The 72,089-nt window shown below is 40.6% G+C and overlaps 2 protein-coding genes, 1 non-coding gene and 1 pseudogene across 4 annotated transcripts; 1 reads left to right on the forward strand and 3 right to left on the reverse strand.

Moving 5' to 3' along the window:
• Positions 1-1,864: 1,864 nt before the first annotated feature.
• CNOT11 (CCR4-NOT transcription complex subunit 11) lies at positions 1,865-21,265 on the forward strand. 2 transcript variants are annotated; one of them, XM_021680355.2, is made up of 7 exons: positions 1,865-2,462; positions 5,370-5,534; positions 15,727-15,879; positions 17,963-18,165; positions 19,319-19,521; positions 20,885-20,981; positions 21,068-21,265. In XM_021680355.2, the coding sequence occupies exons 1-7, from the start codon at positions 1,940-1,942 to the stop codon at positions 21,263-21,265; spliced, it is 1,542 nt and encodes a 513-aa protein (XP_021536030.1). In that variant the 5' UTR covers positions 1,865-1,939. The 2 variants fall into 2 exon arrangements, with proteins under 2 accessions (XP_021536030.1, XP_021536031.1); XM_021680356.2 differs by lacking the exon at positions 15,727-15,879.
• Positions 21,266-21,309: 44 nt separating this feature from the next.
• Positions 21,310-60,220, reverse strand: RNF149 (ring finger protein 149). The gene is made up of 9 exons (XM_021680357.2): positions 59,691-60,220; positions 48,134-48,384; positions 47,141-47,209; positions 43,225-43,307; positions 40,982-41,078; positions 36,963-37,158; positions 25,175-27,449; positions 23,287-23,418; positions 21,310-21,544 (listed from the first exon to the last, which is right to left on the reverse strand). Exons 1-7 carry the CDS (start codon positions 60,145-60,147, stop codon positions 27,406-27,408), a joined length of 1,197 nt encoding a protein of 398 aa, XP_021536032.1. The 5' UTR covers positions 60,148-60,220; the 3' UTR covers positions 21,310-21,544; positions 23,287-23,418; positions 25,175-27,405.
• Positions 24,986-25,100, reverse strand: LOC123326123. The gene has a single exon (XR_006540902.1). It is a non-coding gene; the product is annotated as a small nucleolar RNA SNORD89 (small nucleolar RNA).
• Positions 55,736-55,923, reverse strand: LOC123326166 (annotated as a pseudogene).
• Positions 60,221-72,089: the final 11,869 nt, after the last annotated feature.

Genomic DNA, 72,089 nt, shown 5'->3' on the forward strand with positions numbered 1-72,089 from the left:
GAAGGCCATGTGAATGCAGAGGCAGAGAGGGAAATGGTGCAGCTGAAAGCCAGAGGATGCCAGAGACCTTTGGCAACCACCAAAACCTAAGGGACAAGGGAGAATTTTTCCCTCGAGCCTTCAGAGGGAGCACAGCCCTGCCCACCAACACCTTCATTTTGGACTTTTAGCCTCCAGGACTGTGAGAAAATGAATTTCTGTTGTGTTAAACCACCCAGTTCATGGTTGTTACCAGGAAACTAATGCAGGACATGAGAATTGTTTTCAGGGAAATCATCTCAATTTTGAAAATGGTCCTACAGAAAGAAAAGTATTTAGTTCTTTTGGTGGTGGCGGGTAATTATGTTCAAATATTTTGAAACATCTTTAAAAAACAGTAAAACACACACACACATATCATATATATATATGCTAATTGCTATTACAAATAGACCCCACAATGTAAAATGGCTCAAACACAATAATGTTTATTTACCATAGTAAAAAAATAAAACGAGAATATCTGCCTCTCTCTCTTATGAATAAATAAATAAAATCTTAAAAAAAAAAAAAAAGAAAGGCTGTTTGAGGGCCGCCTGAGTGGCTGTCAGTTGGGCGTCCAACTCTTGATGTCAGCTCAAGTCTTGAACTCAGGAACCTAAGTTCCTATTGGGCTTCACTTAAAAAAAAAAAACAAATGTCTTGGCAAGACCTTTCTAATGGTTAATCTAGCAGTAAATTGAAGAAGCCTTCATAATTTGCATACTGGTGATCCAGCCAGTTCTCTCCCTTCAGTTTTACTTTAGATGAAGGTGGCGCTTAACTGATTCTTGAGCTGCTAGCATTTTTCCGCGCAGACCGGATTTCCCAAATCTGTCTCGTGGAAATCGCGGGGGAAATCCTCTATGTTCCTTTAGGTCTAGGGAAGAACTGGACAAGTCTGGGGAACGCCACTCAGGATTCAGCCCAGAGTTCACATTAAAGTCACCTGGGGAGGTGTTTTTATTTTTTTTAAAGATTTTATTTATTTATTTGACAGAGAGACACAGCGAGAGAGGGAACACAAGCAGGGGGAGTGGGAGAGGGAGAAGCAGGCTCCCCATGGAGCAGGGAGCCCGATGCGGGGCTCGATCCCAGGACGCCGGGATCATGACCTGAGCCGAAGGCAGACGCTCAACGACTGAGCCACCCAGGCGCCCCGGTGTTTTGATTTTTTTAATACCCGAGCCATCGTCTTTCGCGGCTGGGTTTACTATTCCTAAAGGTTCCCCGGGGGGCTTCCAAACACAGTCAAGGCCCAGAATCAGAGCCTTCGGGCAGAGAAAGTAAAAAGTTGCACAACAATTTCGTACATGAGTATTTATTGGAAACATTTTCTCAAAATCCTGTTAAAATAACCATGTACAAAAACTCAAGTGCAAAAAGGATTTCAGACTGGAAATTAACTTCGGTTATGAGAAATGTCCTCTTGCGGTGCCTCGCATTTAAACAGTTTAACTCAGGAACAGTCACGTATGGTGTATTGAGAAAACCAGAATCTAAGACGCATTCTTCCAAACGATAACGTGGCGCACATTCACCGGGACCGTCCGGTGCCAAGCTCTGCCTCGGGGACTGCTAGGAGGTCCGCTTGGGGTCGCCGAGGAGCAGGCCGCGCCCCCCAGCGCCGGGCGGTCTCGCGGCAGGACCCCCGCAACACTAGGCCAGAACCTCGCAGGCCCCCACCGCACTTCCGGCCGCTTCACCCCGCCCACCCAGCGACTCCGGATCCTCTCCCTGGCCTCGGTCTACCCGCCTCGCGTTCGCTCCGGGCTGCCCCTCTGCTCTGCGGCGGGCTAGCTTCCCCGACGTGTTTTGTTTGCGACGCTGTCGTGTATCAGCGCGCTTTACGGCCGTGGGGACGGAGCGAGCCGGCGCCAGGGCCACTCCGGCCGGGGAGCAGGGCAGGCGGACGAGGTTGATGCCCGGTGGCGGGGTGAGCGCGGCGTCTGGCCGGCTACTCACCGCCGCGGAGCAAAGGGGTGCCCGGGAAGCGGCGGGGTCGGCGTCCAGGAGCGGCCCGGGAGGCTCCGGCTCCGGCGGCGGGGGCAGAGGCGGAGCAGGCGGCCCCGGGCCGGGCAGTGGAGGCCCAGGGGGCCCCGCGGGCAGGATGAGCCTGACCCCGAAGGAGCTCTCGAGCCTGCTGAGCATCATTTCGGAGGAGGCGGGCGGCGGCAGCACCTTCGAGGGCCTGTCCACCGCCTTCCACCACTACTTCAGCAAGGCCGACCACTTCCGCCTGGGCTCGGTGCTCGTCATGCTGCTGCAGCAGCCGGACCTGCTGCCCAGCGCGGCGCAACGCCTCACCGCGCTCTACCTGCTCTGGGAGATGTACCGCACGGAGCCGCTCGCCGCCAACCCCTTTGCCGCCAGCTTCGCGCACCTGCTCAACCCGGCGCCGCCAGCCCGCGGCGGCCAGGAGCCCGACAGGCCGCCGCTCTCAGGTACGCCCGAGGCGCGCCGCCCCTCGTCCGGGCGGCCCCTCCCTCCCGAAGCCAGGTGTGCGCTGGGGATAGATGGGGCACTTTCCGCCTGCGCTTGTGCGAGAGTTCATCCGCAAGTGAAATGGTCTCCTTTTGAAATTATCTAATTCCCCTCCCCCCGCGAAGTATGGAGAAGTGGTAGCTTAATTACAGATTCAGGGCACCGCAAATTATTCCTCTCCACTGTGCGGGCGGTCAAATCACGCAGCTGAGTGGGGCTTGACAGTTTCAGCAACTCATTCACACTTCGTTACTGTAGAGCACGTCTGAGGTGTGTGACGTTGTAACTAAAGACACTCTGCTCCCGGTTTTAAGTCTCAGTCGAGTAACTAGAAGTCGTTCAGAACCCGAAGAAGTTGTTAGGCGGAAATAGACATTAAATGGTGTTTAAGAACTTTGCAGCCACCTTCGTTGGTCTGATGCGTGTCCCTGGATGATGTGATGGGGGAGAGGATAGAAGGTAGTCTCAAGTTCACGGCCTAAGTTAGAAAACGCATGACTACTGGACGTTATGTAAAATGTGTATTTGTGCAGTATTGTTGAGATCAGATCAGTGGGTTTCATTCGAGGCTGACTTTTTTTTTTTTTTCTTTTTAATAACTCAGATTCTTCATGAGACTTGACTTTGGGAGAAGACTCTGAGCCAGGAAAGGAGAAGGGCACCGAAGGGATGGTGATTAGTGATAGGGGTACCTGGAAAACTAAGACAAAGACCAGTGTACTGGGGGAAGTAGGTAGAAGTGGGGAACAGTTTGATCTCACAGTACTAAATCAGTGGGAAAAAGAGCACTGTATAGATAGGGGCCACTATACAGAGTGATAAAAGGTGGAGGCAGTGGATTTTGAGATAATACCAAGTTTTTCATAGCACAGGAGGACTTCTACCTTGTAAGCTAGTTGGTGTTCATGCTTGGCATCCCCTTTGATCTAAAGCATCTTCTGGTTGGTTTCCTGCACTGCTCTTATGTAAGAGGGGCAAACCTCGTGTTGGAGAAGATGCCCTTATGGTACTAGTACTGAACTAGGCTTTCAGGAGGTTTGAGAATGCCCAGAAAGTAATGGAACGTAGCATGGGAGGTCAAAACCTACCATCCTAGGGGGCCCTTAGCAGAGAATGGGGACAGTGTGGGATTTACTCAGAGAACTGTTTGAATTTTGAAGGCCAGGTTAAGCAAAAGGAGGATGACTTATGGTCATTCTCAAATGCCGGGAGTCTAAACCTAGATTCAGACCATCGACTGCATTGTAAACACAAATTTGCCAAGGAAGGACTCCATGGATAGTTATTTTATCTCTCTGTGCCTCCGTTTCTTTGTTTATAAAATGCAGATAATAATAATTCCAAGCTGATAGGGTTATGAGGAATAGAAGTATTTTTTTTTTAAAGATTATTTATTTATTAGAGAGAGTGAGAGAGAGAAAGAGCACAAGAGGGGGGAGCGGGAGAGGGAGAAGCAGATTCCCTGCCGAGCAGGGAGCCCGATGCGGGACTCGATCCTGGGACTCCAGGATCATGACCTGAGCCGAAGGCAGTCGCTTAACCAACTGAGCCACCCAGGCGCCCAATAGAAGTATTTATAATATTTCTTAACCATTATTATCCTTACTTTCGTTAAATAGAAAACAGAATATCAACATCAAAGGCTTGTATTGTATGTCTAGAGTGAGCATCTAATGGATATATTTTTAAAGTTTTTCAGGTGATTCTGATGCAGAGCTAGGATTGAGAATGTATCTAGGTGTAAATAAGATGGCTTCCCGGCACTCGAGAAGCTTGCATTCTGGTTGGGGAGACATGAATGTAGTCATAAGCCAATGTAGTAAGTGTTGTGCTAGATGTCACATACGAAATGCTTGGTGGCACAGATGAACAGCTACCTTTGTGGCTGGAGACATTCTCAGAGGGAGTAATGTTTTTGCTGGCTATTGATTAAAGATGGGGTGGGGGGGGGTGTGGGGGAAGTGTGTGGCCCTGTCAGGTATTCTTAAAGAACTGGGTATATTGGATGTTTTGAAATCAGGAATTCGAGAACCTGGGAGATTTTGTGCAACTGGAGTGTAGGATGTGTGGGTTAGAGGGGAGTTCAAGAGATGAGATTGGGAAAGTGGGTCAGGACTAGAGGATGAAGGGTCTTATAATGGTGCAGAATTTTGGGTTTAACTCTGTGTAAACAGGTTAAGTATGGTGAGCAGATTTGTGCCTAGAAATATAACTGAGTGCTAAGTGGGAGTGTGGACTGTGGGTGATGGGCTGGTGGGCAGGAGTCAAAACTGGGAGCTGGGGAAATGAGGAAGGCTGGCCTGGAATCCTGGCGAGAGGGGAGGGTCGGGGAGGGGATGGAGATGAGGGAACAGAACCTAGCCACAATGCTGCTGTGGGATGGATGAGGCTTGGTGAGCAACTGAATGTGGGGCAGAAGGCAACAGCATTCAGCACTGTGGGAATTTTGTGGCTGCACTGTGCACTGAAGCAGGTATGAGATGTGTTTGCGCTGCGGATGCTTCCTCGTCTCTTCACCTGGTACAGTTGCTCACAGCAGCAGAGGAGAAAGAGAAGCATTTCTGAGCACTAGCTTTTTTATTTGTTTTTGCTTGCATGTGTAAGCTTTAGCCTTTGCATGTTGGAAACAAAGTTTTTAATAGTTAAGAAAAACTTAAGTTCCATTGATACTGCCACAAATCCGAGCATTTCAAATGGCATATTTAATTACATTTTCATAAATGTATGTATTTGGTTAACTGAAACTTAATTATAATTTTGTCTTTACGTGAGTGGAGATGGCAAGTCGCAAATGCTAGCTTTACCAGAGTCAAGTTAATTTTCCAAAAATAACCATTGGAGAAATTGTTATACGTTTTTGTTTACAGGATTTTTGCCTCCTATAACTCCACCAGAAAAGTTTTTTCTTTCCCAGCTGATGCTGGCACCCCCAAGAGAACTCTTCAAAAAGACACCCCGACAGATTGCATTGATGGACGTTGGAAACATGGGCCAATCTGTGGACATTAGTGGGCTTCAGCTAGCCTTGGCTGGTAAGGAATTGGTGGTTTGGTATTCTTGTGTGGTAGCATTAGGCTTTTTTTTTTTTTTTGAGGTTCTCCAGTTAAAATGAAGGTCTTTTTAACTGTGCTAAAACTTAGTAACTTCCATGAAAAATAAAGCTTTAGTACTGGATCCTTGCTAATATGGCATATAAATTCATTCTGAGTTTTCACTTGAATTGATTGCTTTCCAATTTAAGAAGAATGCTGGATAAAATTTAGTAGGTTTAAAAAAATTTTCCTGATGTCAATGCAATTTCTGTTAAAATCCCAACAATGTGTTTTGCAGACATAGAAAAACCCATCATAAAATTCATACAGAATCCCAAGGAACCCTGAATAGTCAAAATGATTTCTCTTGGCACCCTTGTTGAAAATTATTTGACCTTAAATGGAAGGGTTTATTTTGGGGCTTTCTATTCTATGATCATTGCTTTGTCTATATTCTACTTCCCCACGTTTGATTACTGTAGCTTTGTAGTAAGTTTTGAAGTCAGGATGTGTTTAAACCTCCTGCGTTCTATGTTTCAAGATTGCTTGGGCACCTTCTGTGTTACACGTATAAATTAATGAGTGGGTTGTCTTGAAGCAAAAGCATGTTGTGGTAGAAAATAGAGGAACTTTCTTGACCTGGATGGTCAGACAGCCTCTCTGAGAAGGGAAGGTAAAGAGGCACCTTTCACTTGACTGCTCTGAGCAAAAATATGGATGAAATGGGTCTTATACCATTTGAGAGTGATTCATTAGGGAAATTCTAATACATAGGCAAAATTGTGAACCCTTGACCTTGTGATTGAGCTGCAGTATTAATTTTGACAGTTCCCCATCCTTCTTAGACTTAATGCATCTGTGACATTTGGTTTCTTATATAAGGTGACACTGTTCAATAAACTACTTTTTCCTTGGAGCATTCTGAACCTCTGAACCTCACTTTTTAACTCCTGGGTATCAACAGTGTAACAATGATTATTTTATGAAACCAAGAGAAATCTTTTTTTTTTTTAAGACTTTATTTATTGTCAGGGAGAAAAAGAGAGAGCAGCAGGCAGAGGGAGAAGCAAGCTCCCGGCTGAGCAGGGAGCCCGATGTGGGACTCGATCCCAGCACCCTGGGATCATGACCCGAGCCAAACGCAGACGCTTAACCAACTGAGCCACTCAGGCGTCCCAAGACAAATCTTTTTAAGACTTTTAAGATTGAAGATACGCGGGCACCTGGGTGGCTCAGTTGGTTAAGCGACTGCCTTCGGCTCAGGTCATGATCCTGGAGTCCCGGGATCGAGTCCCGCATCTGGCTCCCTGCTCGGCAGGGAGTCTGCTTCTCCCTCTGCCCTCTGCCCTCTCATGCTCTTTGCCTAACAAACTAACTATAAAAAATTTATAAATAAAAAAATCTTAAAAAAAAAAGATTGAAGATACGCAGAAATACTCATTAGTCACTAGTGCTAGATACAATCTATTCACAGAAATAAAACAGTGATTTTTTTTTTTTTTTTTTTAAGATTTTTATTATTTCAGAGTGGGAGAGGGAGAAGCAGGCTTCCCGCTGAGCAGGGAGCCCGATGCGGGGCTCGATCCCAGGACTCTGGGATCATGACCTGAGCCGAAGGCAGACGCTTAACTGACTCAGCCACCTAGGCGCCCCAAAACAATGATTATTTCTTTAAAGATTGTATGAAAGCGGGGTACAGAGGTGACAAGCAGTTTCAGTCACCTTATCTTCAGAAGGGATATATATTCTGAGGGTTCTAGCTTTGTATTCAATAAAGTGAGAATCAGATCTGACCTCCCTTACAATGACTTGAGTTAGTCTCTCAGAAAGTTTTGAAGTATATCAAGCCCAGAAAGGAATATGTGCTAGAGTTAGTCTTGAGAGAGCTTGGTAAAGTGGCTAAGCTTGCTGCTTGCTGTCCCCTACCCAGATTGAAGATGTTCCAATCCATTTATTTTTATAAGTACCAGGGGAAAAATGTGATATACCTATCTTTTCTGGAGCTGGCTACCACAGATCACCTTTGCAGAGGCCTGCAATTCATGTCTTGTAGTAGGATCCATGGACCAGAGGTTATTTATGGAGGATGCAGTTTTTTTTAAAAGATTTTATTTATTTATTTGACAGAGACACAGCAAGAGGGAACACAAGCAGGGGGAGAGGGAGAAGCAGAAGCAGGCTTCCCGCTGAGCAGGGAGCCCAATGCGGGGCTCAATCCCAGGACCCTGGGACCATGACCTGAGCTGAAGGCAAATGCTTAACGACTGAGCCACCCAGGCACTCTGCATTTTTTTTAACTTTAAATAAACAAGCAGACAAGATAAACAGAAGTAACCACAAGGGGCACTTTTACCCTGTTAACAATGTCAGTATTCATTTCAGAGGTTTTATTAAAAATTCCTGACAAACAACCTGCACTTACTAGTTTACCACAGTGTGCCAATTTAAACATTTTTCTGCATTTTGGTCAAGAGTATGTTAATTTTCTGTACTTTAGTAGTCAGAGAAAACAGCATCTCAGGATAATTTTAATTAGCATTTTTCCTATTAAATGAAGTGGTTGAACATGTTATAGGTCTAAGGCATCTTTCATGTGTGGCCATTTTTCAATTGGATCAGTGGTTTTTTATTAACACGGGTAGCTCTTTAAGGAATCAGGAATTTAGCCGTGTTTTCAAAATTACAAAATCTGAAATATGCAATTCATAAAACCTGCATATATTAAGGAATTATGAAGTGGCCCTGGAGCAACCATCATCTAGGTTAAGAAATGGAATAGTTTCAGGACCTAGAGGTTCCCTGTGTGTTTCTCTTACTAGCTGCTCCCATTCTCCCCCGTCACTAAGCTCACTTTTGTGGTAATCATGATTTACTTTATAGCCCTCCCCTCTGTACATGCCTGTAGTTTAACCTTGGATGTTCTTAAACTTGGTGTATATGTGGAATCATACTGTGTTCTTTTGGGTGTTAGTTGTAAGGTGAATCCATGTTGATAAACTGTGGTGGCTTTTCATTGTTGTTGTGACATTCATACAATGGAGTACCAAGTTCTTGGGCGCCTGGGTGGCTCAGTCGTTAAGCGTCTGCCTTCGGCTCAGGTCATGATCCCAGGGTCCTGGGATCGAGTCCCACATTGGGCTCCCTGCTCTGCGGGAAGCCTGCTTCTCCCTCTCCCACTCCCCCTGCTTGTGTTCCTGCTCTTGCTATGTCTCTCTCTGTCAAAAAAATAAATAAAATCTTAAAAAAAAAAAAAAAAAAAGGAATACCAAGTTCTTTATCCATTTTACTGTTGATGGACATAATGTTGCTATGAACATTCTGGTACATTCTTCTGGTGTACGTGTGTAAGTGTTTCTTGTAGAGAGAAAGAGAAGCACACGTAACTTGACTAGCTAATGGCAGATTGTTTTCCAGAGTTGCTGTGCCATGTTTCATTCCCATTAGCAGTGTGCTAGTTACTTGACATTCTCTGCATCTGATAATTTCAGGCTTGTTTAATTTTTGTCAACCTGGAGGGTGTGTAAGAGGGTTTGTAATAGTATCTTGTGTTTTGACTGACCCCCGCCCCCCCATGAGGTTGAACATCTTTTCAGATGTTTATTGGCCATTCAAGCTTTTTTTTCTTTTTAAATAAAATGCTTGAAGTCAGCCCATTTTTTCTTTTTTAAAAAATTGATTTGTAGGAGTTGCTTTTTTTTTTAAGATTTTATTTATTTACTTGACAGAGAGAGAGACAGTGAGAGCAGGAACACAAGCAGAGGGAGTGGGAGAGGGAGAAGCAGGCTTCCTGCTGCGCAGGGAGCCCGATGCAGGGCTCGATCCCAGGACCCTGGGATCATGACCTGAGCCGAAGGCAGATGCTTAATGACTGAGCCACTCAGGTGCCCCTACAGGGGTTGCTTTTTAAAAAAAAAAAAAAATTGAAGTACAGTTGACATACAGTATTACATTAGTTTCAGGTGTACAATATTAGTGATTTGACAGTTCTCTGCATTTATTCAGTTATCACATTAAGTGTAGTTACCATACAAAGTTATTGTATTATTATTTTTAAAGATTTTATTTATTTGACAGAGAGACACAGCAAGAGAGGGAACACAAGCAGGGGGAGTGGGAGAGGGAGAAGCAGGCTTCCCGCTGAGCAGGGAGCCCAATGTGGGGCTCCATCCCAGGACCCTGAGATCATGACCTGAGCCGAAGGCAGACGCTTAACGACTGAGCCACCCAGGCACCCCAAGTTATTGTATTATTAACAATATTACCTATGCTGTACTTTTCATTCTTATGATTTATTTGTAACTGGAAGTTTGTACCTTTTAATCCCCTTCACCTATTTTGCCCATCCTCCTGCCTCCCTCCCCTCTGGCAACCACCAGTTTGTTCTCTATTGAGGGGTCTCTTTCTGGTTTTTATTTGTTTTGTTTTGTTAGATTCCACATAGGTGTGAAATCATACGGTATTTGTCTTTCTGTGTTGGACTTCATTTAGCACAATACCTTTTAGGTCCATCCATATCACAGATGGCAATATTTCATTCTTTTTTTATATTCTTTTTCACAATATTCCATTGTGTGTGCGTGTGTATATATATAGACCATTAAATGAATGTGGTTGAACATGTTATGAACATGTAACAAACATGTGGTTGAACACACCACATCTTTACCTATTCATTTATCGATGGACACTTAGGTTGCTTCCATATCTTGGCTGTTATAAATAACACTGCAATAAACATAAGGGTGCATATGTCCTTTGAAGTAGTGTTTTTGTTTTCTTTGGGTAAATATCCAGAAGTGGAATTACTGGATCCTGTGGTACTTCTGTTTTTAGTTTTTGAGGAGCCTCCATACTGTTTTCCAGAGGCTGCACCAGTTTACATTCTCACCAACAGTGCGTAAGGGCTTCCTTCTCTTCACATCCTCACCAACACTTGATACTTGTTTTTTTCATACTAGCTATTCTGACTGGTGTGAGGTGATATCTTACAATGGTTTTGATTTGCATTTCCCTGGTGATTAGTGATGTTGAAAATCTTTTCATGTGTCTGTCATCTGTATATCTTTTTTGGAGAAATGTCTGTTCTTGTCCTCTGTCCATTTTTAAATCTATTTTTTTTTTTTTGGTGTTGTAGGAGTTCTTTATTTTGGATATTAACCCCTTATCATATACATCATTAGCTCCTCCCATTCAGTAGGTTTTCGTTTTATGGTTTCCTTTGCTGTACAAAAGCTTTTATTTTGATGTAGCCCCAGTTTATTTTTGCTTTTGTTTCCCTTGCCTGGGGAGAGTTATCCATAAATAAGTTGCCAAAGCCAATCCAAGAGTTTAGTGCCTATGTTTTATTTTAAAAATTTTATGGTTTTGGGGTGCCTGGGTGACTCAGTCTGTTAAGTGTCTGCGTTTGGCTCAGGTCATGATCTCCAGGTCCTGGGATCAAGCTCCACCTCAGGCTCCCTGCTCAGCGGGGAGTCTGCTTCTCCCTCTCCCTGTGTGTGTGCACGTGCTCTCTCTCTCTCTCAAATAAATAAACAAATAAAATCTTAAAAAAAGGTTTTATGGTTTCAAGTCTTATGTGTAGGTATTCTGAGTTTATTTTTGTGTATGGTATAAGTGGTCTAGTTTCATTCTTTTGCATGTAGCTGTCTAGTTTTCCCAGCACCATTTATTGAAGAAACTGTCTTCTCCCCCAATTGTATATTCTTACCTCCTTTATGGTAGATTAATTGGCCCTTTAAGCATGGGCTTATTTCTGGGCATTCTGTTCATTCATTGATCCATGTGTCTGTTTTGTCCCGATACTGTACTATTTCGATTACTATAGCTTAGTAGTAGTTTGAAATCCAAGACTGTGATACTTCCAGCTTTGTTCTTTCAAAAGATTGCTTTGGCTATTCAGGGATCTTTTGTGGTTCCATACAAATTTTAGGATTATCTGTTCTAGTTCTGTGAAAAATGCTATCAGCATTTTGATAGGGATTGCATTGAATTTAAGTAGTATGGACATTGTAACAGTATTTGTCCTTCCAATCCATGAACATGGAATGTCTTTCCATTTCTTTGTGTCATCTTCAGTTTCTTTCCTCAGTATTTTAGTTTAGGTCTTTCAGCTTTTTAGTTAGAGTTATTCCTAGGTATCTTACTATTTTTAGTGTAGTTGTAAATGGGATTATTTTCTTGACTTCTCTTTCCACTGCTTTGTTACTACTGTATAGAAATGTGACAGATTTCTGCACGTTGATTTTGTATTCTGGAATTTATCAGTTCTAGCAGTTTTTTGGTGGAGTCTTTTGGGTTTTCTCTATATAGTATCATGTCATCTGCAAATAGTAGAAGTTTTACTTCTTCCTTACCAGTCTTTTATTTATTTGTCTGACTGCTGTGGCTAGGACAGGACTGTGTTGAATAAAAACGGTGATAGTGGACATCCCTGTCTTGTTCCTGACCTTAGTGGGAAAGCTTTCAGCTTTTCACCATTGTGATGTTAGTTGTGGATTTATCATACATGGCCTTTGTTATGCTGAGGTATGTTCCCTGTATACCCACACTGTTAAGAGTTTTTATCATGAACAGATGTTGAATTTTGTCAAATGCTTTTCCTACATCTATTGAGATGACCATATCCATTTTATTCTTTATTTTGTTAAGGTGATATATTATGTTGGATATTTTGTGACTACTGAACCATCCTTGCAACCCAGGAATAAATTCCACTTGATCATTTATTTGTGTTCTAATCTTATTTCCTTTCTTCTGCTGGTTTTAGGTTTTGGTCTTCTTTTTCTAGCTTATTTGGGTGTAAGGGTAGGTTGCTTGAGATTTTTCTTGCTTCTTGAGGGAGGCCTGTATTGCTAAACTTCCCTCTTGGAACCACTTCTCCTGCATCCCGAAGGTTTGTTTTTTTTTTTTTTTTAAGATTTTATTTATTTATTTGAGAGAGAGAATGAGATAGAGAGAGCACGAGAGGGGGGAGGGTCAGAGGGAGAAGCAGACTCCCCGCCGAGCAGGGAGCCCGATGCGGGACTCGATCCCGGGACTCGGGGATCATGACCTGAGCCGAAGGCAGTTGCTTAACCAACTGAGCCACCCAGGCGCCCCATCCCGAAGGTTTTGAACTCTTGTGTTTTCATTTTCATTTGTTTCCATGTACTTTTTAAAATTTCTTCTATTTCCCGGTTGACCCATCCATTGTTTTGTAGTTTGTTACTTAATCTCCATGTATTTGTCTTTTCGTTTTTTTCATTGTGGTTGACTTCTAGTTTCCTAGTATTGTGGTCAAAAAAGATGCATGATATGACTTCAGTCTTTCTGAACTTGTTTTGTGGGCTAATACGTAATCTATTCTGCAGAATTTTCCATGTGCACTTGAAAAGAGTGTGTATTCTGTTTTAGGATGGAATGTTCCAAATATATCTGTTAAATCCATCAGTGTGTCATTCAAAGCCACTGTTTCCTTATTGATTTTTTGTTTAGATGATCTGTCCATTGATGGGAGTGGGGTGTTAAAGTCCCTTACTATTACGTATTACTGTCAATTTCTCCCTTTATGTCTGTTAATATTTGTTTTATATATTTGGGTGCTCCTCTGTTGGGTGCGTAAATACAATTGTTACATCTTCTTGTTGGATTGTCCCTGTTATGATTTTATAGTGTCTTTATCTTTTGTTACAGTCTATACACTTATTTAAGGTTTTTTAAAAAATTTATTTATTTGAGAGAGAGTGCGTGTGCATGAGTGGAGGGAGGGGCAGAGGGAGAGTGACAGGGAGAAGCAGACTTCCCGCTGGGCACAGAGCCTAATGCGAGGCTCGATCCCAGGACCCTGAGATTATGACCTGAGCCCCGAGATCATTACCTGAGCCGAAGTCAGACGCTTAACCAACTGAGCCACCTAGGTGCCCCTATTTATGTAGGTATATATGCATTTAAGTAGGCTCTGTGCTCAACGTGGGGCTTGGACCCTGAGATCAAGAGTCCCATGCTTTACCAACTGAGCCAGCCAGACGCCCCTACAGTCTTTGTTTTAAAGTTTAGTTTGTCCAATGTAAGTATTGCCACCCAACTTCTTTTTTTTTCCTCCCATCCATTTGCATGGACTATCTTTTTCCATACCTTCATTTCAGTGTGTCTTTGGGCCTGATGTTTGTGTCTCTTGTAGGAAGCATGTAAGTAGGTCTTGTCTTTTTATCCAGTCACCCTGTGTCTTTTGATTTAAAAGTAAATGTGCATTTTAGTTCATTTACTTTTTTTTTAAGATTTTTTATTTATTTATTTGACAGAGAGAGAGAGAGAGACAGCGAGAGAGGGAACACAAGCAGGGGGAGTGGGAGAGGGAGAAGCAGGCCTCCCGCAGAGCAGGGAGCCCGATGCGGGGCTCGATCCCAGGACCCTGGGATCATGACCTGAGCCGAAGGCAGACGCCCAACCAACTGAGCCACCCAGGCGCCCCTTAGTTCATTTACTTTTTAAGTATTCATTGATACGTACTTTTTGCCATTTTGTTAATTGTTTCCTGGTTCTTTTTGTAGTTCTCTTGATCTCTTCCCTTATGATTTGATGACTTTATGCTATGTTATGCTTGGGTTCCGTTCTGTTTTTTGTGAATCTATTAGAGGTTTTTGGTTGGTGGTTACTGAGGTCCATATAAAATATTCTTTGTATATACCAGTCTAAATTAAGCTGATGGTTGGATAAGTTTGAATACATTCTGAAAGCACTATATTTTAACTCCCCCACCCTGTTCCACATTTTACATACATATTATCCTATTTTACATCTTTTTATTTTGTGCCCTTTATCTAATTATTATAGATATAATTGTATTTTACTATTTTTGTCTTTTAACCTTCATACTAGCTTTATAAGTGATTGATCCAGTACCTTTAGTATGTGTTTGCTTTTACTGAATTTTTTTTTTTATAATTTTCTTCTAATTATGGCTTTTTCTTTTCTGCTTACAGAAGTCCCTTTAACATTTCTTATAAGGCTAGTTTAGTGGTGGCAAACTCCTTTAACTTTTGTTTGGTAAATTCTGTCTGTCCTTCAATTTTGAGTGATAACCTTGCTGGGGCAAGTACTCTTGATTGTTTATTCCCAGTACTTTGAATATATCATGCCACTCCCTTCTGGCCTGCAGTTTCTGCTGAAAAAACATCTGATAGCCTTATGGGGTTTCCCATGTAACTATGTGCTTTTCTCTTGCTGCCTTTAAGATTCTCTTTTTGACATTTTAATTATGTGTCTTGGTGTGGAGCTTCTTGGGTTCATCTTGTTTAGGGCTCTCTGCTTCCTGGACCTGGCTGTTTCCTTCCCTTGGTTAGGGAAGTTTTTAGTGATTATTTCTTCAAATAGTTTTCTGCCCCTTTCTTCTTTTGGGACTCCCTATAATGCAAACATTATGCTTGATGTTGTCACAGAAGTTCTTTAACCTATCCCCATTTAAAAAATTTTTAACCTTTTTGCTCTTCAGCTTGGGTGCTTTCCATTAACCTGTCTTCCAGATAGCTGATCCTTTCTTCATCTGCTAATCTGTTGTTGATTCTCTAGTGTAGTTTTCATTTCAGTTATTATATTCTTCAACTTCGTTCTGAGTTCATTCACTTCTGTCAAGACTAGTGAGGATTTTTATGACCATTACCCAAACTCTTCATCAGGTAGATTGCTTACCTCGTTTCCTTTTAGTTCTTTTTCTGAGGTTTTATGTTGGTTTTTTCCAGAACTTATTCCTGTCTCATTTTGTCTCTCTGTGTTTGTTTCTATATATTAGGTATGTCACTTATATCTCCTGGACTTGAAAGTAGTTGCCTTATGTAGAAAATGCCCTGAGGACCCCAGTACCTCAATCCTCCCTGGTCACCAGTACCAGGCACTGTAGAGGTATCCCGTGTGGGCTGTATGTACCTTCCTGTTGTGACTGGTCTGCAACAGCTAGGGGTGCTCTGATGTGTGGGACTGGCCCCCAGCACAACTGGCTGAGAGGCCTGACTGTAGCTGCCGCTGACTTGTTGGTGGGTGTTGTTAGCTCTTGGTGGATTTGTAGTTTTTGGAAAAAAAAATTAAGAAAATATTTATATTGAATCTTGCCCTTTGTTTATATGTGTTGCAGACAGCTTTTCCCAATTAGCAGCTTGTCTTTTCTTTCTCCTTGTGATACCCTCAATTTAAAAATGTCTCTTATTTTATCCTTTTTCAGAACGCCAGTCTGAATTGCCAACCCAAAGTAAGGCTAGCTTCCCTAGTATTCTCAGTGACCCAGACCCAGACTCTTCTAATTCTGGATTTGACAGCTCGGTTGCCTCTCAAATCACAGAAGCTTTAGTCAGTGGACCAAAGCCACCTATTGAAAGTAGGTATATATAATTTTATATACTTGGGTTTTATTTTACCAGCATCCTGAGACTTTCGGTTTTTTAAAACATGGTGTTATTTTTTGTTGCTCCCCCCCTTTTTTTGTTTTTTAAAGATTTTATTTATTTTCTGAGAGAGAGAGAGACTGCAAGAGAGGGAACATAAATAGGGGGAGTGGGAGAGGGAGAAGCAGGCTTCCCGCCGAGCAGGGAGCCCGATGCGGGGCTCAATCCCAGGGCTTGGATTATGACCTGAGCTGAAGGCAGACACTTAACAAGTGAGCCACCCAGGTGCCCCTTTTGTTGCTCCTTAAACTTGAATTCAGTGAGAATCTCCTAGGGTCTAGTAGAACATAGTAGAGATGGTCAGTAAAGTTAGTTTCTTCTTTAATAAAAGTATATACCAAGTTTTTTATTATCAGCATTCCTGAAGATAGAAATTCCAGTTTTACTAAAATGAGTTTTTTGTAATGTATTTTTTCTTCTATAGTGCTATATTAATCTTATCACTCTCATTACCTTCTCCCTTATAAAGTTTTACTGATCTTACAGTTCTTATTTTACTTTAATTCAAAGAAAATACCTACTGAACTTGAAATAATACAGCTGCATCTTTTGGTTTCATGGGCTTTTATGTGGTTTTAATGATGAAGGCATGCTTTATGCTTAGGAATAAGAAAATGTTCTCCAAATTACAGTGTTACCACGAGTTTAAAATTTACATGACTTTAATGTCATTATCAGATCTTCAGCATAGATGAGTTTAATATCTGAAGTCTCAGCCAGTCACAAGTGTGCCTGAAGGTCCATGGCACATTGATTTTTATTTAATACTTGCTTAGGCACAACTTTGTGTTGCATGAGCCACCAGAAAGGTATGTGAAAAGCAAATCAGTTAGATACTGAGTCTAGCTAAACATCAGGCATCTGTACCTTGTGGGAATATTTTCCCTATCACATAAGTAGCGCTTCTCAGGAAGTGTTAAGAATTTTGTTTTTTTCCTATAAATGGTCTGAAAAGATGAGATACTAGTCCTGGTGATGTAAGTGAAGAATGAGTATAGTTTAAGATAAACTGATGATTCTTAGCCAGAAAACCTTATCAATAAACTAATCTCAAATTTGGCAGGGGCTAGGATCCATGATTGGGATAGGCCATCTTAAGCCCTGTGTGGAAACCAGAGTGAGGTCTGAAATTCGTTCAGCAAAAATCCCAGCCAGCATTTATTTTAGTGGGTTTATAACTTAGAGATAATCTTGTTTCACAAAAGTTGAGGTATTGAGTCACTGCAATTTCCCATTGTACTTTTACTGTTTCATGAGAATGAATATGGGGTTTGTGGATTTAGGGATTTATGATCTCCGGATTCATTTGGAAACATTAAAAGGCAGCTATACTTTTCTGTTTCCTGCCATTTCATCTCCAGTTTGCCACCTCACGGTTATAAGATGCAAAAAAAAACACAAAAAACCAGTACAAATAATAGTGGTTTCTGAGTAAAATAGTAACCAAGAATAGGATGAGATCAAATAGCATTTCATTTTTCCCATCAGAACTTTTACCAGTATGTGAAGTTGTATCCTTTGCTTCTTTTTTTTTTTTTTTTTTTTTTTTAAATTTTTTTTTTAAAGATTTTATTTATTTATTTGCGAGAGAGACAATGAGAGACAGAGAGCATGAGAGGGGGGAGGGTCAGAGGGAGAAGCAGACTCCCTGCCGAGCAGGGAGCCCGATGCGGGACTCGATCCCGGGACTCCAGGATCACGACCTGAGCCGAAGGCAGTCGCTTAACCAACTGAGCCACCCAGGCGCCCTGTATCCTTTGCTTCTGAGTGGTGATCATGCTTGAATTAAAAATTGTCACATCATGGTGTAGTGGCCTTTCTCTCTTGAAAAATAGATTTGGTCTCTAGCATAATAATAATGTTATTAGATCAGTGTTTCATTTTGTTGGTATTTTGAATAAAATCCTGACTTTCTTGTATCATCTCTGCTTTGGATTTTGAAGTCTAAAAGTTTTATGTAGATGTGTATAGATGTTAGCTTACTGATAGAAGCAAACATTCCTGTTCTCCTTATAGGCCATTTCCGCCCAGAGTTTATTCGTCCACCACCTCCACTCCATATTTGTGAAGATGAGCTGGCTTGGCTGAATCCAACAGAGCCTGACCATGCGATTCAGTGGGACAAATCAATGTGTGTCAAGAACAGCACTGGTGTGGAGATCAAGCGAATAATGGCCAAAGCCTTCAAAAGCCCCTTATCTTCTCCTCAACAAACACAGGTATATATTTATTGTAAGCATTTTATCCTTAATCCTCCACATGATAAGTGAACAGTAAATGATCCTCTCAACAGGAGCCCTCAGCAGTAGGAAATGTTTTGGATCCAAGGAGTCTTGGATCTCTGGATCTTTGTTCTGCTTCTCCAGCCTTGGTCATTTTACTCTGGTGGGAGAAGATAGATCTCATATTTTTGGCACATTCCATACATGGTTACATTTAAGCTGGGCAGTAACTCTACTGAGGCTAAGTGAGATTATTAACATTTTATAAAGATGGGAAATGAGACCCGGGGAAGGTAAATAAGCCTGTCACACAGCTGGTTAGTGGTGAATTTGAGACTGACAATAGCCCCTGCTGCCCAAGTGTAGACTCCTCTGGGGAAAAGGCAAGGACACCCGGTGGGTGCTTTCTGTTTGAATCTTATCCAGCTTGCATATTTTCACATTAGAACTTGTGAGGACATATTGACACTTCGAATCCAGTCTACCACCAAAATGTTATTTTTCAACGTCAAATAGCTGTGTTTATAGTTCACTTTGTTTGCTAGGCCATCCTGAAACATAGTCCACTGTTGGTATTTGCAGGTAGGTAGGGGAAAGAGCATAGATAATTGGTAAGAAAAAGGACCTGTTTGGCAGAAATGTTTTTGAAGATACCTATTTGAATTGCATAGTGTGAGCAGGACCGGAACGGTCTCGTCCTGCCACCTGAGGCACTATGACTGTAGAGAGCAGCTCTCCCTCTTCCCGTCCTGCTTCTCTCCTCAAGTACTTGTTCTCCACCTGGCATGCTCCTCAGTTCTTTTCTGGGGAGCTGGTTGGGGTGGCAACTAAATTATTTTAGGTTCTAACAGATGACAGAAAAAGTCTACGAAGGAGTTAAGGATGATATTGTTACAATGCAGACAGTATTCTATCCAACCAGGCAGTACTGAGTCTGGTTTAATGCCCAGGAGGGATCACTAGCATGTTTATAAACAGTCTTTACAGTTCAGTTGTAAATTAAAAAATCAAGACATGATTTTAATGGTTTGAGGGAAGAAATTTATGAAGTTGGTTCAATGCAGATGATTTTATAGCTTGTTTTTACAGGCAGCACAGAGAATATTTGACTCAAGAACTTCTCTCTTCTTAAAAATTTGGTTGTATTTAGCTCTTGGGTGAGTTGGAAAAAGACCCCAAACTCGTTTATCATATTGGCCTCACTCCAGCCAAACTTCCTGACCTGGTGGAAAACAACCCTCTAGTTGCTATAGAAATGCTGCTGAAGTTAATGCAGTCAAGCCAGATCACAGAGTATTTTTCGGTCCTGGTCAACATGGACATGTCTTTGCATTCAATGGAAGTTGTAAATCGGTAAGTTTTTATACTTAATCAGGTGGGGGAGGGGCACGGGAGAATATAGATCCTGATTAAAAACTTGCAACAAATTTTAAGGTAAGGATTTTTTTTTTTAAATTGTACTAAAGACTTTATCCTTTTAAGCTAATCAGCTGTCAGAAAAAGCCTGGCCGGAAGCCAGGTGATCACAAGTACGTGTATAGGAGAGTGTTCTTTTTGGGGTTGGGGAGGGAGGAAGCATGAGGTTTTCAACTTTATTTTCTGTTAGTGGCAAAACTGGTTAGCTGCTTGTTGAAAATACACTACTACATTTCTGCATTCTCCTGCACAAGTCTTCCCCCTTTGTAGACTCACACTTCCTTCAGGGGCTTCCCTCTGCTCCAGTCCTTGGATTGACCTGCCTCTGAGTGCTTGCTGCTTCCCTTTCACTACATTCTTATAGCATTATTGTCTTCACCAGATATTTGGTATTTAGTCCAAGAATAACCACATCTTTTTGTCAGCATTATTCTTTCTAGAGAGTAATTTCAAGGGCAAGGTCTGTTCCTTGTGCCCCCCCCACCCCAACCCGTCCCCATCTCAAGTGACCATAGCACTGTTCCTCAGAGCAGTAGCTCCTCAGTGCCTTATGGAAAAAATAAGTTTAGAATTTCTTTTGGAAATTCATAGTGTATAGTTAGCATAGCATCCCTTTATATGAACATGGAATTCCTATCCCATCTTTTTGTTTTCCTTAAACATTCCACAGAATCCTTTGGAAAGTACCAGCTTTGCTTTTCAAGACTCTAATATGCCACCATGCCTTCTCTCACATTCCATCCAGGTCTCTATCAATCACTGTGTTCCTAAATATGCCACATTAATCCCAGATTCCAAGCTTTTCCTCTAATCATTCACTACGTTATTAGGAACACTTCTAGGTTTCAGTAAGCCATTTGACCTTTCAAGGCTTTTCTCATCTTTTCATTTACACTGCTGCTTACAAACCCATTTTTTAGCATTTAGTATACTATTTACTTACTAAACTATACCTTCTCAGATATACCACCTTCCATAGCACCTAGGTCTAATTGGGGTTTAGTAAATGTTACTTATTAGTGTGAAAACCATTAACTACAAAGTCTGATTCAACCAAAAACACAGAAATGTGGTGTTCAAAAAAAATGAATAATTACCATGTGTAATGCTACGTATGGACTTAAAAAATGGAAGTGTCCTTCATTAATAAGCATGGTGACTCAGGCTTATTTGCATAAATATGATTAAAACTAGGTAACTGATCATAAATCAGAAATTTTTACTAAATAACCATAAAATAAAAAATTTCTCTTTGGTTAACAGTGTTTAACAGCCCTAACATTTTAACTTTATGAAACAGACTAACTACAGCTGTTGATCTACCTCCTGAATTTATTCACCTTTATATATCAAATTGCATCTCTACTTGTGAACAAATTAAGGATAAATACATGCAGGTAAGTAACAGAAAGTTGTAAATTTTATAAATACCTGCCAAGAAAATGGGTACAATAAATGTTTTTTTTTGTTTTGTTTTTTCCAGAATCGTTTGGTGCGTCTTGTGTGTGTCTTTCTCCAGTCCTTGATCCGTAACAAAATTATTAATGTGCAGGACTTGTTTATAGAAGTGCAGGCATTCTGTATTGAATTCAGTAGGATACGAGAAGCTGCTGGCCTTTTCCGGTTGTTGAAGACATTGGATACTGGAGAAACACCTTCTGAGACCAAAATGTCAAAATAATACCTCATCAGAACCACCACATTAATTGTTCAGCTGTATTGTGACTTAATTTTTAAAACTGTTAGAACCTTCAGTGGATTGCTTGGCCTATGCATATAAACACCACTTTATCTACTTAAAGCAAAATTTTTCCTTTCCTGGAGGACTTTTTCCTTGAGATGGATTTTTGGTAAGAACTTGGAAAAATGTGGGTCTTGCAGATGATTAGGAGTAACGGTTATCCACAAAAAGTTACTGCAAACAAGTAGATGAGGTCTTTAGCACTGCAGAGCAGAGTGCCTGTTCTTAAAACATAAGTTATAGGCTACTGATAAATCAAGAATCCAGTTTTCTTAAGGTTCTAATATTAAAAGTATTTAATGACAGTATATGAAGACATAGCTTAAGAATTTGTCATACTGCCCTTGAGATGAAATCAGCTGAATGTTTTTGAATCAAGTGGCAAACAGAAGCTTGGCCCTTGAATCCATTTGTGCGTATAGCCCCTAATTTCTCATTAAGCACAGTCTGAACCAAGGACATGCTTCTAACTTGATCCTTTCTTGTCATGGGGACTAATAGACAACAAAATACATGCTTTTCTTGGACCTCTTATAAACATGGGAACTCTTAGAAACCCTTTTTTGAGACAATAGCTGGTATAGTTTTTTTTTCCTCTTGAGATGTTAGTTCTTCAGTTGTTAGTTTAAGATAGTTATTTTTTTGTTTTAAGGAAAAGTATTTTAGTCCATGCTTTGGGAGATAATATCGCCACTGAGGAACTGTCATGTAAAACCTCGTCCTGAGTGGGGACTGTACCTGCTGTGGTGGGGCACATGGCCTGTTTGCGACATAGGAGAACAAGGTGGCATCATGTGGGCTGTTACCCCTCACTTAACTTTGGACAACAGTGCCTTACATTAAAGTTTTTTATGAACTGTATTACCTGATGTGTTTTTTTACTTGAAGAAACCATGAAAAATTCCTCATTTATTGAGGTACTTCCAAAGCATATTCTTTATAGGGAAATCATCTATTCAACAAGAATTACCTTCCAGTTTAACCCTCAGCAAAAGTTAAAACCACTAGGCTTGGTGTCCTTTAAAATGAGTACAAGTAAGTTCCAATCCTGTAATATTGGCAAAAGAGCAGTACTCCCACTAGATTTATAGGAGATTTTGTATCTTAGCTATTTTTACGAAAATAAGGGGTTTGTAAATATATTTGCTTAAAGGAAAGAAGAACCCAAGCCAGTGTAACAAGAGGAATGCCTTTAAACATCCAAAATTCTAGCAACCTTGATTTCTGTCCATACCCAAGACATCACTGTTTTACATACTCGGTTTGGGAAAAGAAACCATTCATTATGCAGATACTTTTTGGAATGGCAAAGTTTGGACCACTGTGGAAGCAACCCAAATTCAGGCTCAAGAACCTATTGATTCTCTGATAACATGGAACGCATGGCCAATAGCACTGTAACTCATGCCTGAACAAAGCTTATCTAACATGTATTTTCTCTATAAGGCACTTCACAGCCTTCATGTGCTGAGAACAGTAGACAACACTATGCTTGGGGGCCATTTTAAACTGTGAAATCACCAAGGTACAAAATTTTGGAAAACATGGCACTAAACAGACTGTGGAAAAGGACACAGTGTTGACAGTTTGAGCTGAAACAAGAAGGCAAAGTGTCCTCCTGTTTAACCTCAACTGGAAAAGTGTGTCTGGTGCCTCAAAATTTTCAACACATTGTATGGGTACGTGTCCACCACAACTGCAAAAGTACCACACATCCTGATTTTGGGGTTACAGATAAATTTACAAACATGGACTCTGCAAATAAAGAGACTGACTACTGCTAATCATTTCACGATCACACTATTGGTGTTTACTTGAAAGAGGGAAGATTTTAAAGTAACTTACAAAGAACAGTAGTAATATTTAGGGAACATTTTATAAAAAAGAAAAGTCAGGTTTACATTTACAACACCAGCAAAAGGTTCTTCATTAAACATGTTTAAAAGTAGAAGAAAGTTTACCTGAAATAAGTTAAAATCCTGGGATTCAGTAACTAATCACCTTTTAAGTGTAGCTCAATATACTGCCATGACACACCTTGAATTCTCTGGATTTTCTAGTTCCAGTTTCTAGCTGTAAAATCTTCAACTCATCTGTTAAGAAGACAGCACTAAATTACATCTTAGAGTAGGAAAAAAAGATACTTCAAAAAAGAAAATAATTGGGATCCTAAGCTATAACTATTTCAAATAATTCTCTTTAACAATGTTTACACATTTAAACAACTTTAAAGAAATGGTTATCACTTACCTTACACAGTACACATTTTCACAATTTTTTTTTTTCTTTGAAGATTTATTTTCAGAGAGAGAGCAGGGGAGGGAAAGAAAGTCTTACGCAGACTCCCCGCTGAACAGGGAGCCCAGCATGGGGCTAGATTTCACACCCTGAGATCATGACCTGAGCTGAAATCAAGAGTCAAACTTTTTAAGCAGCATGTACCACTACTTAATACATTCTGTAATGATTCAGATTCCCAGGAAGAACAATGGATCCCGTATCTATTTAAAAAAAATTTTTTTTAAAGTAGGCTCCACACCTGGTGTGGAGCCCAACATGGGGCTTGAACTTACAACTTTGAGACTGAGACCTGAGCTGAGCTCAAGAATTGGACACTTAACCAACTGAGCCACCCAGGCGTTCCTCATGTACCTGTTTTAAATACTTTGAGTAATAGCACTTTAAGAGAACATTTTAAGGATATCTGGGAAATTAATGCATGGGAAGAACATTTTGCTGGTTTCACTTTAATCTGTTCTTTTTATGCAATCACTACTGTTCTAATCGGGAAATCCCTTAAGATGCTTCCAAAAGCACAATCCTGGGATCCAATACCTATGTAGTCAAACCCACAGTAAGTACTGGGATTCACAGGTTTCTCAGCCCATAATATACAAGCTTACACCTCAACAAAAAGAAGGCACTGACTTTTATTCCTAAATTAATGTGATGCACATACCTTTTTCAATTTATAACTTATTTTATACTTTGCTCTTAGGATAAGGGCAAATCTCTAGCTGCATGGCTGATAAGGACATTATAGAAATTTCACTTTAGTAACTAGGATTACACGTTAGCATTTTTAAAGTGAAATGCTTGTCTTTTTAAAACTTCAAAAACCAAAATTAACTGGGAAAGGCGTAGGTGGCTTTTCTAATTGGTTGTTGCATCACAGAAGCACAGCGTATGTTACACACAAGACTCACTTTGGTTCAGGCCAGCACCCTGTGCTTTGTAAATCACAAAACAGGGTTTGCGCTGAGCTCAAAGAAACTGCTTTTGACCAAACATGTAATTACCTCAAGTTCTAGTTAGTAACATACACATACTGACTTAATCTCAGCTTTCACTGAGCAAATAAACTTTAATGTTCTCAAAAGAGACTTGCCAATTAAGCTATCCTCTTGGGGAATTTGGTTACACTAGGTATTTCAGTCAAGTGGGAACACACCTGTTCTTGAAAGTCTATTATTGTTTTATGGTTCTAGCAGTCCTTGATTCAGCAAGTATACCGTAAACTATCTAGAAAGGTATTTACTACTCATTTAAGGCCCGATGTCTCAGATTCACTGATTATTTTTTCTTAAAAAGATCTGAGCTCTTTTTGGGAAGACCCCTCCTGGAAAGCCGGCCCAAGTGCAAAGCTTCAATCCTGATGTTACTGAGGTCAGACCAGTGGTTCGCTTCAGGAGATTTTGTCATTGTGCACCCCACAGAGAGCAAACTGCTGATGGGCACACTGCAATTCGGCCTTTTATTGTCATCATTCCTCAGTGACTGCAGGGAACAATCTCTCAGGAAAGGTTTTATATACTGAAGATCCCCAAAAAGTCAGCAAGCAAGGTTTACCTGCCGAAGGTGCTGTGTTTTTGTCTCTCCTGGCCTTTGTGGTTTTCTGGTGGGAAACCCAGAAGCAGCACCAGCAGGCAGCGGACGACAGAGTGCTTCAAGTGAAGTTCAGGGCCAAATTGCTTCCTTCACACACCGCCTGTGACTTTGAGAGTTAAAAATATATATATTGTTTCTACACTATTTGTAAACAAATGGCTCTTATGACAGTTGTTAGAAGGAAAATGACAACTGCCATAAGTAGTATGACTAACCTTAACCAAACCTCTCTGGTTTACTCTTCCTTCCTTACATTCCCCATTATTCTGAGTAGCATTTCATCAATTTTATGTCTCAGCAAAAATTCCGCTAATATTTGACCCTTCTCTATCATATTTATTTCTATCTAAAAAAAAAAAAGCAAAGGAAACTTTCAAAGTGTTGCAGTTTTCTATTTTCTCTTGATAATGCCTTTCTCTGCTATGGAAGACATGTTTCTAGAGATGAGACCAGACCACTACAATTCTTCCAATCTCTTCTATTTATAGTTTAGTGTTCAAACTTTTTAATTAAGGAAAGCTATGTCTGATAGCTGCTAATTAAGAAATCACACTTCTGTAATTATCAAAAACAATTTACCTTGATCTGTCATAGCATTCTTTTTAAAAGTCTGCTTCAATGGATACTGTAAAGAATTATTAAAGTATTTCTCCCAAGTATGTATCTTAAAATACAAAGAGCACAAAAATCTACTTGGTACAGAATCAAGGACATACTCTCCTATTCTCAAAGAACCACAGAAGGCAGATTTCAAAGATAATGGCTATTATGGAAACCTACTTTGAGGCTGTTAACATGAGAGCTCAAAGTAAAACAAATTTTGTTTCAGTAGCCCCTCATACTGAATCTGGCCAGAGTTTACTTCAGTAAAGTGGAAAAAAAAAAAAAAAAGGTAAAGTAAAACTCACCAAGTGTTTCACTATGAGTGGCTAGAATCCAGGTGCAACAAATAGTTTGAAAAAAATAAGCTATACACAATTTAGATGCAGCTGTAAGAATAAATTCTTTAAATTTTTTAAAATTCTATTTTTCTCAATAGACATTTATTTTTACTCACAAAATAAAGATATACACAGCAACTAGCTTAGAAGCAACAAAGGACAACAATTTCAAGTTAAGAAATAACTTTCCCTCACCCTCCTCAACCTCCACCTACAAGAAGGGAGAGAAGAGTATGTGTATGCTTAATCATTTTAGAAAACTTAAGAGCACGGTCACCAAAAGCTTTACATTAACCTGATCCTTTGACCTATAAGAACAGCCAAGATTTTAAAAAGGATAGATGATGACACAAGGTCATGACCATTATGTCTGCTTTAAATCAATCAGGAAAACTGGTTGCTTATTTTGTAACAATGACAATCAAAATTCTCCATCTATCACCTTTTTAATTGTAAAGATTAAATTGTAGTTGGAACCAACACATTCATCATTTACAAAAAAAAAGTCTGCCTACTCAATTTCCTTAAGGCAATGAAAAATTTATTGCTCATGTGTGATGCAGAATCTTAGCTTCCTTTATTTGTAGAAAAAAATGGATAAATTTCCCTCTCCTTTAAGGTGTCAAATGAAATTAGGAATTAAAAAGGAAAAATGCAAATCCTAAAGTCATCTAGTGCTTTTCCTATAATTCCGAAGAGAAAACAATTAAGAAGTCTTCTTAGGTTTCAAAGTCTCTAGATGATGACATGGAGGTTCAAGAAAGCTATAGATTTCTCCCATCTCATTCACAGGTTTAATGTTCTAGAAAAGTCTTTCCTCCAGGGAAAACTCGAGATCACTGAATTATACAATTCCATTTCTACTAGTCTAAATTCAGTTGCTCAGTCTAAAGATCCTTGAGAAACAAAATTAATCCTGTTTTTACAGTACTGTAGCAGCTAGTCTACTATTCAGAAACACCGCCACCTGTCCCCTTTAGAGTGCCTTCCTAGTGGTCTCTGTAATAGTCCAAAGCAACATACTGTTTATCATAAATGATATATTTTAGTAGATAAATATATTACGACTATTCAAAATGTCTCTTTAAGAATAAAATATCTTAGCCCTTTGTATATCAAATCAGAACCCGAAAGGTAAAAGAATGTACATTATTTTCAAATATACAAACTATGTGCTGAAGTTAAAAAAAAAAAAAAAGTCCTTTAATTCAAGCCAAAGCTCTGTCCATGATGTGGTCATCAGGATGTGCGCTAGGAGATGGGTTCTCCACGTTGAAGGTCACTCCTGCCCGTTTCTACGACGAAGCAACAAAACCAATGTTAGTCACTTAGCATACTCTAAATTTTAATTACATAAACACTGTGACCACTTAGAGGCTATAATTCAAGAAACAAATAACAGAAAAATTTAAATAAAACTTACATGTAAAAATGGCAACCCATTCCATTAAGTCATGAAAAATATACAAACATCTTCCTCACATATATGGTATGAGAGGTTTTCTAGTATTAGCCTAACCAACATTACTCTGATTAGCATGGGACTATAAAGAAAAGACAGTCTTAGTTGGTGGTATTAAGGTATGTTTTTAAAAGTAAACCAGAGAGCTATGACAATGACCATGATGATGGGGTCAGCGTCACTGCCCATGAAAACCGCGAACATTTACTCGATTATGTATGTGACCCAATGTTATTATGCTCATTTTACAGATGATTAAACATAGGCACAGAGAGGTTAAGCTATCTTGGAAGAGCAATAGGTATTCAACACCAGACAGACTGGTATTACGAGGAAGAGTAGCACAAAATAATTTCAGCACAAAGGTTTCTTACAATAATAGAATACTTCCTTAAATACAGAACTGAATATCTGAACTCACCTACAGTCAGAGCCAAGGTCAACTGGACAACAGAAGGAGCACTCACCAGGGAAATACTCTCTGGTGAGTAGTCTACCATTAATAACTTCCATGTTTTATTTCTAGTTGCTCCTAAGAGCCCAGTAAGTGTTTTCTCAACTTTTTTTTTTTTTTAAAGATTTTATTTATTTATTTGAGAGAGAGAGAATGAGAGACAGAGAGCATGAGAGGGAGGAGGGTCAGAGGGAGAAGCAGACTCCCTGCTGAGCAGGGAGCCCGATGCGGGACTCGATCCCGGGACTCCAGGATCATGACCTGAGCCAAAGGCAGTTGCTTAACCAACTGAGCCACCCAGGCGCCCTGTTTTCTCAACTTTAAGTGAAGCCACATTTTATTCTGGAAGTACTAATGTCTGCTTAAAAAAACTGATTTCTCTAATTTAATATTTCTCAAATTATATTGGTACAGTGATAAAGTAGAAAGAACATTATCATTTAAATTACCTGTCAACTTACTGGTGAACAAATACTTGGAAATTTAAGGGAAAAAAAAGGACAAAAAAAGAAAATATAAACCAAGTGTGTGTGTGTGCACGTGCACACACACACACACACACAGAGGTATGGGGATAGGACCCAGCGTACGCGTGCGCGCATGCGCGCGCGCGCACACACACACACACACACACACACACACACACACACACGGAGGTACGGGGATAGGGCCCAGCTTCGTCAGAAGGCATCTAACATTCTGTTGTTTTATAACCTAGCTTCTTTTCCCACCTTTATTTCTATGCACTATTTCACATGATATCATCTTAGTTCTGAGAGGGGAGAGATGCTGATCAACTAATGTACGACAGGTAACAAGAATGCAGGAAAACATGGGGGACTGCTTTTGAAGGACATTTAGTCAGGATAAGAGTCTTTACCAGTTTTTAATTATCTCAAGGGTAGTCAAGTACTACAGAAAGGAAATTTAGTTTCTTTTCTGGAGACTGAAGGCAATGGCCAAAAATTACACTGGCATGCACTTGGGCTCAATTTGATGGAATCCCTGAGGTGGTTCAATCCCAGCAGGAGGCCAGGGAGCTAGTTAGGAGAATGCCCTTCCCACCTTCTAATGCTCTGAAATGGATGCTCCCCTTCTCTTCCACAATGTGGTCTTTTCCCTCTGATACCAGTTTAAAACCTAAGTTCTAATACTTCCAGCTATCTTTGCCTCACAGATCTTAAACATGTCAAACACAAAACTAATTCAGTTTGAATATCACTAATTTGGAAAGTATGTGTCCTCTTCCCGTATGGCAAAATTCAAAATTAGAAGCATCAATTCTTTTTTTTTTTTAAAGATTTTATTTATTTATTTGAGACAGAGAGAATGAGAGAGAGAGAGCACATGAGAGGGGGGAGGGGCAGAGGGAGAAGCAGACTCCCTGCCAAGCAGGGAGCCCGATGCGGGACTCGATCCCGGGACTCCAGGATCATGACCTGAGCCGAAGGCAGTCACTTAACCAACTGAGCCACCCAGGCGCCCCAGAAGCATCAATTCTTCCCAGTTAAAATAATATGTAAATTTATTTGATTATAATAAAAATTCTAATGGGATTTTTCTTTCACTTGGCAAATAATATGATTATTTTTTTTTTAGAAAATGCAGAATAGTCAGATTTTTTTTAATTCAAGATGAAGGGATTTGCCTTGCCAATATCAAAATGTATTCATAATTATTATTCACTAAATTATTAGTCACTAAAATAATTATAATTCACTAAATGTTGGGACAACTGGTTAAACTTTGGCGAAAAATAGGTTAAATCTTCTCTTAAACCATATGGATTAAAGATTTAAAGGTAATGAAATACAAACCCACAAATATTAGCAAGATACGGGTTAATATACTTAGATTCTGAGATAAGGAAAACCTTCCAAAGTTAGCATGCTATCAAAGGCAGTATTGTGAGAGAATATGTTGGACTAGAGAAAAATGACACATTTCTGCTTACAAAATACATCAACCAGGAGAAGCAAGATGGCAGAGGAGTAGGAGACCTAAATTTCGTCTGGTCCCAGGAATTCAGCTGGATAGGGATCAAACCATTCTGAACACCTACGAACTCAACAGGAGATCGAAGAAAAGAATAGCAGCAACTCTCTGAACAGAAAAGCAAACACTTTCTGGAAGGTAGGACGTGCGGAGAAGTGAATCTGAGGCGATATTCGGGAGGACAGACGGCGGGGGAGGGAGTCTCCGTCGGCCGCTTCTGGCAAGTGATAGAGCCCCGGAGCACAAAATCGGAACGTTTAGAAGTCGGCTCTGCTGAGGGACGTCGCTCCAGTGGCTAAGTGGGGGGTGGAGCCCTCGCTGGGACAGTGTGGTCTCAGGACCCTCAGGGTCACAGAAAGACCGGGAGTGCCTGAGTGCGACAGAGCTCCCAGGTATTGGAGTGGGGAAGCCGGCTGCAGAGACAGAGCCGAGGAGTGGGCTCTTAGCTCAGGGTTGCCATAAACCGTGATCCGCGGCACAGTCGGGCCCCTGCTCCTCCAGCAGGGACCCAACAAGTGGCAGATCCGGGGAGACTCCTCTTCCTCCCCTGGGGAGGAGTGGTGCGGGACTCTGCTGGGTTTCGGAGACTCCACCTGGGGTCGGGTGCCAGAGATGGAAACGCGTGGTCACAGGCCAGGTGAGCACGGAGTGCAGCCGGAGACGAGCGGAGACGGGAGTGAGTGACTGCTTTTCTCTGGGGGCTCACTGAGGAGCAGGGCCCCGAGTTCTGGGTTCCTCCGGGGCAGAGACTGGGAGGCTGCCAATTCCACACTCGTCCTCCAAAGCTCTACGGAAAGCTTGCAGGGAACAAAGGCTCCCGAGAGCAAACCCGAGCAGATTGCTTAGCCCGGACAGGCAAGGGCGGGGCAATTCCGCCTCTGGCAAAGACATTTGGGAATCACGGCAACAGGCCCCTCCCCCAGAAGATCAGCAAGAACAGCCAGCCAAGACCAAGTTTACCGATCAATGAGAACGGCAGAACTCCAGCGCTAGGGCAATACTGCACATAGAATTCATGGCTTTTTTACCATGGTTCTTTAGTCTTTCAAAGTTAATCTTTTTAATTTTCTTTTTCTATTGTTTTTTGAATTTTTCTTTTTCCCTTTTTCAACCAACATCTTATCAATCTCTTTTTTTAAAATCTTATTTTTCATTTTTAGAGTCATATTCTATCCCATAGTTAACCTTATTTTTGGTATATATATAAGTTGTTCTCTCTTTAAAATTTTGGGATACAGTTTCTTCTAACAGACCAAAATATACCCTAAATCTCTAGTGTATGGCTTTGTTCTAGTCTCCTGCCTGATCACATTTTTTTTTTTTAATTTCTCTTCTTTCTTTTTTCAACCAACTTATCAATTCCTTTTATAAAACCTTTTATAATTTTCATCTTTACAGTCATATTCCATCCCTTCATTGTATTTACCCTTATTTTTATACATATATAAGTTCTTCTTTCTTTAAAATTTTGGGAGGCAATTTCTTCTAACAGACCAAAATACACCCAAAATCTAGTGTGTGGCACTGATCTATTCACCAGCCTGATCATATCTGATCATAACCTTTTTTTCTTTTTTCTTTCTTTCCCTTTCTTTTCCCCCGGTTTTGGGTCTCTTCTGATTTGTTTAGTGTATATTTTTCTGGGAACGTTGTTACCCTGTTAGCATTTTGTTCTCTGATTCATCTATTCTCCTCTGGACAAAATGACAAGATGGAGAAGGAAAGATAAAAAGCTTCCAGGACAAACAAAAAATAAAAGAATTTGCAAACACGAAACCAGCCCTACTAGAAATACTGAAAGGGGTCCTCTAAGCAAAGAGAGAGCCTAAAAATAACATAGACCAGAAAGGAACACAGACAATATACAGTAACAGTCACCTTACAGGCAACAATGGCACTAAATTCATATTGTTCAATAGTTTCCCTGAATGTAAATGGGCTAAATGCCCCCAATCAAAAGACACAGGCTTTCAGACTGGATAAAAAAACAAGACACATCGGTATGCTGTCTGCAAGAGACTCATTTTAGACCCAAAGACACCTCCAGATTGAACGTGAGGGGGTGGAAAGCCATTTACCATGCTAATGGACATCAAAAGAAAGCTGGGGTGGCAATCCTTATATCAGACAAATTAGATTTTAAACCAAAGACTATAAGAGATGAGGAAGGACACTATATCCTACTTAAAGGGTCTATCCAACAAGAAGATCTAACAATTGTAAATATTTATGCCCCTAAAATGGGAGCAGCCAATTATATAAACCAATTAATAACAAAATCAAAGAAACACATTGACAATATAATAATAGCAGGGGACTTTAACACCCCCTCACTGAAATGGACAGATCATCTAAGCAAAAGATCAAAAAGGAAATAAAGACTTTAAATGACACACTGGACCAAATGGACTTCACAGATATATTCAGAACATTCCATCCCAAAGCAATGGAATATACATTCTTCTCTAGTGCACATGGAACATTCTCCAGAATAGATCACATCCTAGGTCACAAATCAGGTCTCAACCAGTACCAAAAGACTGGGATCATTCCCTGCCTATTTTCGGACCACAATGCTTTGAAACTAGAACTCAATCACAAGAGGAAAGTTGGAAAGAACTCAAATACATGGAGGCTAAAGAGCATCCTACTAAAGAATGAATGGGTCAACCAGGACACTAAAGAAGAATTAAAAAAATTCATGAAAACGAATGAAAATGAAAACACAACTGTTCAAGATCTCTGGGATGCAGGAAAGGCGCTCCTAAAAGGAAAGTATATAGCAATACAAGTCTTTCTCAAGAAACAAGAAAGGTCTCAAATACACAACCTAACCCTACACCTAAAGGAGCCGGAGAAAGAACAGCAAATAAAGCCTAAATCCAGCAGGAGAAGAGAATTAATAAAGATCAGAGCAGAAATCAATGAAATAAAAACCAAAAGAACAGTAGAACAGATCAACAAAACTAGGAGCTAGTTCTTTGAATTAACAAGATTGATAAACCCGTGGCCAGACTTATCAAAAAGAAAAGAGAAATGACCCAAATCAACAAAATCATGAATGAAAGAGGAGAGATCACAACCAACACCAAAGAAATACAAACAATTATAAGAACATATTATGAGCAACTATATGCCAGCAAATTAGATAATCTGGAAGAAATAGATGCATTCCTAGAGATGTATAAACTACTAAAACTGAACCAGGAAGAAACAGAAAACCTGAACAGACCTATAACCACTAAGGAAATTGAAGCAGTCATCAAAAATCTCCCAACAAACAAGAACCCAGGGCCAGATGGCTTCCCAGGGGAATTCGACTGAACATTTCAAGAAGAATTAATACCTATTCTTCTGAAACTGTTCCAAAAAATAGAAATGGAAGGAAAACTTCCAAACTCATTTTATGAGGCCACCATTACCTTGATCCCAAAATCAGACAAAGATCCCATCAAAAAGGAGAATTACAGACCAATATCCCTGATGAACATGGATGCAAAAATTCTCACCAAAATACTAGCCAATAGGATCCAAGAGTACATAAAAAGGATTATTCACCACGACCAAGCAGGATTTATTCCTGGGCTGCAAGGTTGGTTCAACATCCACAAATCAATCAATGTGATACAATACATTAATAAAAGAAAGAACAAGAACCATATGATCCTCTCAATAGATGCAGAAAAAGCATTTGACAAAGTACAGCATCCTTTCTTGATTAAAACTTTTCAGAGCATAGGGACAGAGGGTACACACCTCAATACCATAAGAGCCATCTATGAAAAACCCACAGCAAATATCATTCTCAATGAGGAAAAACTGAGAGTTTTCCCCTAAGGTCAGGAACACGGCAGGGATGTCCACTATCACCACTGCTATTCAACATAGTTCTAGAAGTCCTAGCCACAGCAATCAGACAACAAAAAGAAATAAAAGGCATCCAAATCGGCAAAAAAGTAGTCAAACCCTCACTCTTCAAGATGATATGATACTTTATGTGGAAAACCCAAAAGACTCCGCCCCAAAACTGCTAGAACTCATAGAGAAATTCAGTAAAGTGGCAGGATATAAAATCAATGCACAGAAATCAGTGGCATTCCTATACACCAACAAGACAAAAGAGAAATGAAGGAGTCAATCCCATTTCCAACTGCATCCAAAACCATAAGGTACCTAGGAATAAATCTAACCAAAGAGGCAAAGAATCTGTACTTAGAAAACTATAAAATACTCATGAAAGAAATGGAGGAAGACACAAAGAAATGGAAAAACATTCCATGCTCATGGACTGGAAGAATAAATATTGTGAAGATGTCAATGCTACCTAGAGCAATCTACACATTTAATGCAATCCCTATCAAAATACCATCCACTTTTTTCAAAGAAATGGAACAAATAATCCTAAAATTTGTATGGAACCAGAAAAGACCCTGAATGGCCAGAGGAATGTTGAAAAAGAAAAGCAAAGCTGGCAGCATCACAATTCTGGACTTCCAGCTCTATTACAAAGCTGTAATCATCAAGACAGGATGGTACTGGCACAAAAACAGACACACAGATCAATGGAACAGAAGAGAGAGCCCAGAAATGGACCCTCAACTCTATGGTCAACTAATCTTCGACAAAGCAGGAAAGAATGTCCAATGGAAAAAAGACAGTCTCTTCAACAAATGGTGTTGGGAAAATTGGACAGCCATGTGCAGAAGAATGAAAGTGGACCATTTCCTTACACCACACACAAAAATAGACTCAAAATGGATGAAAGACCTAAATGTGAGACAGGAGTCCATCAAAATCCTAAAGAAGAACACAGGCAGCAACCTCTTCGACGTCAGCCGCAGCAACTTCTTCCTAGAAACATCGCCAAAGGCAAGGGAAGCAAGGGCAAAAATGAACTATTGGGACTTCATCAAGATAAAAAGCTTTTGCACAGCAAAGGAAACAGTCAACAAAACCAAAAGACAACCAACAGAATGGGAGAAGATACTTGCAAATGACATATCAGATAAAGGGCTAGTATCCAAAATCCATAAAGAATTTCTCAAACTCAACACCCAAAGAACAAAGAATCCAATCAAGAAACGGACAGAAGACATGAACAGACATTTTCCCAAAGAAGACATCCAAATGGCTAACAGACACATGAAAAAGTGCTCAACATCGCTCGGCATCAGGGAAATCCAAATCAAAACCTCAATGAGATATCACTTCACACCAATCAGAATGGCTAAAATTAACAAGCCAGGAAACGACAGATGTTGGCAGGGATGTGGAGAAAGGGGAACCCTCCTCCACTGTTGGTGGGAATGCAAGCTGGTGCAGCCACTCTGGAAAACAGTATGGAGGTTCCTCAAAAAGTTGAAAATAGAGCTACTGCACGATCCAGCAATTGCACTACTGGGTATTTACCCCAAAGATACAAATGTAGTGATCCAAAGGGGTACGTGCACCCCGATGTTTATAACAGCAATATCCACAATAGCCAAACTATGGAAAGAGCCGAGATGTCCATCAACAGATGAATGGATAAAGAAGAAGTGGTATATATATACAATGGAATATTATGCAGCCATCAAAAAAGGAATCTTGCCATTTGCAATGATGTGGATGGAACTAGAGGGTATTACGCTAAGCGAAATAAGTCAATCAGAGAAAGACATGTATCATATGATCTCACTGATATGAGTAATTCTTTTTTTTTTTTTTTTAAAGATTTTATTTATTTGACAGAGAGAACACAAGCAGAGGGAAAGAGAGGGAGAAGCAGGCTCCCTGCCAAGCAAGGAGCAGATGCAGGACTCGATCCCAGGACCCCGGGATCATGACCCAGGCCGAAGGCAGCCGCTTAACCGACTGAGCCACCCAGGTGTCCTAATATGAGGAATTCTTAATCTCAGGAAACAAACTGAGGGTTGCTGGAGTGGTGGGGGTGGGAGGGATGGGGTGGCTGGGTGATGGACATTGGGGAGGGTGTGTGCTGTGGTGGGCACTGTGAATTGTGTAGGACTGATGAATCACAGATCTGTACCTCTGAAACAAGTAATATATGTTAAAAAAAAAAAAAAGAAGATAGCAGGAAGGGAAAAATGAAGGGGGGAAAATCGGAGGGGGAGACGAACCATGAGAGACTGTGGACTCTGAGAAACAAAATGAGGGTTCTAGAGGGGAGGGGATGGGGGAATGGGTTAGCCTGGTGATGGGTATTGAGGAGGGCACGTACTGCATGGAGCACTGGGTGTTATATGCAAACAATGAATCATGGAACAGTACATCAAAAAAAAAATTAATTAAAAAAACAAAAACAAAATACATCAACCAAATGATACCGAAATTGGGGGAGAAATATACAATACAGATGACAAATACCAAAGAGCTCTTAGAAGCAACATGATAAAATTAGTTTCTCTGGAGCAAAACAAGGTACACATGAAACAGGCAACTCTTAAGAGAATAAAAATGACCAGAAATATGAAAAGGTAATCCTATCGGTAATAAAAAAAAATGCAATTCACTCTATTTCATCCCTCAGAATGACAAGAAGCAATCAGACAAGTGGTAAAGGTATACACATAATGATTTCAAAGTGTTAAAGTCCACCAAAAGGGTGCAGTTTAAAGAAATTCTAGTAAACTGGAGTTGTAACACTACGTACCACACAGAATCACACACCCACCACAGAGAGAGCTTCACACATTAAGAGGAAAAACAGGTTACCTAACAGCACATAAATGATATGCTCCCCATCCTTAAACACTGAAAAACATCTGAAAAGGTATTTATCAAAATGTTGAAATGGTATTTGCAGGTGTGGGATTATGGTTTTCATTTTTCCTTTATGCTTTTCTGCATTTTTTTCCCCAACTGCTAACATCATTTTATGACTTGCAAGGCACTTACCTAGTAAGGCTGTGTTTTCACCTGCATCGTCTTTGAAACTGGCATCACACTGTGGTGCAGAATCACTAGTGGAAGCCGATGGTAAATTGCTCCCCTCACTTCTGTCATCTTGTAAAGTAATACTCAAATTTGCAGCCAAAACACTCCCAAGGGGAGGTTCTGGAGTAGGCATCTCCTGCACATCCTCAAGCTCTCCCTTGAGAGAATAAAAGAAAATACCTTGTCTGAGTAACACAATCAAAGCTTATCTATCATTTCATGATCATTACTCACAATTCCTACAAAGTATTTACTTTTATACACAGAATATGGCAAGAACACTAATGTCTTCTTCATTTAGCAACATCAGAAAATGAATTACTTCTCAGTAAGCTGCTTTCCAAGAGCTAAACACTGTGCATTTGAAAAACCACTTTTCCCCTTGATGCAAGCAATGCCACCTTTTAAGCTCTTTACTGACAGTAAGTGAAACTTTGTCGGAGACACGCTTTCCTCACTTCCTGGACAGAGGGTGCAAATCAGCCTGGCTGTGGCCGTGAGCTTGAATTAATGCCTCTAACTGCCCTACTGTCTTACTGCGGGTACCAGGGTTTTGGAAGAACACAGTGTCTGACAACAGAGGGCTTCAGACTGCATTTGATTCACTTAAAAAGAATCAGTTGTGGCTCCCTAAAGACAGTCTGTCGGCTGTCAGTGCACCTCCAGCTCCCCCATTTGCTGCGTCAAAGAAAAAAATAGGATAAGGAAAGTGACAGCCCAGTCTCAAAGAGAGGTTTATCCAGATACCTTTCTGATTAATGCCAGAGTCAGAGCCATGCTGTGAGAGAGGAAACCACTGGTGAGGTCACCTAGTAAAGGAGCGGGGGCTGCGGGTTTACAGTGAGACTGAGCTTCACGTGAGAACATGGTGCTGGCTCCACCTCCCTCCTCCTCCACCTCAGCGGGCCTGCTCCTCCCACTGCCGCTCCACCCAGTTCTAGAACCGCCCTCTTCCCGAACCACATGCTACACTGCTTCCTTCTCACTGGTAAGTAACTGAACACCCTCAGAACAGACTCTGGACACACCAAGCCACAAATCCTACGGAGTTGCCATACTGTCCAAACTCCCACCCAGCCCACCCTCATCTGTTTTCCCAGATAGTTACCAAAATACCCACCAAACTTAACCACCTGCCAGTCTCAAAGCCCCCATGGTCACACCCTCATCTGCAATATACTGATCTGTCAGGCAAATCCTTTAACACCCAGCTCAGACTCCCCTCTTAAAAAACCACCCTCTTATCGTCCCACTCCACCTGGCGGAGTAAATTCCTCCTTTCTCTGTGCTCCTCAGCACTTCAACATACCTCCTTTGCAGCGTTGTGTGTGGGTGTATGCCCTGGCCCCCACAGTCCAGAAAGTGAAAGTCCACAACCAGAAGGGCTGTATCTTACTCATCTTTGTCTCCCCAAGTCAAGGTCCAATCTAGCACCTGAGAGAGCACTCCTTTGATACATGCTTGCTGAATGAATGAAAACAACAGTGACAAATGGCACATCGAGAAGGTTGTAGCTGCCAACGCAAGGACCACCTCTCAAGTCCACATGAAGGACTGATGGCAGCCCTCTGACCACAGCTGTTTCCTTGGGAGCGAGAACTAGTTGCCACAGGACAGTGTATCATCACTGTCTACAAAACCCAATGCAGGAGGGGCAAAGGGACTAAAGAAAATGGCACACTCGTCAAAAATTGTAAAACAACTAAGGGCAAGACAAGCTAATTTCTTAGAGTTTGACTTAAAGTTACTACAGGTTTCTGTTCTTCAAAAAAGAAATCATGGGGCGCCTGGGTGGCTCAGTTGGTTAAGTGACTGCCTTTGGCTCAGGTCATGATCCTGGAGTCCCAGGATCAAGTCCTGCATCAGGCTCCCTGCTCAGCAGGGAGTCCGCTTCTCCCTCTGACCCTTCCCCCCTCTCATGCTCTCTCTCTCTCATTCTCTCTCAAATAAATAAATAAAATCTTTAAAAATAAATAAATAAAAAAGAAATCACACTTCCTGGGGTCATAGGCAAGCTTTCTGAAATTAACATTCTAACAAAGTAATCCAACCTGATGCAAAAAGAATAATCTTCATTTTTAATGTATGAAATACATATATGTAGATGTAGTTCCAAAAACAAAATTCATGAGGATTAATCTCAGTGCTAATGTTCGTGAAATACCCTTACAAAAATTTCTAGAAATGAAAAGCAGGTTTAAAACTACTGACTATGAAGAAAGTAACTTAAAATGAGCTTCAGTGTGCACCTAATGAAGGAAAAGAGGAAGAAGAAGAGGAAAAAGGAAAACTTTGCCAAGAAAAACATCTGTTGAGTTCGTATTGTACTGTTTAAAATGCTTAAAATCCCAGGAAGGGTGTCTACAACACAGGCTCAGTTCACTAAGTCTCAAATTCACTGTTATGCCCTGCTAAATAGACCCATCATTATTAAAAACTATAAATAAATGTTAGAAATTCTAGAGGAAAGACAAATTTTCTAGACATCAAAGCAGGTAAGTTTTCTTTCGGTAAGAGGTCTTGAATGCTGACCTTCCTCCTTTCCTGTACCTGTGGTGGGGGCATTCTGAAACTCACACTTGAAAAATATAATTCTTAGGGGTGCCTGGGTGGCTCAGTCGGTTGAGCATCCTTTAGACTTTTGGATTTCGGCTCAGGTCATGTCTCATGGGTCGTGAGATGGAGCCCTGTGTCGGGCTCTGAGCTCAGTGGGGAGTCTACTTGAAGGTTCTCTCCCTCTGTCCCTACCCCCAACTCGTGCATGCATGCACACTCTAAAATAAATAAATAAACCTTAAAAAAAAATAGAAAAATCAAATTCATAGATAATTACAGTGGTAATCAAGGCAGAAGTCTCTCAACTATCTTTCCAAGACCCGCCAAGCTAGAAGATGAGAGGACTCCTTGAGGGTTACTGGGGCTGTAAGGTGCATGAAATGCTTATCACAGAAAAAACTCCTTGTGGTTTCTAACTCTACCATAAATACTATAAAAAAAAACCCTAAAAAATTAGGTTTAGCAATAAGAGAAGTATGTGATATTTAAATTACTTCTTCTAAAGTAGTAAGATCATTATTTCAAAACTATTTGCTATTTAATCAAGAATATTTTAAGACACTGATTATACGAAAACTCTAAAAACAATAAAAAAATAATGATCTAGAAAAATCTGGTTTTTTTCCTCTACGTCTTCCCCTTTTGGGTGGGACTACTGGTTAAAAGCTTGTATCCAGGAATTAAGCAAACCTGTATCTGAAAGCAGATTCCCAAATAACTAGCTGTGTGACCTTTGGTGACTTACTCGGCTTTTCTAAGTTCAAGTTCCTAATTAGTAAAACAGGGAGAGAAACAGTACTTACCTCCCAGAGTGGCTATGAGGGTATGACATAATAATGTACGTAGGCCCTCAGCACACGGCTGGCTACTATGAAGCACCCTCTTTCACTCTGCCCTCATGTCTTTGTTTTCGGAGGAAGGTCTTACGACCACCTAAGTACCACAACCCGATGGAGCAAATACCACACAGAATCAATCTCCCTAGCAGGATTTGATTTCCAAACCCAGAAATCTGAGACCTGGTGTCAAAAAGTGTGGCTTCAGTTTCCTCATATGTAAAATATGCATCTTGAGCCAGAAAATGTATGAGGCTCCTTCCATTTCAAAGATTTGATAATTCTTGTTCATACGAAACTGATGAGTATGTATACATCCTACAGGGCAGCATACCAATATATCGCTCTAAGCAATTACAAACTCTCTGGGGGAAACATACAGCATATCAGTCTATAATCACAAAGGCAGTTAACTTTATGGAATGTCTTAAACATTCATTTTTAATCAAGAGGAAAATTTCTTCAGGGAACCACAAAGACGTTAGAAGGAGCACTTAGTCCATTCCTCTTGGCTCTGGTCAGTAATGAAATTGAATCACTCAGGAAGAACTGGGGCAGAGATTGAATATAAACAAAAATGTAACAAACCCAATATCCCAGGGCTTTGATGACATCAAGTTTACACATTGGACACGTGCGGTGATCCAAAAGCCATGGGTCAATGCATATTCTATGAAAAATATGCCTAAAAAAATTAAGTATGTGTTAATTTTTTAAAATAAATGTTTATATCTTATAAAGGAAACAACACATTCTACTGACTCATCTTCTCAGTGCAAGTTAAACGACTTCAAATCAACATTCTAGTCTATTCACTTACTCTATGTAATTATCTATTCTACTTTCCACATTAAACAGAATCTGGAACTTACAGGGAAATTTTCCCTTCACGCCACAAAAATAGCATGGTTTATTTTCGCTTCATGGTAGGCTGTATTTTTCTTTGCATCTGTAACTTACTTAAAAGCCGTTTGGGAATAAATGTGGCATAAGTAAACCAATAGTCAACTAATAATAATAAGCTGAGAGTATCTTACATAAGTTCAGGACACGAATCAAATGGGAATACAACAAAATATAAACGGATCATCTCTGGGTTTTAGGCTTAAAAAAAAAAAAACACTTATTTTCTGTCTTAACATATTTTTGTATATTCCACGTTCTTCTATAATAATAACTTGCAGAATTGAAGAAAGAAGAAATAACAATTCCCTATGTATTTTCTTTTTACTGACTTGTCTTAGTCGGCTAGCTTTGCCTCCTATGTGGTGAATCTGTTTTCCACACAGGATAGAGATGAGGAGTCAGGCCGAGGGGGTACAGGACCCATGGCTCCCATGCCAGCTGTGTGATGCGATGCTGGGACTCTGATCTAGTTGCTTAACCTCTGCACCTCCACTGCAGGCTGTTCTCAGCAGCAAATATGTAACGTGCTCACAGCAGTGCTGGGCACAGTAAATACTGAGTAACTGTTCATTATTCATGCTGTTATGTGAAGATCTCTTCTTCATACTGAAGTCTGCTAGTGCAGTTAAAAATAACAGTACTTAATTACATAACATAGTCTAGCCTAGCTAATCTTCTGACCTTTCCATCCTCAAACTGAAACTGAAACTGAAACTGACTGACCCAAAGGAATAATTTTTACAAAAACACAAAGGAAACATGTTGGCTTTATTGGGAAATCTGTTAAATAAAGCATGGGAGAAAATGAGGGGAAATTAAGTAAAAACCCCAGATCAGGAGACCAGGAAATGTGCACAATCAACATGTCTGCTTGTGAGGGTCAAGCACAAAACCCAGCTTAGCCATCAGGACAGATCTGGTGTTGCAAAGGAAGTGAGCCTCAAGGCCGCTCATCTGTGCTGCATCCCAAGCATCATTTTTAAGTCACAAAGACTTGCCCTAAACCATCCTAGATAAAAATTCTTTTCTATTTTAATAATTTTCCACAGGATATACTGACTCCAATTCATTAAGTACCCACCCACCAACCTCAAATAAAAGCCTGTAGACCGAAGTTAGCTATCTTTATTCTGGAAACTTTTGTTATTCTGATATTCATTTGTTTTCTCTATAGAATTACTGAGAACTTAATCTACTATAGAGTACTCATATATATATATATATATATATATATGCAAACCGTAATTGCATATTAATTTCTGACCTGCTTCTAATGGTGGGAAGCATAATTAAAATTGATCAGACTGAAAGCACGGTATAATTTTTATACACCCTTCTGATAACAGCCATTCTTCTAAACAGTTATCAGTTAATTAAAGTATCCCATTAAAAAGAAAAAAAAAGGAAATCGCAACTTCCCATTGCTAAAGCAAAGCCCCTAGTGTATCTAAAGTGAAAAATATTTATTTTGCAGAACCCCCAAAAGAACTAAAACCCAGGGTGCAAATAATAGCAAACCACTACCCTCCTTGACTTTCTGCTAGCCATTTCTGGCCCTCCCCCTGGGGTCCTTCACCGGTCATGCTTCAGTTTCCTTGCTCCCACACAATGTATGTTTTGAATGGCTAAATGTATGATGGAATTCTCAGGATTCTAATAAAGCCTTGCTTAAGACTAAAAGCCAATCCATGGCAAAGATTTATAATGGGTCTGTCTTAGGGCCTGAGGTCTCCTAAGCAATTTTAAAGTAATATAATCCAGGAGCCTAGAAGGCTTAAAGCTTCCTTCCTAAAGGATGAGATGATCACAAGATCATCACATGATAACAAGATCCTCACATCATAAAAGACACATTAACACTCTTGTCAGAAACCTGAAGCTTATCCAGTAATTTGTAGCATCCTAGGAAGGAAAAAAAAACATACTTGCATGGCAGAATTCTGATAATGTCCTTTACTTTAAAATTTTCAATACACACTGCACAGTTTTCAGCATCAACATCAATTCCCTGTAAAAAGGAAAGAAAAGAATTCACTATATCCTTTGCTACGTGGTCGATCTTGATAAAACTCACAACGTCCTGGGTAAAACAATGACAAATTTTGTACTACCAGGGTACAACCAGAAGCTAAACACAGTCTCTACTCAGTATTTACTTCTTACCACTGTCCAGAGATTATTTAAAGAATCTGGCTGAAAAGGAAAAAATGTCATTACATAATCAGGCACGAACAGTTTTGATACTAAGGTAGTGTTCATGTTTTAAGGGTTGCAGAAATGCAAATGCCTACTTTATTATAATAAAAATTATTTTTCAAATATAAAACTTGTAAAGAGAATATCCAATAAACTACTTGTTTCTAGAATCATTAAAAACAAAAACAAGAGCACTTTCACTAGAATTTGCTAAAGAACATAGTTACAACTTGCAAATGAGAAAACACAAATGGCTAAATATCTGAAAATATTCCGCCTCACTAGTGATAAAAGAATTACGGATTAAAATAAATTAGTTTTTCATCTCTCAAATTAACAAAGGTAAAAAGAAATAAAACTTGCCAGGGAGGAAGTAGTCCCTGGCAAAATTTGTGACAAAATTTCCACTGCTGCTAAGAATCTATGGGTCATCGACCTTTTTGGTGGTGTCAGCCTTTCCCCCATTCCCCTGGGTACCCCCATCGAATCACCTGGCCTCACCCCATCAAAGCAGGCACAGCCAGAGCAGTCATCTGACCCAAGACAGGTCAGTGAGACTCTCTTTGATTCTGGGATGGATTCAAGAACTACCAGTCAGTGTCTGCATGTAGCTCCAACAGTAGCAAGTGTATTTAATGGGAACACAGCTACCCTGTCCTTATGTAATTATTTTAAAAATACACTGAGCCATGTATATCACTTGTTAGCAAGCAAGCAGTAAAAACTGATTATTGTTATCAAAGACTGTATTAAAATTCTGTAACACTTAAAAAATTGTATGTTGCTAAAGTAAATATTATCATCTATCATATGCCATACAAAACTGATGAAACAATTTTTAAAGTCTCTAATGGTCTGTAAGCTTATACAGTACTGTGAATGAGTCCATAAGAAAAGAAAAACTAGAAACCAGGGCGCCTGGGTGGCTCAGTCGGTTAAGCGGCTGCCTTCGGCTCAGGTCATGATCCCAGGGTCCTGGGATCGAGCCCCGCATTGGGCTCCCTGCTTGGCAGAGAGCCTGCTTCTCCCTACCTCTGTCTGCCATTCTGCCTACTTGTGCTCTCTATCTCTGTAAATAAATAAATAAATAAAAATCTTAAAGAAAAGAAAAACTAGAAACCAAACACCTGTCTCTAGAACTGGACAAGATGTAGATTTAAGAAAACACAACAATTTTTCTGTACAAATTTAATCAAAATCATCAGAAAATCCATGTGTGTGGCACCTGGCTGGCTTGGTCAAAGGAGCATGTGATGCTTGGTCTCAGGCTTAGAAGTTCAAGCCCCATATGGGGTGCAGAGGATACTTATTAAAAAAAAGAAAAGAAAAATCCACGTATGTACCTCACCAACCATTTAGGGATCTTTTTTTAACCATTATTTTGACAACTTTCAAAAACAGTAGGATCACATTTTCAAAAATGTTCTATATAAAGAAATGCTCTGGAGGTGCCTGGGTGGCTCCGTTGGTTAAGCGTCTGCTTTCAGCTCAGGTCATGATCCTGGGGTCCTGGGATCCCCCCTGGGTCCGGCTCCTTGCTCAGTGAGGAGTCTCTTCTCCCTCTCCCTCTAATCCTCCCCCTCTCCACTTGTGCTCTTGCTCTCTCTCAAATGAAGAAATTTTTTAAAAATCCCAAAAAACCCAAATGCTCTGTACAGGAAGAGGATACTATCAATTTACTTAGGTTCTCAAAGACTCAATTCAGTATATTATACATATAAATCTCTTATCATATTTATTTTTTAAATTTTATTGTTATGTTAATTACCATGCATTACATCATCAGTTTTTTTTTTTTTTTTTTTAATTTATTCATGAGAGACAGAGAGAGAGAGAGAGAGCAGCAGAGGGAGAAGCAGGCTCCCAAGGAGCAGGGAGCCCGATGCGGGACTCGATCCCAGGACCCCGGGATCATGACCTGAGCCGAAGGCAGACGCTTAACCGTCTGAGCCACCCAGGCGCCCACATCATCAGTTTTTGATGTAGTGTTCCATGATTCATTGTTTGTGCATAACACCCAGTGTCTCTGCTCCTATTTATAGACCGAGATTTCCTACTGTGGAGCAGAAGACATATTCTAAGGGGAACATAAAACTACATGCTTATCAAGTGACTGGCCATGTGCAATGCATGTAGAGTTTCTCACAGGCATTCACTAGAGACTCTCTCCCCAAGACCCTCTGTGATCTGTACATCAAGTGCTAATCTCAAGCCAGGACATGAGAAACTTTTTTTTGTTTGCTTGTTTTCTTTTACTCTTTCTGTTCAGTACATTTGCATGGAAAGAAACCAGTACACTGCACAAACTATTAAAATTCAGCTGTTACTTCTGTATAAGGCATTAGGGAAAGAATGGAAGCCAGCAATATAAGTCCAAGAGTATCTTCATATTAAATATACTAAAATAAATCATTAATATCAGAATCCAAAGTTTAAAAAAAACTCAAAGGTCTATAATTTAATGAGTATTATTTCTGCTTTAAAGTTGGTCAAAAGAAGGGATACGTAAAATAAGTGCAGTTATTCTTTCTCTTTTTTGAAGGAGGAGTGGAGGGTAGAATAGATGAAGTCTCAACAATTTGGTGAGATGAAATGAAAATCAAAACAACAGAACCAACCTATACCTACAAGTCAACACACTTATCAGCATCTAAAGACACAGAAGACCATTAAAAAAAAGTACTACTACTGCACTGGCAACTGTTTTCCTCTTAAAGAATCGGTCCTCCAAGAATCTGAGGTTCTGGATTTAGGATCTGTCCCATTCCCAAAATGCTTTAAAACTCTGGTTTGATTTTGACCCTTTATGTCCCAGGTTGGCCATGTCAGAATGTTTCTTTTTTTTAAAAAGTAGTTTAAGTACATCTTTTCTCCCCTTCTCTACAAATCCCAGTTTTTTCCTCCCTGTATTTAAGGGAATCAGAGAGAATGAACACATAGCCTATAGACTCAGATTTAACAGAAATGGTTTAAAGTATCAAAGGTCTATGGTCTAAGGGAACTTGGAAGTTCTTTACCTTCCTTAGAGTGATCTGGGTCTGACCAACAGGTAGAACTTTCTTACGTGATAGACATGTCAGTCCCGTCCAGTATAGTAGCAACCAGCCAATAGGGCCATTTGAGTATTTGGAATGTAGCTAGTGTGACTCAGGAACTGAATTTTTAAGTTCAATTTCATCCATTTAAAGTAAAATAACTACGGGCGCCGGGGTGGCTCAGTCGTTAAGCATCTGCCTTTGGCTCAGGTCGTGATCCCAGGGTCCTGGGATCGAGCCCCGCATCGGGCTCCCTGCTTGGCAGGAAGCCTGCTTCTCCCTCTCCCCCTGCTTGTGTTCCTTCTCTCGCTATCTCTCTCTGTCAAATAAATAAAATCTTTATTAAAAAAAAAAAAAGTAAAATAACTATATACGACCAATGGCTACCTTATTTGGTGGCACAGGTTTTAGAGGCTCTTCACATGTACAACTGAATATTTCTGCCAACCCTTCTCTAAAATGAACACACGTATACAAGTTAGTACTAACTCAAACTAGTCAAAACTCCACATGTTCAATGTGAGTTTAACAGATTGGAAAGTTTTAGTTAGACATATAAACAGATATGTACTTTAGTCTAAAAGAAACAAAAAACCCATGAAAATGTTACCTTTTCTCCATGCTTTACAGTATGAAGTGGAAGCTGGCCAATGATTTTCTTAGCTTCTTTCCTATGGCTCTTAGGTAGGAAAAATATTATCACTAAAAATTTTAAGTCACTATTTTAAAAAATTCACATAAACTTGCAGAAAAAAATTTCATTTAAAAAAGTTAAATGACTACAATGAAAATAACAACAAAAATTACCATTTACATCTTAATGTATAAAATAGCCACATATAACTTAAGAGCTGTTTGATCAAGAATATTTTCAATTCCATGCCTGAAGAAGAAACCAATTCTTATGTTTAAATATTGGCAAGCGAGCAGGAAGCTGAGGATGGGGGAGGAGGGGTCCCACTGATTCATCTACTAATGCCCGTCCCTAAAATGAAAGAGGTTTTCGTCTAGTCAGCAGGTGCAGGATGACCAGAAATGATTACCACCTACAAAGCCAGAAAGAGCGGCTTTTCAAGACAACAGGGTAAGTTTGAAGTTCAAAGGCCTGTCTGTGGAACTCTCTGGCTCTCTGAGTGCCCTCCTCTTTGCTGTGACAGAGACACTACCTCTCTGCAGATAAATGGCTTTGGAAGTCACCCCACCACAGAAGCCAGGAAGCCCCTCCCACTCTGCTCCTCGCCTTCAGGCCCAGGGTTCTCTTCTCCTTGTTTTAAACACAGAACCAGGTCCACTCTACCTCAGGCTTATTTATCATTCCTTTATGTCTGAAAGAGGGAAAGAGGGTATTCACAGGAGCAAAACATGCAAAAAGTGACATCATTTAAAGGTATTTAATTTCCCACAGAAAATTTAATGTATTCTAATTAAAAAATTATTTTAAAAAAAGTTACATTAATTAAATAGTACGAATGAAAATGAAATTAAGAATATGGTCCAAAAAAACCCCACAAAACTCTAATATAACTTCAGGGAATATATATATGAGAAATATTTATGAATTATCTTTTAAAAAGCAAAGTTAAAAAGAATTACCCATAATTACCTGACTTCCAAACTGTGAGCCAGTATATAGGAAACGCTGTATATAGTAAAATATCAGCCAGGCTAATGAGATAATCATCATGGTGATGAAGGCGATGGCCACAAATACCACAGACTGACCACTGATAAACTCCTGTACATGGCGGGTGCCAACCCCTATGGTCATTTTGACTGCAATGCCTTTCTGCACCAGATCCAAAATTTCTCTTCCTTTTGGGTAGCTAACCATAATGACCACTATATTTCCTGTTCCTGTAGGGAAGAAAAAAAAAGTCCATATGAAGAACGCAAAATGAGATACAGAGAAAGGTAAGAGAAAAATATAAGAGTACTACAGCTTGTCCATATGTAACATCCAAAAACTTAACCAAAAAATGTTTAATTTTCAAGGAAAACTTAAGTTACCAAAATCAGTCCCCAAAGAGAAAACAGACTGACTACATCAGAAGTAGAATAAGTCTCTAATAACTACCCCCCCCCAAAGGTTAGAGCCCCATTCAATTCCATGGGTGAATTCTACCACCAAAACTTGAAGTAACTGATGGTACTGAAATTGTTCCACAGCAGATTAAAAAAGTTAAAAAAGAAGTTTAAAAAATTATTTCTAGATAATAAAGCCAAACATGGGAATAAACCAAAAGAACCATACAGACAAATTTCACTTATGAATTTTAATACACAATGCCTAGTGGCGCCTGGGTGGCTCAGTCAGTTAAGCATCTCCCTTCAGCTCAGGTCATGATCCTGGGGTCCCGGGATAGAGCCCTACATTGGGCTCCCTGCTCAGTGCAGAGTCTGCTTCTCCCTCTGGCCCTCCTCCCGCTCGTGCTCTCTCTCTCTCAAATAAATAAAATCTTAAAAAAAAAAATACATAATGCCTAAAGCATGCCTATTAATCACAGGGAGGCAATCTGAGAATTTCTACTATGATCACTATTATTTAACATTGGTCCAAAGGCATGAACAGACATAATACAAAAAAAAAAAAAAAAGAGAGAGAGAAGGGGTAAAATAATCAGTTTCTATAAATCTATCCATAAATTAATGTAATAACCATAAAAAATAGGATTCTTAAAACCTTAAAAATGCTGTTTCTGAAGTTCATTAGGGGAAAAATAATCACGAATCATCAGGAAAACTTTTTAAAAGTAAAACCTGAACTAACATTTACAATTACAGTAATTACAACAGTGTGGTAGTAGCAAAGGAAGACAACCAGAATAAAGGGGTAGAATCAAAAGTCCAGAAATTAGACCCAAATACAAAACAGAACTTAGTATGATAAAACTGTAATCTTAAATCACTGGGGTAAAATAGATTATTTTTAAAAAATAATATGGGAATAATTGGGTATTATCTAAGGAAAATAAAAAAGCTGTATCCCTTTCTCATAATTTATGGCAAAATAAGTTCCAAGTAATGAATACCCAATTTTTACATCAACATGGATGGAACTGGAGGGGATTATGCTAAGTGAAATAAGTCAAGCAGAGAAAGTCAATTATCATATGGTTTCACTTATTTGTGGAACATAAGGAATAGCATGGAGGACATTAGGAGAAGGAAGGGAAAAATGAATGGGGGGAAATCGGAGAGGGAGACGAAGCATGAGGAGACTATGGACTCCGAGAAACAAACTGAGGGTTTTAGAGGGGAAGGGGGTAGGGAGATGGGTTAGCCTGGTGATGGGTATTAAGGAGAGCACGTACTGCATGGAGCACTGGGTGTTACACGAAAACAATGAATCACAGATCACCGCATCAAAAACTAATGATATACTGTATGATGACTAACATAACATTATAAAATAAAATAAAAAAAAATAAGTTCCAAGTAAATCAAAGATTTAAATATATAAAAGAGAAGAAATATAAAAATGAAAATTTTCCAGAGAGCTGAAAAAGAGCAAAATCAAGGAATCAAGATCAAAAGAGCAAAGAGCCAATGGGAGAAAATACATGTAACATAACAAAGACAGAAAACAATTTCCTGTAAGAGAAAGAGCAACAGAAAAACAAAGGAAATGAAGTCAGTTTGCAGAAAAGACAAAAAATTTTTTTACCTATCAGCTTTAGTGAGATAAGAATTCACATGCCATAAAATTCACCCTTTTAAAGTATAGAATTTACTGGTTTTTAGTATATTCACAAAGGCTGTGCGACCATCATCACAATCTAATTCAATTAACATTCTCATCGCCCCAAAAAGAAAACCTGTATGCCTCTGCGGTCACTCCCCAACAAATAGACTTTAAACACATGAAAAGTCATGGTACAAATGAAAACATTAAAAAGATCTTCATCTTAGGATGCACTGCATCCTGAAAACCTAAGTTGAAAATATCCTATGTAGAAAATGCATTTAATACTGAACATCATCGCAGCTTAACCTAGCCTACCTTAAATGTGCTCTGAACACTTATAATAGCCTACGGTCGGGCAAAATCCTCTAACACTGTGCCTATAGGAAAGTGCTGACCACCTCATGTAATTTGCTGAACACAGTACTGAAAGTAAAAAACGAAACGGTGGTCTGGGTACAGAATGGTTGTTGACCTTCGTGATCATGTAGCGGATTGGGAGCTGGGGCTGCAGCATCATGAGAGAATATTGTAGGGCATTTCGCTAGCCCTGGAAAAGATCCAAATTCAAAATTTGAAGTATGGCTTCCCTTGAATGCATACTGCTTTTGTGCCATCATAAAGTCAAAACATTGCAAGTGAAACCATAGTAATTTGGGGATCATCTGTACCCATATGATTGGCAAAGATCAAATAGTTTTGATCCTCCATAATGGCAAGAGTGAGCACAAATCTGCACTCTTGCACACTGCAGGGGGAGTTTATTATTACAATCTTGTGTGGAGGGCAATGGCTATCAAAAAAATTTCATTTATTTATTTTCCCAAGACTTAAATGCACAGCTCTTTGATCCAGCAATTCCAAGTCCAAGAATTACAGATATACTTGCATACGTATACAGGAGCTATCTGTAAAGATATTTGTTGTCAAATTTTCTCTAAATTGTTGCTATCACAGAGCGCCTGGGTGGCTCAGTTGGTTGGGTGACTGCCTTCGGCTCCGGTCATGATCCTGGAGTCCCGGGATTGAGTCCCGCATCCGGCTCCCTGCTCGGCGGGGAGTCTGCTTCTCCCTCTGACCCTCCCCCCTCTCATGCTCTCTCTCATTCTCTCTCTCAAATAAATAAATAAAATATTTAAATTGTTGCTATCATGATCTAAACGTCCATCAATAGGACTACAGTATGAGGTGGCGACTCCATCTGCATGAATAGTACCCAAGATGACAGGAGGGGAAAAAAGCAACATGTCAAACTATGTGGATGCAAGATCTGTATGTCACATTAATTTGGACTGCCTCTGGAAGGAGACCCAGAGAGTAGGGACCCTGACTGCATCTGGGAAGAGGAGCTGGACACAATAAAAATTCTGTACAACGTGTGCATATTACCTATTTGAAAACTAATTTTAAAAATACACTTAAAGGGGTGCCTGGGTGCTCAGTCAAGATCAAGTGTCTGCCTTCCGCTCAGGTCATGATCCAGGGTCCTGGGATTGAGCCCCAGGTCAGGCTCCCTCTCCCTCTGCCTGCTGCTCCCCATTCTGTGCTCTCTCTCAAATAAATAACATCTTAAAAAAAATACATAAAATAAAAATAAAAATACACATAAAGAATGTTCTCTGGCATCACCTCGAAACTGCACATTATAACAATTTTATTGCAGAGAGAAACTTAATCTGTAGCAAATCCACTGTGGCCCCCTGCCATCAGGATTTAGTTACTGAAACACCAGAAGGGCACCCTTCTAAGGTGGCTCCCGCCTGGAGGCCGATCCTTTGACCCGGGCCAAAAGTGTCACTTAGCAAGAACGTACATGTACTTGTCTCCCCACTCACGCAGTCTGCCATGTCATCACTGGGGAGACACTACAAGGAGGAAGGCATTTCCTGCCTTCAGGAAAACAAACATCTAGAAGCTGAGAAACACAAGCACAGAAACAATTATTATGATAGTTATACCACTTATAATTACATGGCACTTTATAAGCTGAAAGCCTTTTCTCATAAACCTCCTTTTGCGGAGAACTTCAAGCACACACTAAAGTAGGAAGAACGGTTTAAAGAACCCCATGTGCCTGTCTCAGTTAATAAGTTTTATATAGAAAATAAATCTGTTTCCATGCCATGGTCACAGCTACATAAAACTTCCGGTACTGACATAATGAAATTTGTGTTAATTGGGGAAAACCAACTTTGGAGCACTTTCACATTTATGTCTCCCTTGAAGCAGAGAGGCCAAATTACCATTTTACAGATGAGGGCTCAGAAATCTGAAGAGAGCTGCTGAATGTCATATACCACGTGGAAAAGCCAGTTCTAGGGCCTGAAGACCCAGCTCCCACGCAGTATCTCTGCCCTGCCTCCTCCTCGTGGGGGACCCAGGCTTCAGAATCATGCAGACTGGGTTCAGATCTGTTATCACTGTCTGGGTTTGGAGAAACTACCTTCTCTGAGAATATTTCTTCAGCTATAAAATGAGAATTTTTCTATTTTGGACTACTGCTTATTCACTAAGAAAGTGGAATACAAAGAGCTGCAGAAATGAAGTGATAATTTTGTCTGAGGTGGGAGAGAACTCTTTCCCTTGGAAGTACACTTGAGCTACATCTTGAAGGACAGGAAAAGTTTATCAAGTAAACAAAGGGAGGCTTTCTAGGCTGTGAAATCATCATAAAAACATATTTGGGATGGTGACTGGTCCAATTTGATTAGTGAATAAAATATAGTTGTCCCTCTTACCACAAGGGATACATCCCAAGACCTCCAGTGGATGCCTGAAACCGCAGAGAGCAACAAATGCTATATATACTATGCTTTTTTCCTATACATACCTATGATAAAGTTTAATTTATAAATTAGGCACAGTAAGAGCTTAACTAATAATAAAGTAGGACAATTGTAACAACATACTGCAAAAAAAAAGTCATACGAATGTGGTCTCTCTTAAAATATTTTGTACTGTATTCACCCTTCTTGTGATGATGGTGAGATGAAAAAATGCCCATGTGAGGAGATGAAGTGAGGGGAATGACGTAGACATTATGACCTAACGTTAGGCTACTACTAACCTTCTGAACATAGGTCGGAAGGAAGATCATCTACTTCCAGACCGAGGCTGACCATGGGTAACTGACACCACGGGTAAGGGGGGTGACTGGTGTACATTTGAAGGTATCTTATCTCCTTACCCCCAGTGCCTCACATAGAACCTGGCACACAGAAAGTGTTTCATAAATATTTGCTGAATAAATGAATGAATAAATGAGAGGTGGAAGATGAATTGAGATTCTAATCTCAATTGGTTGGTTCTTGAACACCAAAATTTTCAAAGGAAGGGGCTACTGACACACAGTGATTATCAGAAGGACACCCTGAACTGAAAACACTTGTAATATCAACTTGAAATTTTTCACCTAGGAAACTAAAACAGTTCACTGATTTAAAAGAAATCATGGAAAAAAAAAAAATACTGTGTCTAGGATGACAGCTAAACCATTTGCTATACTAATTATAGCAGCAAGACTGCTTCTGGGCACTACTTTAAATTAATAAAACTCAGAATGAAGACTCATTCTATACCATGATTTGTTTTCCTAGAACATTTTTTGGGATGAACTGGAGGTAGGGCAGCTGAGTAAAAATGGCACTAGCTTGGGTCACTGTGTGCATGACCAGAAGGGATACCAGGCGCAGGCACCTCATTTGGCTCTGCCCGTCCCTCCTCATGCACTGCCACCTCTCCAGGACAATCCTAGAGAGCCTTAGGGACACATGAGAGCAAATCACAGCTTATTTCCCAACTAAACAGCTGAGTTTCTTCATAGGATGCACAGACACTCAAAGACTTGGGAGAGGAGAGGAAGTTCTTAGGATTTTTCTTCCCTAGGCCTTAGCACTGCTACCAGTCATGCTTGTGTAAAAAACGGTCATCTTGTGCAATCCCTCTCCCTCCCCCAAAGAATCTATACCTCTCACCATTAGACAGGAAAACTCGAAGGCAGTTTTTGTCTTACTTAGCACAATGTCTGTGTACAGAGTACACGATCATAAACCTACTTATCAAATAATAAATACCAAATATAGTACTCTTTAGCAAGCCATACTGTCCATAAATATGAAACTCTTCTGTGCCAGAAATAAAATTGCATATATTTCTGCTTCCTTTCAAATGTCTGTGTTCCGCTTACCACTTGCTCAAAAACAAAAAAGTTAAGAAATCTGTCTTGGTCAATAGGTTCAAAATTCTAGAGGTTTCATGTGAGTCTAGTGTACCATTTCTCTCCTCCCAAAGGAAACTATATACATTTCAGCATTCTTTTGAAGGGGGTGGGAACTACTGAAATATTTAAAGTGGAGGATTAGATTTCTGCTCTAGAAAACCAATTCAGGCAGCAAGAAATACATTTTAGAGTCCCAGCAAAAGAATCCTGTTAAATTTCAGGTTTTCTTTCTTTCTCATCACTTCCATACCCTCTCCACCTTCTGCCCCCTAACCTGGAAAATTCTTGGTGAAATCTTCAAGATTCAGCACAAGCTCAACTCAAGGCTTCTTGGCACCACCCACCCCTTTACACCTGCAATGCATCAGTTCCTCTTAGATACAGCTCTAGCAGGTGTATAAAACACCTACTAGAACTTTATAGGTTTCTCTCCCTCACTAGACGAGTACTACCTGTTCTTATTAGTTTTTGTAGCCAAGTATCATGCAGTGGTGACCCATAGAAGAGTTTCTGTATGCATGAATCTATCTGAAAAAATTGGCTTATCTTCAAGTAGTATAGCTGAAATGCCCCAATAAGGAGAATATTAATAGAAACAGTACACCCAATATGAACGCAAATGTCTCCAAAATTTGAAGCTATTATGCAAAACAGAAATGTTTTTATGGTTGGCTATGGAGTGTCAGGAGGACACAAAAACAAATGTAATTCTTTTCTTGGAAATTTAAATTATGTTTTGGATAATTCGACTTGCTCAAAAATATTTTGTATTTGTTGCATATACAGCTCTTTGCAGGGTTCCTAAAGGCAATACTTTATTTCAGGGCTTCAGCCTTTTACAATGTTGTTCCCACCACCAAGAATGTCCTATAGCCCAACCCCCCCTCCACACACCATACACACCCAGAGACACCTTCTCCATCCACGTTTCTTTCAAAACTCAATCTTTCTGGGAAACATCTGAGTTAATCCGACCTTCTAAGCGCGCCTGTGAGGTGCCACTTCTGTCTTCCTACAGCACCACAATACATAATTCAAATCCATATTTTTGGATCATTTGAGTATAGCATTAAACATCATCAAAAATTTATTATTCATAAAAAACTATTTACCATGCTCTGCAAATGCAAAATGCACATCTTCTATAACACTAGGGACTTTTACATTTTTGTCGTCTCCCTCCACCCCAACTCTGGCCCCTTCTTCAAACATAGCTCTAAGCCTTGCCAGTAGTTGGCAGTCAGTAAACAGCTGTTAACAGAATGAATGAAGTTAACTGTATACAGAGTGAATGAATGAATCTATCCTTAAAAGGCCATGCCAAAATTGCAGCTAAAGGATCATCCTGTTTATTAAACAACAATAATCACACTAAGGCCAATACTCTATAAAAACTTTTGTTTTAATGGTTTGACTTGTATCAATCTTTCAATTAGCAATAATCCCGCCTCGGATAAACCTCATTGGCTCGATACTGCCACTGCGCAAAGCTGACTTGTATCAATTTTTACTCATCTTGGTCAAACTAACTACCAGTCACCCTTGCAGTATCTGCTTTAGATGTCCTTCCTTTATGCTTCCTAAGCATCCGTGCATATAATTCCATCAAGGTCCAAACCATATTGTCTGGAAAGTTGTTTATCGCTCCCACCAGGTCACAAACTCCTTTGAGGAGGCAGGCATGTGTCTTAGGCATTTCTATGCCTTAGTAAGCACAATACTTAGCCCAAAGTGGCTACTCATTATTCTGTCTGCTAAAGTAAAGAGAATTAACTAAGATTAATTAACAGGGAATTAATTAGTTTAACAGTCCTTACAGTTGTTCTGATAGATTATCTTAAAGTCATGATTTTATTTTTAGAACCATGATAAAACACTGATTTATACCCAAAGTATCCTGTACTGGATTTAGTAGAGTCAAGCAATAGGCTTAAGAAAAACTGGAGAAATTCTCCCTGAGACTTGGGAAAAGACTATCACGATTCAGTTTTACAAGCACCCACCTCTACCTATTTTGCAGAACCCCAGTGCTACACAGGAACATTGAAACCACTGGTATCTGCGGTTTTTACTGCCTCCAGCCACATTCTGACAAAATCCAAGAAACCTAACTTGAGCTGCATTCAAGGTTCTGTATACCATTTCAAGTTCAAGTATGTCAAAGCCAGTTTGTCTTCTGACTTAATTCCATCCATTCCATTCTTAATGCTATTCCATTCTCAAAAAGTCATGATACATTTGTACCCTTGTTCCCAGTTGGGCCAAGTTCTGTGAAGGTCATTCCCTTCCATTCCTATAGTCACCACTACAGTATTCGCCCTTATACAGTCGACCCTTGAACAACATGGGTTTGAAACGTGTGGGTTAACTTATGCAAGAATTTTTTCTTCCAATATAGTACAGCATAGTCAATGTATTTTCTCTTATGATTTTAATATAACATTTTCTTCCCTCTAGCTTACTTTATTGTAAGAATCCAGTATGCAAGACATGTAACATACAAAACATGTGTTAATTGACTGTTTATGTTATTGGTAAAATGCCCAGTCAACAGGAGGCTATTAGTGGTTAAGTTCTGGGGGAGTCAAAAGTTATACACAGATTTTCCACTGCATGGGGCGTTGGTGCCTCTAAGCCTTGTGTTGTTCAAGGGTCAACTTTATTTCTATTTGGATCAGCCCAACAGACTAGAGTCTCTGTAGGCTTTCCTCTGTTTAATCCACTGGTCACAATGCTACCAAATTAATCTCCCTTTAAGTCAGTGGTTCAAAACATTGGATGATTCTATCATCACTTCCCTCCCCCCCCCCCCCCCCGACATTTGGTATTATCTGGAGACATTTCTGGTTGTCACAACTGGAGGAGTACTGTTGGAATCTGGTAGGTAAAAGCCAGGGTTGCTAAACATCCTATAATGCACAGGACAGCCCCTCCCACAACAAAGAATGATCTGGCTATGTACAGACCCTCCTGTTACCACGGACCAGTTTCCTCATCCATAAAATGGAATTAAAGTACCTACATGAAAACGCTGTCCGGAAGGTTAAGTGAACCGCTGTATGGAGAGCACTGAGCACAGTGCCTACACACTGGGTACCTTCACGCATTAAAAAAAAATTGCTAAAGCTGTTACTTTTGTTTTTTTTCTCACAAAGAATGATTCTCACAGTAAAACAACTAGAATGGACATTGATAATAGAAGAGAAACTCATGAGGATTTAAAATAAACATCAATGAGGTGTTTTTCGGGGCCTGGCTAAATTATGTCAAATAATAAAAGCAAGCAAGGTGGCTGAACCATGGTTAGAGCAAGTGCTATTAGCCTGGAAAAATGTAACATTATCAAAAAATGCAGTAAACAGATTTAGAAAATTGTAGCCGATGCGCCATCCATTGAAAAGAAAAGGTCCAAATGAAGATATTATACACTCAGAAGAGACTACAAGGACCCAGAATCAGAGAATCCTGACACATTAACCTCTTTTCCTAGACAGATCTACTAAAATTGGGAAAACACCATTGATACGATGTATCAGGAATGGTCTCTGAAATCTGACAGGGCTTTTCATGGTAGTTTTACGAAAACATGGCTTGGGTAAAATGACAACTTGGTAGACTTATACTCACTGGAATAGCGGCACCAAAGGTGGTGCCTCACCCAATCCACCACATAAACACCCGCTTCTATTTCCTCCTCCAAAACCACTTCCTTCTGTTGCAACTGAGAACTTCCCCTCTACTGTCTGAGGTCAACCCCTCCAAAATATCCTAGACATGGCCTTCTTCAAGACCTGACTCTTGCAGTTACCTCTTCTCTAACCTGGATCTCTACCACATCACTCCCAGCCAATTTCAATATGCCCTACCACCGTCCACCCTAACCCTCCCTTGCCCTATAGTTTCTGCACACTTCTCAGCACACCTTGAGCCCTCAGAGTCAACCTTCTTAAAAGAGTTGTTCTAACAGTCTCCATTTTCTCACCTCTCAACTGATTTCTATTCCCATCACAGCTAAAATAGGCCAAATTCAAAGTTCCTTTCTGTCCTCATTATGTTAAGTTTGAACTTGCCTTTAAGAAATCAAAGCAGGGCGCCTGGGTGGCTCAGTTGGTTAAGCGACTGCCTTTGGCTCAGGTCATGATCCTGGAGTCCCTGGATCGAGTCCCGCATCGGGCTCCCTGCTCCGCGGGGAGTCTGCTTCTCCCTCTGACCCTCCCCCCTCTCATGTGCTCTCTCTCATTCTCTCTCTCTCTCATATAAATAAATAAAATATTAAAAAAAAAGATAAAAAAAAGAAATCAAAGCAGAATGAAAAACAGAAGTACAGGAAAAAGGATGTCTGACTTGCAGCAGCAGAAACTTTTAAAAAAACTTTAATCACAATAAATTCAGAATGAGTCATGCTCTTAGAAATCATAACAGAAATATGTTCACTCTGCTGGGTACAGGTCCTGTAACATTCAGATTTCAGTTCTGAGGAGGACGTCTTGCAAAATAAGACTCTCAAACTGTCATCAGTGCTTGAAGATGCAACCTGTTGCCCTGGGGAATAGGTGTGGGAAGTGCCGCCTGGCAAAGAGCAAGACCTTTTCCTGAATGAACACAACCTGAAAAATTTCATCTAAACTCTAGACTCACGGAAGCTGACTGGCAGTTGAGCCAGTATTACAGCCTTGCATGTAGGAAGTGAGAAAACAATATCCGCACTTAAATCCAGGTTTTCTGACTCAGTTAAGTCCAGATTTTCTGACTCAAAAGTTCAGAATACTCAGGCACGTTTTATTAAAGTGGAGAAACCAGAGTTCGACCAAGCCACCACCACTTAACATGGGTGAAGGGACTGCCAGACCTTGGATTCCTACCTCACCTGACTTTGTAAAAACGATGAATGGAAAGGGACCCATGATTAGCAATCACGAGACTTTCCACCATAACCCTCTTTGGGTGGCTTTTAATTTCTTTCGTTCTCCCCATTGCCCTCCTTCAGAGGGCGCCTCCCTACACCTGAAGGGCCCAAGGCGAAGATCTAATCTCGTCTGGAGGCCTTCCTACCTGCCCAGAGAGCCCCGGGGGGTCACGGCGCGCACATCCAGAGCTTCCCTCCCAGTTCCTGACCGCCAGAAGCCATCAGAGTCGCGCCCCCAAACCCCTTCGCGGCTTGCCCCTGGGGATCAAGGCCGAGGACTAGAGGGCCGTCGGCCATGACTAAGCTGCAGAGTTCCCCCCGCCGCCTCCCCACGTCCCCCGGCCTCGGCTCACCCGCGTGGGACATGGGCGTGGTGAGGTTCCCGTGGCCCTCCTCGTTGTAGAGGACCACGGCCGAGGCGTTCCTCCGCGCCGCCACCAGCACCTTGTCCTTGAAGGTGCAGCCCCCGCGCGCCACCAGGGCGACCCAGGGCGCGTCCCCCCGGCCGCCGGGCGCTGGCACGAGGAAGCGAGTGTCGGGCGCGCAGCCCTCGGGGTCGCGGTCCGCAGCGCGCGGGACGCCCACCAGGCCCTGCGCGCCCTCCTTGGGCGAGCTGTCGCCGAAGCGGCCGCTCTCCGAGACGCTCCACACGGTGCGGTTCGTGTGCGGGTCCACGTACTCGGTGCTCACCACGGCAGAGTACCACTCGAGCGCCCGGCCCCTGGCCCCGGGCGCGTATAAGGCCAGCGCTAGCAGCGCCAGCGCGCCGCGGGCCCCGACGCCGGCCTCGGGCCGCCGCCGCCACGCCATGGCCCCACCGCCGGGCTGACGAGGAGAAGTCCGCGGCTGCAGCTGCGCGCGTGCGAGGCCGCTGAAAAGCGTAAAAAAGCTGGGGCTTGCCGCCGAGTGGGCGGAGAGCCAGGCCGGGTGGCGGGCGGGGCCGCGGCGCACGCGCACCTGGCGGAGCGGGGGGAGGGGGCGGAGACTGGGGCGGGGCCTTCCCTGGCCCTTCCCCGCCCGGACCCTGGCGCTACGTGCGCGGGCTGGAGGCTGCCCTCTCTGCTTGGTGCCTGAACGTGACCGATCGCGCGCAGCCGGGCGGTCCGCGACCTCAAGGATCCCGTGGATGCAGGGACCGGGTGCGAGCAGCTCACGCGACGTCTTGCGCCACGCAGGGCGCGGTGGCCAGGGCCCGAGCTTGTGTAACCGGACCTCGAGGGCACCCCGAAGCCAGGGGAAGCGACCGTCGGAGAGCGGGTCGAAAGGCGTGGAGCGCTGTTATGTAAAGTCGCCCAGCGGATGTTTATGAAGAGTTTACAGTGCAATTCAAGGCGCTTCGCAGAGGCCTTGCTTGTCTAGAACCAAGCTACTCATGTTTTCCATCCACTTTTTGCGACCGATTTTGTAATGCTAACTGATTTCTTGTCGCTTCTCTCCAGCACTGCACTCACAGCAACGTTTTCTATTACGGTATTTTATGTATGATCAGTAGTTTTGAAATAAGTGCATCAAACTGCCTCTTTAGATGAGCACTTACATTGTACAGCAGTAAATAAAAAGAAAAGGATTTGTTTGAAAATAAATGCTGGGAGGTAGTCCATTTAAAACTGCCGTGGATACAAAGCCTTGCTGCTGCAGGAAAAGTTTAGACCATTCATTTCTGACTGACTCATCTTCCTCCTTCTACAAAGATCTATAATTGAGGGAAGTAGAATGTTGCCACTCAGCAAGGGTTTCTGTTGGGCCTTAAACCTTCTCATTTATCGGGCGCCTGGGTGGCTCAGTCAGTTGAGGGTCTGCCTTCTGCTCAGATCATGAGTCCAGGCTCAGGGTCCTGGGATCCAGCTGGGCATAGAGCTCCCCGCTCAGCGGGGAGTCTGCTTTTCCCTCTCCCTCTGCCCCTCCCCACCGTTTGTTCTCTTTCTCAAATAAAATCTTTAAAAAAAAAAACAAAAAACTACTTCTCACTTTTCCCTTTTGTTATCCGCCTCTCTAGGACTGCATTTTAAAATTGCTCTAAAATGCAGTCTGGCCCACAATCCGTACCACCCCTCAAAGTGGGATCTCCTGTCCCTTTCCCAACAGGAAACCAGTTTTAAATACTTAAAGGAAAGCTTAAGGCCTTCCCCTTGTCCCAGGTCTAGAATAAGGGAAATAAGTTACCTTCATGGCAGGCTAGAGAACAGGTCCTAAGACCCCTACATTAGGCTCTAGCAAAACAAGTACTTGTAGTTCCCAGAATATGCCTTTGTAGTTTCATGTTATGTCTTGCAAATTCATTTCCTTCTTTCTGAAATCCTCTTGCTTCTGGCTCTGGGTCCTGGCAAACACCAACTTAGTCTTCAAATTTTATCTCAAAAGCTATCTTCTGTGAAACCTCTGGTTCCTAAAGACAAACTTGGATACTCCTCCTATTTTCCCTGTTGCTTGTGAATGTTACGCTTATACATTAATGTTATACCAGCAATACCGCTTTCCAAATCGAGGTGTTTTAGTCTTCCTACAATACTGGAGTTTCATGATGGCAAGGATTGTGTCTTTGCTGTTTTTATGAACCTACCTCAGCAAGCACAGTGTCGTCTGTGTAACCCATGTTTATTAAATGAGCAAAATAGCTCTTTTTCTTTTTTCTGTTTCAGAGTTAAGGACTCATGATTGTTTACAGGCTTGTTGCTCAAAAAAATTCAACAGGTTAAGACCTTGCAGCTCCTAAGCCCTGAGCCTCACCCCAGCTTCTTGGTTTTCCTTTCTTCATCACCGGCTTCAGGCTGCAGCTGGTTCCAAAGCGGCAGCCACTGGCTCAAACCCTTAGGGCCTTTATCCCCTACACTAGTCACCAAGTGCTACTCAGTGTCTCCAATTCCCCTTCTCTACTGTCCCAAGAAGAAAAGCTGACAAGCCTCACCCCCACATACTTTTTACGGGGAAGGGAGGTGCAGCTTTCATTGTTTTTTCTTTTGTTTTATTACAGAAAATTTCAAATGTTTCCAAAAGTAGAGGGACTAGCATAATGAAGCTCTATGCACTTATAACTTCAATTCAACAATGATCAAGTCCATGGCTAATTTCAAGTATACCCTTAAGCCACTTCCAATGGCCCCTATTGGGTTATTGTAAAGGAAATCCTGGACATATTTTATTTGTAAACATTGTCATATGTACCTTTAGAAGTAAAAACATAATCACAGTATTATCACGATATTTAAATAGGCTACAGTTTTTTAATATCAAATATCCAGTCAGTGCATAAATTTCCTGATTATCTCCTGAATGGTATCTTACATTCAGTTTGTTTGGATCAAGGTTCACACGTTCACACATTGCATTTGGTGGAAATGTCTCTTAAGTTTCCTTTTTTCTTTTTCTTTTTAAAGAATTGGATGAGGGCGCCTGGGTGGCTCAGTTGGTTAAGCAACTGCCTTCGGCTCAGGTCATGATCCTGGAGTCCCGGGATCGAGTCCCACATCGGGCTCCCTGCTTGGCGACGAGCCTGCTTCTCCCTCTGACCCTCCCCCCTCTCATGTACTCTCTCTCATTCTCGCTCTCTCAAATGAATAAATAAATCTTTAAAAAAAAAAAAAGAAAAAGAATTGGATGATTTGATTTTTCTTATATTGCAATGTTGGTTGCCGTTAATGCTATCATTACCTAAATCTACTGTTTCATTGTTTGCAAAATGGTGATATTCTGTCATTTATTTGATAAATTTTAAAGATTTATTTATTTGGGGGCACCTGGGTGGCTCAGGAGGTTAAGCGTCTGCCTTTGGCTCAGGTCATGATCTGGGGTCCTGGGATCAAGCCCCACATCAGACTCCACACTCAGCGGGGAGTCTGCTTCTCCCTCTGCCCCTCCCCACCTCTCTCTCTCTTTGTCTCTCTCTGACTCAAATAAAATAAATAAATAAAATTCTTTTTAAAAAAGATTTTTTTTATTTGTTTGAGAGAGAGAGCATGAGTGAGCGTGGGCAGGAGCGGCGGGGGGGGGGTAAGGGGGAATGGAGGGAGGGGCACCGGGAGAGGGACAGGGAGGAGGAGGAGGAGAGAAGCAAACTACCTGCTGAGGCTGGAGCCTGACTCTGAGCTCTAGGTGCCAGGACCCTGAGATCATGACCTTGAGCCAAAACCAAGAGTCGGTCACTCAACCGACTGAGCCACAAATGTGCCCCGTTCCCTCTTCATTTTATTAACTGGAACACTTCTATAAAGAGACACTTCCCCTCACCAAATAAGGGTTACCTTGAGGTACAATTTACATAGAAGAGCCAGATTAAATATTTCTTTTATTTATCGGTTTTCAGAATAATGAATCCGTAACTCCCCTAGAAGTCCAATGTGCTATCCATTGCTTTACAGATCCAGGCAGGAGAATTCTTTTTAAATTGTCATTAATGCATACTTGATGAGTTTTAATCCTTTGCTGTTATTATTCTTATTGAAGCCCATATTCATTCCCTCATCACTAGTCCTTGGGAACCTCTTTAGATTGGCTCCTAAATCCATTTGACTCCTTTGATAGCAATCCTGCTTTCCGTAGTCAGCAGAGCATCAGCCATTTCTCTGAGGACACTTGTTTCCCTTTAGTAGGAAGTGCTCTTTAGAGACCACAATCTGTGCCCTGGCTTTTTTTTCTTTTTTCATTAACCATAATAATACATGTTCAGTGTTTTAAAAAATCAGAAGATATAGATAAATTGAAAGAGATTAGAAATGCCATAATGATACCAGAGAAATACTGTCAAATGTGGTTACATTCCAGACTTTTTGCTATGTCCCTATAATTTTTTCCTATAAATTTTCTTAAAATGACAAAATACAGTGCTTATTATTTGCCTTTTTAAAACTCAGCAAAGTCTCATGAACATTTTTCTACATCATGAATACATTTCTCCAAGATCATTTTTTTTAAAGATTTTATTTTTTATTTGAGAGAAAGAGAGAGGGAGAGAGACATACGAGCAGGGGGAGAGGCAGAGGCAGAAGGAGAGGGAGAAGGAGGAGCAGACTCCCTGCAGAGCAGGGAGCCTGTCTCAGGGTTTGTCTCGGGGCTCATTGCGGGGCTCAATCCCAGGACCCCCAGGTCATGACCTGAACCAAAGGCAGAGCCACCCAGATGCCTCTCTCCAAGATCATTTAAATGACTACATGGTATTTCATCATTTGAAAGCAGCACTGTTTTGTTTTGTTTTTAACATATAATGTATTATTTGTTTCAGGGGTACAGGTCTGTGATTCATCAGTCTTTTTTTTTTTTTAAAGATTTTATTTATTTATTTGACAAAGACATAGCGAGAGCAGGAACACAAGCAGGGGGAGTGGAAGAGGGAGAAGCAGGCTTCCCGTGGAGCTGAGAGCCTGATGTGGGACTCGATCCCAGGACCCTGGGATCATGACCTGAGCCGAAGGCAGACGCTTAACGACTGAGCCACCCAGGCGCCCTGTGATTCATCAGTCTTACACAATTCACAGCACTCACCATAGCACATACCCTCCCCAATGTCCATCACCCAGCCACCCCATCCCTCCCACCCCCCTCGACTCCAGCAACCCTCAGTTTGTTTCCTGAGATTAAGAGTCTCTTATGCTTTGTCTCCCTCTCTGGTTTTGTCTTGTTTCATTTTTCCCTCCCTTCCCCTATGATCCTTTGTCTTGTTTCCCAAATTCCTCCTATCAGTGAGATCACATGATAATTGTCCTTCTCTGATTGACTTATTTCGTGAAAGCAGCACTGTTTTTATAATCAATCCTGTTTTGGAACATATAAGTTCTTTTCTATTTTTCCATATTATAAATGAAAATATAATATAAAAAATCTTACAAATTTTTCCTTATTGATGTTACAAATAATATTACAATATTTAAAATATATAATATTTATCATTGAAAATTTACCCAGTCATTTAATGTTTTCCCCCATAGGATCAGTTCCTAAAAGTGAAATTGCTGGACCTAGGGGTAGGTATGTTAAAAAAATTCTTTTTAATGTAATATGTTCTCATGATTCAAAATTCAAAACGTGCAAGAATATGCTCACTGCAACCCTTGACCCAGCTACCCCAAACCAAGGCAACTAGTATTACTAGTTTCTTGTAGATTGTTCCAATATAATTCCATACTTATACAACAAATTAATTTATATATTTACCTTCTATCCCTCCTTTTTTCCACAAATGGTGAAATATTATACACTGTTTTGCATGTTGCATTTTTCACTTATTGTTGAAGGTCTTTGCATAATAGTTCATAAAGAGCATCCTTGTCCTTTCTTAGGCTATATGGGATCTCATTGTATGTTCAAGTTTTTCCATCATCTATTTAACCAGCCCTTAACTAACAGACATTCAGGTTATTATCAATCTTATGCCATTACAAATAATTTTGTCATAAAGAACCTTGTGCGGGCGCCTGGGTGGCTCAGATGGTTAAGCATCTGCCTTTGGCTCAGGTCACGATCCCAGGGTCCTGGGATCGAGTCCCACATCGGGGTCCCTGCTAGGTGGGGAGCCTGCTTCTCCCTCTGCCTCTCTCTCTCTCTCTCTCTGACTCTCATGAATAAATAAATAAAACATTAAAAAAAAAAGAACCTTGTGCATATGTCCCTTTACACATTATCTATAGGATAGATTTCTAGAAGTGGAATTGGTGGGTGCAAAGGTGAGTGCATTTATAATTTGGGTAGATATTCCCATAATGCTCCCCCACAGAGGTTTTACCAAATTTCATTCCACCCTCAGAATCTGAGAGTACTCTCTAAAGTAATGTGTGTCAAACTTGTTGACCTTTGCCAATTTGACTGGTGAATAATATGAGAATGGTTTTATTTAGGGATATATCTTTTTGCTGCTTTTTACTTCAAATTGGTCCCTTCTTATTTTGCTGTTGATCATTACTTGGAACCAAATGAGGAATTTTTTAAAATAACAAACATAGGAAAGTACCCAGTTATTTTGTTCCTCCTCCTCGATAATTGTTAAATCAGTCGTTCTCAGCTTGGCAGTACCGATAAATCTCCTGGGGTGTCTTTTAAAAATGCCAGGGTTGAAACTATTGTGTGAGATACCCCAATGGTGGATACCTGACAATTATGCATTTGGTAAAACCCTAGAACTGTACAACATAAAGAGTGAACCCTGATGTAAACTGTGGACTTTAGTTACTAATAACGTACCAATATTCATCAATTCATCAATGTTCATCAACTGTAATTAATACACCACACCAATGCAAGATATGAATAGTAGGGGAACCGTGGGGACAGGGGAGGGAGTATATGGCAGCTCTTTGTACTTTCTGCTCAATTTTTCTGTAAACACAAAACTGCTCTAAAAAATATAAAGTCTATTAATTAAAAACAAACAGAACAACAAAACAACCCCAAGGCCTACTGCCCTTGGAGATTCTGGTAATTGGTCTGGAATGGAGCCAGGCTTAGATGTTCTTTAAAAGGATTCTAGGTGTTGCAACTGTATACCCATGGTTGAGCCACTACCCTAAATGGTAACTGAAGTCCCAGTAAGCTTTACCCAGACCAGTTAAATCACCCAGATCAATTAATTCAGATTTTCTGAAAGTGGGACTGGGGACTCCTCAGTTTACAAAAAAAAATTCCCTAGATGACTGTAATGCACCGCCAGTCCTAGTTTAAAAGCAGATGGATAATGAGTTCAACTCTGGTCTGAACCCAGAAGACCTATGAGCGAGGCACCCAGGAATTTCCTCTTTGCAAATACATCTGGTCAAGGCAAGCAATGGAAGGTAACCACAATTGGTTCTGGTAGTTCTCAAAGGGTGGTCCTTGAGCCAGCATTATTGGCATTACCTGGGAATTTGTTAGAAATGCAAATTCTTTTTTTTTTTAAAGATTTTATTTATTTATTTGACAGAGAGAGACAGCGAAGAGAGGGAACACAAGCAGGGGGAGTGGGAGAGGGAGAAGCAGGCCCTCCGCCGAGCAGAGAGCCCAACACTGGTCGATCCCAGGACACTGGGATCACGACCCGAGGTCCTGGGATCATGACCGGAGCCGAAGGCAGGCAGGCAGACACTTAACAACTGAGCCACCACCCAGGCGTCCCAGAAATGCGAATTCTTGAGCTCCATCCCAGACCTACTGATCCTAAACTGAAAAGGGAAGGACACAGGAGGAGGGCCCAGCTGTCCCTGTTTTTTTTTTTTTTTTTTTTAAGATTGATTTATTTATTTGACAGAGAGACACAGTGAGAGAGCGAACACAAGCAGGGGGAGTGGGAGAGGGAGAAGCAGGCTTCCCATCAAGCATGGAGCCCGATGTGGGGCTTGATCCCAGGACCCTGGGATCATGACCTGAGCCGAAAGGCAGACGCTTAACGACTGAGCCATCCAGGCACACCCCAGCTGTTCCTGTTTTGACAAGCCCTCCAGGTGATTTTGATGCACACCCACATTTGAGAACCACTACTCTTCCTGGTACCTGGATTTTGGCCTTGAGTACCTGGATTTGGGCCTTGCCCCTTGAGAAATGATAAACTGTAGCATTATACTTATAGATGACTTATTTTGCCAGAGCCCCCATATTAGCTGTAACATATTATTATTCCTAATGGAGTTCAAAGTTGTAATTAAAAACCAAAGTTATTTAAATGTGTAATATACCAAATTTTATTTTATTCACACCAGAGACTTTAATTATGCTACCAAGATAGACTTTTTTCTTTTGTTCTTTCCTCCCTCCCTTCCTTCATTCCTTCCTTCCTTTCTCTTTTGCCTGTGACTGGATAAAGTTTTTTTCCACCTCTATAGATATTTTTCCAAAATGCTATTTATTAAGAAAGTTGTAATTCTACCTAGGCCTACTCAAATAGCACTGTACAAACAAACACAGTACTACCTATCAGTGTGACTGGAGATCTTCAGTGTGCAAAAGAATCCCTAATAAAGAAATAGCTTAGAGGGTGAGGCTGATGTAAGACTGACAGAGTCATTCATAATCCCCAGTGCAAGAATTTTGAGTGGTTCTTTGCCTCACTTATTGACTTTATAATACATGCATTGGCAAAGAATCTCATTTACAACTTTACAACCTTAGGTATATGAGAATTCTCCAGTTCTTTGTTCTTTTGGATAGTGGCTTTTTTTTTTTTTTAATAGATCATGTCATCTGCAAATAGTGACAGTTTTATTTCTTCCTTTCCAATTTGGATGCCTTTTATTTCTTCTCTTACCTAATTGCTCTGGCTGGGACTTCTAATACTAGGTTGAATAAAAGTGGCGATAGTGGGCATCTTGTCTTGAGGAAAAGCTTTCAGTTTTTCAAGTATGATGTTAGCTGTGGGCTTGTCATATATGACTTTAATATGTTGAAGAACGTTCCCTCTATACCCACTTTGTTGAGAGTTTTTATCATAAATGGATGTTGAATTTTATCAAATGCTTTTTCTATATCCATTAAGAGGATCATATGATTTTTAATACCTCATTTTGTTAATGTGGTGTATCATACTGACTAACTTGCAGATGTTGAGCCAGCCTGACATCCCTGGAATAAATCCCACTCAATCATGGTGCATGATTTTTTTTAAGATTTATTTATTTATTTATTTATTTATTTATTTATTTATTTATTTCAGGAGGGAGGAGCAGAGGGAGAGAATCTTCAAGCAGACTCCTGCTGAGTGCAGAGCCCAATGCGGGGCTTGATCCCATGACCCATGAAATCACAACCTAACCCAAAACCAAGAGCCAGATGCTCAACCAAGGCACTCAGCGTGTGATCCTTTTAATGTATTGCTGAATTCAATTTCTTAATATTTTGTTGAGGATTTTTAAATCTATGTTCATCAGGGATATTGGCTTGTAATTTTCTTTTCCTGTGGCATCCTTGTCTGGTTTTGGTAATGCAGGCTTCATAAAATGAGTTTGGAAGAGTTCCCTCCTGTTCTATTTTTTGGAGAGTTTGAGAAGGATTCGTATTCATTCTTCTTTGAATGTTTGGTAGAATTCACCAATGGAGGGGCGCCTGGGTGGCTCAGTTGGTTAGGCGACTGCCTTCGGCTCAGGTCATGATCCTGGAGTCCCGGGATCGAGTCCCGGGATCGAGTCCCGCATCAGGCTCCCTGCTCAGCAGGGGGTCTGCTTCTCCCTCTGACCCTCTTCCCTCTCGTGCTATCTCTCATTCTCTCTGTCTCAAATAAATAAATAAAAATCTTTAAAAAAAAAAAAGAATTCACCAATGGAGCCATCTGGTCTGGGGCTTTTGTTTGGGGGAGGTTTTGGATTACTGATTCAATTTCCTTACTAGTATTCAGATTTTCCATTTATTCATGATTCAGTCTTGGTAGGCTGTATGTTTCTAGGAGTTTATCCATTTCTTCTAGGTTGTCCAATTGTTGGAGTGTAATTGTTCACAGTTATTGCTTATGACCCTTTGTATTTCTGTGATATCAGTTGTAATAGCTCCTCTTTCATAGAAAACCCTAAAGACTCCATCAAAAAACTGTTTGAACTAATAAGCAAATTTGGTAACGTTGCAGGATACAAAATCAATACACAAAAATCTGTTGCATTTTTATGCACTAATAGTGAACCATCAGAAAGAGAAGTTAAGAAAACAACCCCATTTACAACTGCAACAAAAAAGAACAAAAGACCTAGGAATAAATATAACCAAGGAGGTAAAAAACCTGTATACTGAAAACTACAAGACATTAAGGAGAGAAACTGAAGATGACAAAAATTAATGGAAAGATATTCTGGGCTCATGGATTGCAAGAATTTACTACCCAAAGCGATCTACAGATTTAGTGACATCCCCATCAAAATTCTAATGGCATTTTTCACAGAAATAGAACAACAATCCTAAAGTTTGTGTGGAGCCACAGAAGACCCTGAATAGCCAAAACAATCTTGAGAAGGAACAAAAAAGCTGGATGCCTCACATTCCCTGACTTCAAACTGTATTACAAAACTATACTTATTAAAACAGTATGGTATCAGCATAAAAAAGACACAGGGGTCAATGATCAGAATAGATAGTCTAGAAATAAACCCATCCATATATGACCAATTAATTTATGATAAAGAAGGCAAGAATATACAATGGGAAAGGGGTAGTCTCTTCAGTAAATGGTGCTGGGAAAACTGGACAGCCACAGGCCAAAAAATGAAACTAGACCACAATCTTATACCATACACAAAAATTAACTCAAAATGTATTAAAAACATGAATGTAAGACCTGAAACCATAAAACTTATAAGCTCCTTGACATAGGTCTTGGTGATGATTTTTTTAATCTGAGATCAGAAGTAAAAGCAACATAAGCAAAAATAAACAAGTGAGACTACATCAAACTAAAAAGCTCCTGCACAGCAAAGGAAATCAACAAAATAAAAAGGAAACCTACTGAATGGGAGAAAATATTTGCAAATGTATCTGATAAAGGGTTAATGTCCAAAATATGTAATTATACAACTCAACAGCAAAAAAAGATCTGATTTAAAAATGGGCAGAAGATCTGAATAGTCATTTTTCCAAAGAAGGTAGATGGCCAATAGGTACATAAAAAGATGCTCAACCTCACTAGCGATCAGGAAAATGCTAATCAAAACACAGTGAGATATCAGCTCACCCCTGTTAGATTGGCTATTATCAAAAAAGCAAGAAATAACAAGTATTGGTGAGGATGTAGAGAAAAGGGAGCCCTCGTGCACTGTTGGTGAGAATGCAAACTGTTGCAGCCACTGTGGAAAACAGTACGGAGGTTCCTCAAAAAATTAAAAATAGAACTACCACGAGATCCAGCAATTCCATTTCTGGGTATTTATGTGAATAAAACAAAACACTAATTTGAAAAGATACATGCACCCCCATGTTCATTGCAGCATTATTTACTATAGACAGGATATGGAAACAACCTAAGTGTCCATCGACAGATGAATGGATAAGGAAAATGTATACACACACACACACACACACACAGAGGAATATTATTCAGCCATAAAAAATGGTATTTTGTCATTCATGACAACGTGGATGGACCTCAAAGCCATTATGCGAAGTGAACTTAGTCAGACAGAGAAAGCCATGCTATATGCTCTCTCTTATATGCAGAATCTAAAAAATAAAAAACCCCACAACCAAGCTCACAGAGTGTGGTTGCCAAAGGTGGGGGTTAGGTGGTGGGAGAAATGGTTGAAGGGGATCAAAAGATCTAAAAAATTTAAAAATTAGGAAAATATATAAATTTACCTACTCAGCACTTCTACTTCTAGGTAGTTATCCAGCAGATAAACTTCCATATGGGTGAAGTGGCAAACAAAACAAAACAAAACAAAACAAACCCTAGAAACAAAAAACACATCTCAAGGTTTGCTTCCGGGTAAGCAACCTAAGGCACACATTTTCTCTGCACGCCCCAAGTTATGATATGACTTAACACTTTCAACCTTACCACATCTGTTTCTTGGCTGACACTGAAAGTATCTGGGTCTGTGGCCCCCTTTCTAGGCATTCTGCTTTGCTTACGGGAAGCCCTGTGCCAGGTCTATGGGAGGAGCATGTGGGGGAGGGAAATTTTGAGCAAGATCCCACAGGTGGACTCCTACCTCCTTCCTCTTCATTGTAGCCACACTCACTCCAAACTCCAATTGTGCTTCTCTGTGTTGGATTCTAGGCAGGTGTAATGGCTGCAGGAGTCCAAGTCTGGTTTTCCAAAGTGAGTCATAGCAGGGCCTGACCTTAAAAAAATAAAGATAAAAATAAAATAAAATAAAATAAAT

This window comes from Neomonachus schauinslandi, chromosome 10, assembly GCF_002201575.2.
Source record: "Neomonachus schauinslandi chromosome 10, ASM220157v2, whole genome shotgun sequence".
NCBI classification, from domain to species: Eukaryota; Metazoa; Chordata; class Mammalia; order Carnivora; family Phocidae; genus Neomonachus; species Neomonachus schauinslandi.

What these genes read in the sequence shown, in the direction of transcription:
- CNOT11 (XM_021680355.2), top strand. Translation starts at nt 1,940, where the DNA reads ATGCCCGGTGGCGGGGTGAGCGCGGCGTCTGGCCGGCTACTCACCGCC. An exon ending in CGACAGGCCGCCGCTCTCAG is followed by an intron (nt 2,463 to 5,369) that starts GTACGCCCGAGG and finishes TTTTGTTTACAG; the next exon opens with GATTTTTGCCTCCTATAACT. An exon ending in ACCAAAGCCACCTATTGAAA is followed by an intron (nt 15,880 to 17,962) that starts GTAGGTATATAT and finishes TTCTCCTTATAG; the next exon opens with GCCATTTCCGCCCAGAGTTT.
- RNF149 (XM_021680357.2), bottom strand. Translation starts at nt 60,147, where the DNA reads ATGGCGTGGCGGCGGCGGCCCGAGGCCGGCGTCGGGGCCCGCGGCGCG. An exon ending in CACGCCCATGTCCCACGCGG is followed by an intron (nt 48,385 to 59,690) that starts GTGAGCCGAGGC and finishes TCTTCCCTACAG; the next exon opens with GAACAGGAAATATAGTGGTC. An exon ending in CTGTAAAGCATGGAGAAAAG is followed by an intron (nt 43,308 to 47,140) that starts GTAACATTTTCA and finishes TCCTTTTTACAG; the next exon opens with GGAATTGATGTTGATGCTGA.